Source organism: Lolium perenne, chromosome 7 (assembly GCF_019359855.2).
Source record: "Lolium perenne isolate Kyuss_39 chromosome 7, Kyuss_2.0, whole genome shotgun sequence".
Lineage (NCBI taxonomy): Eukaryota > Viridiplantae > Streptophyta > Magnoliopsida > Poales > Poaceae > Lolium > Lolium perenne.
This window is the reverse complement of record NC_067250.2, coordinates 8740031-8812119: the sequence shown is the minus strand read 5'-3', so window position 1 is coordinate 8812119 and position 72089 is coordinate 8740031. Positions and strand designations below refer to the sequence as shown.

General features: G+C 43.2%; 3 protein-coding genes across 3 annotated transcripts; 1 reads left to right on the top strand and 2 right to left on the bottom strand.

Moving 5' to 3' along the window:
- The first annotated feature begins 48069 nt into the window (after nucleotides 1-48069).
- Nucleotides 48070-49614, top strand: LOC127316265 (high-affinity nitrate transporter 2.1-like). Its single transcript, XM_051346668.2, has one exon. It carries the CDS (start codon nucleotides 48070-48072, stop codon nucleotides 49612-49614), a length of 1545 nt encoding a protein of 514 aa, XP_051202628.2.
- An 831-nt stretch (nucleotides 49615-50445) lies between these two features.
- On the bottom strand, nucleotides 50446-54103 carry LOC127311510 (uncharacterized). Its single transcript, XM_051341943.2, has 4 exons — nucleotides 54013-54103; nucleotides 53749-53938; nucleotides 52726-52883; nucleotides 50446-50818 (listed from the first exon to the last, which is right to left on the bottom strand). The coding sequence occupies exons 2-4, from the start codon at nucleotides 53918-53920 to the stop codon at nucleotides 50711-50713; spliced, it is 438 nt and encodes a 145-aa protein (XP_051197903.1). The 5' UTR covers nucleotides 53921-53938; nucleotides 54013-54103; the 3' UTR covers nucleotides 50446-50710.
- Nucleotides 54104-54590: 487 nt separating this feature from the next.
- Nucleotides 54591-61353, bottom strand: LOC127311512 (uncharacterized). The gene is made up of 16 exons (XM_051341944.2): nucleotides 61135-61353; nucleotides 60922-61020; nucleotides 60342-60433; nucleotides 59585-59685; nucleotides 59033-59123; nucleotides 58660-58718; nucleotides 58453-58573; nucleotides 58278-58346; nucleotides 57708-57760; nucleotides 57139-57247; nucleotides 56864-57034; nucleotides 56621-56779; nucleotides 56255-56347; nucleotides 55981-56163; nucleotides 55649-55830; nucleotides 54591-55496 (listed from the first exon to the last, which is right to left on the bottom strand). The coding sequence occupies exons 1-16, from the start codon at nucleotides 61265-61267 to the stop codon at nucleotides 54959-54961; spliced, it is 2253 nt and encodes a 750-aa protein (XP_051197904.1). The 5' UTR covers nucleotides 61268-61353; the 3' UTR covers nucleotides 54591-54958.
- Nucleotides 61354-72089: the final 10736 nt, after the last annotated feature.

Sequence of the window (72089 nt, the reverse complement as noted above, 5' to 3'; positions counted from 1 at the left end):
TTTGTGGCATGGTGGGATGAAGCGGCTCGGGCTAACTTTACATGACCGCGTTCATGAGACTTGCTCCACGTTCGACATGCAACTTGTATTGCATAAGTGGCTTTGCGGGTGTCTATCTCTCCCACCATAGTGAAGATTCAATTTACTCTTTCTATTGACAACACTAGTATCACCGTTGTGGTTCATGTTCGTAGGTAGATTGGATCTTACTCGAAAACCCTAAACCACGTAAAATATGCAAACCAATTAGAGACGTCTAACTTGTTTTTGCAGGGTTTGGTGATGTGATATGGCCATGATGTGATGATGAATATGTATGAGATGATCATTATTGTATTGTGGCAACTGGAAGGGAGCCTGATGGCGTGTATTTCACACGTTCGTTGGGCAACCCCAAGAGGAAGGTATGATGCGCACAGCAGCAAGTTTTCCCTCAGAAAGAAACCAAGGTTTATCGAACCAGGAGGAGCCAAGAAGCACGTTGAAGGTTGATGGCGGCGGGATGTAGTGCGGCGCAACACCAGAGATTCCGGCGCCAACGTGGAACCTGCACAACACAACCAAAGTACTTTGCCCCAACGAAACAGTGAGGTTGTCAATCTCACCGGCTTGCTGTAACAAAGGATTAACCGTATTGTGTGGAAGATGATTGTTTGCAGAAAACAGTAGAACAAGATTGCGAGAGATTGTATTTCAGTAAAGAGAATTGGACCGGGGTCCACAGTTCACTAGAGGTGTCTCTCCCATAAGACGAACAGCATGTTGGGTGAACAAATTACAGTTGGGCAATTGACAAATAAAGAGAGCATGACCATGCACATACATATCATGATGAGTATAGTGAGATTTAATTGGGCATTACGACAAAGTACATAGACCGCCATCCAACTGCATCTATGCCTAAAAAGTCCACCTTCAGGTTATCATCCGAACCCCCTCCGGTATTAAGTTGCTAACAACAGACAATTGCATTAAGTATTGCGCGTAATGTAACTAGTGACTACATCCTTGAACATAGCACTAATGTTTTATCCCTAGTGGCAACAGCACATCCATAACCTTAGTGGTTCTTGTCACTCCTCCAGATTCACAGAGGCATGAACCCACTATCGAGCATAAATACTCTCTCTTGGAGTTACTAGCATCAACTTGGCCAGAGCATCTACTAATAACGGAGAGCATGCAAGATCATAAACAACACATAAGCATAGCTTTGATAATCAACATAACAAGTATTCTCTATTCATCGGATCCCAACAAACGCAACATATAGAATTACAGATAGATGATCTTGATCATGTTAGGCAGCTCACAAGATCCGACAATGATAGCACAATGGGGAGAAGACAACCATCTAGCTACTGCTATGGACCCATAGTCCAGGGGTAGACTACTCACACATCACACCGGAGGCGACCATGGCGGCGTAGAGTCCTCCGGGAGATGATTCCCCTCTCCGCCAGGGTGCCGGAGGCGATCTCCTGGATCCCCCGAGATGGGATCGGCGGCGGCGGCGTCTCTGGAAGGTTGTCCGTGTCGTGGTTCTCAGATCGGGGTTTCGTCACGGAGACTTTTTATAGGCGAAAGGGCAGGTCAAGAGGCGGCACGGGGCCCCACACCACAGGCCGGCGCGGCCAAGGGGGCCGCGCCGCCCTATAGTGTGGCCCCTCCGTGGCCCCTCTTCGTCTCTCCTTCGGACTTACGGAAGCTTCGTGAGAAAATAGGCCCTGGGCTTTGATTTCGTCCAATTCCGAGACTGTTTCCTTACTAGGATGTCTGAAAGCAAAAACACCAGAAAACACGAACTCGCACTTCGGCAACTTGTTAATAGGTTAGTTCCAGAAAATGCACGAATATGACATAAAGTGTGCATAAAACATGTAGATAACATCAATAATGTGGCATGGAACATAAGAAATTATCGATACGTCGGAGACGTATCAGCATCCCCAAGCTTAGTTCTGCTCGTCCCGAGCCGGTAAAACGATAACACGAGATAATTTCGGAGTGACATGCCATCATAATCTTGATCATACTATTTGTAAAGCATATGTAGTGAATGCAGCGATCAAAACAATGTATATGACATGAGTAAACAAGTGAATCATAAAGCAAAGACTTTTCATGAATAGCACTTCAAGACAAGCATCAATAAGTCTTGCATAAGAGTTAACTCATAAAGCAATAATTCAAAGTAAAGGCATTGAAGCAACACAAAAGAAGATTAAGTTTCAGCGGTTGCTTTCAACTTGTAACCTGTATATCTCATGGATATTGTCAACATAGAGTAATATAATAAGTGCAATAAGCAAGTATGTAGGAATCAATGCACAGTTCACACAAGTGTTTGCTTCTTGAGGTGGAGAGAGATAGGTGAACTGACTCAACATTGAAAGTAAAAGAATAGTCCTCCATAGAGGAAAAGCATCGATTGCTATATTTGTGCTAGAGCTTTGATTTTGAAAACATGAAACAATTTTGTCAACGGTAGTAATAAAGCATATGCATCATGTAAATTATATCTTACAAGTTGCAAGCCTCATGCATAGTATACTAATAGTGCCCGCACCTTGTCCTAATTAGCTTGGACTACCGGATCATCACAATGCATTGTTTTTACCAAGTGTCACAAAGGGGTACCTCTATGCCACCTGTACAAAGGTCTAAGGAGAAAGCTCGCATTGGATTTCTCGCTATTGATTATTCTTCAACTTAGACATCCATACCGGGACAACATAGACAACAGATAATGGACTCCTCTTTTATGCATAAGCATATAACAACAATTAATAATTTTCTCATTTGAGATTTGAGGATTGTTGTCCAAAACTGAAACTTCCACCATGGAACATGGCTTTAGTTAGCGGCCCAATGTTCTTCTCTAACATATGCATGCTTAACCCTATGGTGGTAGATCTCTCTTACTTCAGACAAGACGAACATGCATAGCAACTCACATGAAATTCAACAAAGAGTAGTTGATGGCGTCCCCAGTAAACATGGTTATCGCACAACAAGCAACTTAATAAGAGATAAAGTGCATAATTACATATTCAATACCACAATAGTTTAAAGCTATTTGTCCCATGAGCTATATATTGCAAAGGTGAATGATGGAATTTTAAAGGTAGCACTCAAGCAATTTACTTTGGAATGGCGGAAAATACCATGTAGTAGGTAGGTATGGTGGACACAAATGGCATAGTGGTTGGCTCAAGTATTTTGGATGCATGAGAAGTATTCCCTCTCGATACAAGGTTTAGGCTAGCAAGGCTTATTTGAAACAAACACAAGGATGAACCGGTGCAGCAAAACTCACATAAAAGACATATTGAAAACATTATAAGACTCTACACCGTCTTCCTTGTTGTTCAAACTCAAAACTAGAAATTATCTAGACCTTAGAGAAACCAAATATGCAAACCAAATTTTAGCATGTTCTATGTATTTCTTCATTAATGGGTGCAAAGCATATGATGCAAGAGCTTAATCATGAGCACAACAATTGCCAAGTATCACATTACCCAAGACATTTATAGCAATTACTACATGTATCATTTTCCAATTCCAACCATATAACAATTTAACGAAGGAGAAACTTCGCCATGAATACTATGAGTAGAAACCAAGGACATACTTGTCCATATGCTACAGCGGAGCGTGTCTCTCTCCCATAAAGTGAATGCTAGGATCCATTTTATTCAAACAAAACAAAAACAAAAACAAACCGACGCTCCAAGAAAAAGCACATAAGATGTGATGGAATAAAAATATAGTTTCAGGGGAGGAACCTGATAATGTTGTCGATGAAGAAGGGGATGCCTTGGGCATCCCCAAGCTTAGACGCTTGAGTCTTCTTGATATATGCAGGGGTGAACCACAGGGTGCATCCCCAAGCTTAGAGCTTTCACTCTCCTTGATCATGTTGCATCATACTCCTCTCTTGATCCTTGAAAACTTCCTCCACACCAAACTCGAAACAACTCATTAGAGGGTTAGTGCACAATATAAATTGACATATTCAGAGGTGACACAATCATTCTTAACACTTCTGGACATTGCATAATGCTACTGGACATTAATGGATCAAAGAAATTCATCCAACATAGCGAAAGAGGCAATGCGAAATAAAAGGCAGAATCTGTCAAAACAGAACAGTTCGTATTGACGAATTTTAAAATGGCACCAGACTTGCTCAAATGAAAATGCTCAAATTGAATGAAAGTTGCGTACATATCTGAGGATCATGCACGTAAATTGGCTTAATTTTCTGAGTTACCTACAGGGAGGTGGACCCAGATTCGTGACAGCAAAGAAATCTGGAACTGTGCAGTAATCCAAATCTAGTACTTACTTTTCTATCAACGGCTTAACTTGGCACAACAAAACTCAAAACTAAGATAAGGAGAGGTTGCTACAGTAGTAAACAACTTCCAAGACACAAAATAAAAACAAAGTACTGTAGGTAAAAACATGGGTTGTCTCCCATAAGCGCTTTTCTTTAACGCCTTTCAGCTAGGCGCAGAAAGTGTGTATCAAGTATTATCGAAGGGTGATGCATTCTCAGCGGGGTGTGGAGTTTTCTCAACTAGGCATAGTATATTGGATACATAAGTTTCAGCATCTCCCTTTTCATTAGTCTTAGGCGTGCTACTCTCATCAAACAAATTTTCAGGAACTAGCCAAGCATAGTTATTTTCTAATGCATCATTCATAGCTAAGAGCTTACATGGTATTGGTGCTTTTATCTCCCCTCCATCATCAATATTATTAGTGTATCTTATTCTATCCATATCCATCCTTTCAAGGAGACTAACAAAATTAGTAGGAGAACCAAGCATATTAAATTTAGCAAACACCTTTCTAGCTTCTCTTGCTAGACCACCAAATTCTCTAAGAAGGGTTTCTAATACAAAATCTTTCTTTTCCCCTTCTTCCATATCGCCAAGTGTGAAGAACATGTGTTGGATTATAGGATTAAGATTAACAAATTTAGTTTCCAACAAGCGAACTAAATGTGCAGCAGCAATTTCATAAGTAGGCGCAAGGTCTACCAAGTGTCTATCTTCAAAATTTTCAATAGTACTAACATGATTGAAAAATTCTTCTATATTATTTCTCCCAACTATAGACCCACGTCCTACCGGTATGTATTTTGTGGTAAAATTAAAAGGAAACATGATGAAATAAGTAAAGTAAATGCAAGTAAACTAATTTTTTTTTGTTTTTGATATAGTAAACAAGATAGCAAGTAAAGTAAAACTAGCAACTAATTTTTTTGTATTTTGATTTAGCGCAGCAAACAAAGTAGTAAATAAAACTAAGCAAGACAAAAACAAAGTAAAGAGATTGAGAAGTGGAGACTCCCCTTGCAGCGTGTCTTGATCTCCCCGGCAACGGCGCCAGAAAATATGCTTGATGGCGTGTATTTCACACGTTCGTTGGGCAACCCCAAGAGGAAGGTATGATGCGCACAGCAGCAAGTTTTCCCTCAGAAAGAAACCAAGGTTTATCGAACCAGGAGGAGCCAAGAAGCACGTTGAAGGTTGATGGCGGCGGGATGTAGTGCGGCGCAACACCAGAGATTCCGGCGCCAACGTGGAACCTGCACAACACAACCAAAGTACTTTGCCCCAACGAAACAGTGAGGTTGTCAATCTCACCGGCTTGCTGTAACAAAGGATTAACCGTATTGTGTGGAAGATGATTGTTTGCAGAAAACAGTAGAACACGATATTGCAAAGATTGTATTTCAGTAAAGAGAATTGGACCGGGGTCCACAGTTCACTAGAGGTGTCTCTCCCATAAGACGAACAGCATGTTGGGTGAACAAATTACAGTTGGGCAATTGACAAATAAAGAGGGCATGACCATGCACATACATATCATGATGAGTATAGTGAGATTTAATTGGGCATTACGACAAAGTACATAGACCGCCATCCAACTGCATCTATGCCTAAAAAGTCCACCTTCAGGTTATCATCCGAACCCCCTCCGGTATTAAGTTGCTAACAACAGACAATTGCATTAAGTATTGCGCGTAATGTAACTAGTGACTACATCCTTGAACATAGCACTAATGTTTTATCCCTAGTGGCAACAGCACATCCATAACCTTAGTGGTTCTTGTCACTCCTCCAGATTCACAGAGGCATGAACCCACTATCGAGCATAAATACTCTCTCTTGGAGTTACTAGCATCAACTTGGCCAGAGCATCTACTAATAACGGAGAGCATGCAAGATCATAAACAACACATAAGCATAGCTTTGATAATCAACATAACAAGTATTCTCTATTCATCGGATCCCAACAAACGCAACATATAGAATTACAGATAGATGATCTTGATCATGTTAGGCAGCTCACAAGATCCGACAATGATAGCACAATGGGGAGAAGACAACCATCTAGCTACTGCTATGGACCCATAGTCCAGGGGTAGACTACTCACACATCACACCGGAGGCGACCATGGCGGCGTAGAGTCCTCCGGGAGATGATTCCCCTCTCCGCCAGGGTGCCGGAGGCGATCTCCTGGATCCCCCGAGATGGGATCGGCGGCGGCGGCGTCTCTGGAAGGTTTTCCGTATCGTGGTTCTCGGTACTGGGGTTTTCGTCACGGAGACTTTTTATAGGCGAAAGGGCAGGTCAAGAGGCGGTACGGGGGCCCCACACCACAGGCCGGCGCGGCCAAGGGGGGGGCCGCGCCGCCCTATAGTGTGGCCCCTCCGTGGCCCCTCTTCGTCTCTCCTTCGGACTTCTGGAAGCTTCGTGAGAAAATAGGCCCCTGGGCTTTGATTTCGTCCAATTCCGAGAATATTTCCTTACTAGGATTTCTGAAACCAAAAACAGCAGAAAACAGCAACTGGCACTTCGGCAACTTGTTAATAGGTTAGTTCCAGAAAATGCACGAATATGACATAAAGTGTGCATAAAACATGTAGATAACATCAATAATGTGGCATGGAACATAAGAAATTATCGATACGTCGGAGACGTATCAGAGCCTTATGGTTGTCTTTAAATTTCATGTTGAGTAGTATTTCAAAGTAGTTGTAATAGTTGCTACATGAGGTGAACAACCATGAAGACGGCGCCATGGACCTTGACGCTACACCGACGATGATGGAGATCATGCCCGTTGATGATGGAGATCATGTCCGTGCTTTGGAGATGAAGATCGAAGGCGCAAAGAATAAAGGGCCATATCATATCACATATGAATTGCATGTGATGTTAATCCTTTATGCATCTTATTTTGCTTAGATCGCGACGGTAGCATTATAAGATGATCCCTCACATTAATATCAAGATAATAAAGTGTTCTCCCCTCATATGCACCGTTGCCAAGGTTCGTCGTTTCGAAGCATCTCGTGATGATCGGATGTGATAGACTCAACGTTCATATACAACGGGTGTAAGCCATGTTGCACACGCGGAATACTTGGGTTTGCTTGACGAGCCTAGCATGTACAGACATGGCCTCGGGACAACGGAAACCGAAAGGTTGAACACGAGTCATATGGATGATATAATCAACATGTTGATGTTCACCATTGAAGCTACATCATCTCACGTGATGATCGGTTTTGGTGTAGTGGATGTGGATCGTGTACCACTTAACAACTATGAGGGATGTTGTATTAAGTGGGAGTTCATTAGTAATTAGATTAAAACATGAACTAATTATCATAAACATAGTCTGAGTAGTATTTTGAATTAATTTTGTAGTATTGGCATCCGTTTTCTACCATGCGCTAAGTCTTGTAATTGAGATAGAAATACTGTTAAAATCTGACAAGAAACTTTACGGATTGGTACCGTATTGTTAAAGAATCAAGAATTGATTAAGTCCTATTGCAAACTTTTAGTAAACCTCACATTGTTAATTCAAAGAACTATGGTTTCAATTAGTACCTAAAGTTATCTTGTCTCCATGAAACTTAAAGTTCAAATCTGTTTGAAAAGTAAGGAGCTGAAAATTTAGTTTTCAGAAATAATCAAGGTATGAGATATATGTGATATCTAAGACCTTATTGCAAGATGATAGAATATAATTTGGTGAGACTACATAAACTCATAAGTTTTATGGGAATGTACGAAGGTTGAAGACGCAAGGCGTCCCAATCCTCCAACTATTGGGGCACTAACGATATTCGCATATCCATGAAGTGATTGTCCTTAGTATGCACCGTTGCTAAGACTCGTTGTTTCGAAGCATCACGTGATGATCGGGTGTTATAGATTCTACGTGTGCTTACAACGGGTGCAAGCCAGATTTGCACATGCGAATACTGAGGTTAAACTTTACGATCCTAGCATGTACATACATGGTCTCGAAAAGTCGTCATGATATGATGGATAAAATTATGAGTGAAATTGTTCATCATATTACAAAGTTACTAATAGTGAAATCTGAAACACTTGTCATATGATGATCAACTTCAAAGTAAGAACCTCAAGGTTATTGGTATTTGACCAACAAACCTAGAAGTTATTGAAGGAGAAATGTTTTCTGAATAATGAGGAAAGCTAAAAGAGAAATTACAAAAGATATTTTGGCAGAAAGAAAAGAAAAGACTAGAAAGTCTAGCTCAGTTGTATATCAATGATATACATGTTATGGATGTATTCCTCGTTTGGTCACACAATGAAATTCTTGGGTATTTGTACCATATTGGTTGGTATGAAGTGTCATACAAAACAACGCAATACAAGAATACAATGGCCTAAGTGACTGACAAGGAATATGATAGGAATGCACGTCTGGAACAAAAATAAAGTGTTATTATGTTCATCGTTGGCATTCTATCTAGCCCTTAGAATTTATAATAAAGAACTTAATAGTTGTTATTTTGCTCTTGTCAAATAAAAACAATGAGTTGTTCAAATTATGACATTACTCCATGAACGATGGATAAGTTATTATAAATTTTAAAGGTGAAACACACATACATAACACTGACGCTAAAATGACGTAAGGCAAATGATTTGAATTCCACTTATTTGTGGAACCGCCATTTAGGTCATGTTGGAAAGGAACGCATGAAGAAACTCCATGCAAATGGATTATTGGAGTCATTTGATTTATGAATCATTTGGCGCTTGCAAATCTCTTCTAAAAGGAATGACTGAAATACCGTTCATAGGCCAAGATTTGAACGGGCAACTAACTTAGTGGAAACATACATGATGAGGTATATGGTTCACTGGGCATAGCTGTGTGCGGGAGATTCTTCTACTTCATGAAAACTTCAAACAATGAATTGAGTATATATATGTGGATATATTCGATAAGGAAGAAGTTTGAAACATTTGAATGGATTCAAATAAATTTCAGCATGAAGAGAAAATCATCGTAATAGAAAAATCAAATATCTATGATTGGATCATAGTGGAAATATTTGAATTACGAGTTTTAGCGAACATCTAAGAGAGTTATGAAATTGTTCTACAACTCACAATTCTTGAAGTATCATAGTGATGATGAAGTATCCAAGAGATGTATCCAAACCTTGTTGGGTCAATAATGAGATAAAATATTAATGCCATTATAATTTTTGTGGATTATGCTTTAGAGACTACCGCTTTTACACTAAATAGAGCATCATCATGATCCGTTGAAATGACACCATACAAGTTATGGCATGGGTATAAACCCTAATAGTCCTTTCTTTAAATTTTGGTCTAAGAGTTTACAACCAAAAACGGATAAATGTCTTTGTTGGTTATCCCAAAGAATTGATTGGGAATTCTTTCCACTATGAAATAAAAGACAAAAGTGTTTTTCAATGTTTCTTATTTCCAAGAAATTGTTTTCTAGCGAAGTATTTGAGTGGGAGGACAATAGAACTTGATATGGTTTATGAACCTGAGCATAATGATCAGAGTAGCGCAACATCGGAAATGGTTCCGGAAGCAGCCACAACGATCATGGCTTCCATGACTACAAAGTGTTTTTAGCCATGGAGATCGAAGTACTTATTGAACCTTGTAGGTGTGGTTTACTTTGTGATCAAATAAATGATTTGTGGACAAAGGATTGATTTTGAACAATGATAAACCAACTACGAACAAATAAATTATGATGGGCCCTGACTCCGTTAAAATGGCTATACGCCATGAAATCCAAGATAGATGAATACTTTCTGAAAGTAAATGGATCTATAAAATTGATGGACTTGGATGGAATATCCTTGAATAAGCTCGACTTGTCGAAAAATTGTTTACGACAAAGTTCAAAGAGTTGAATACGATAAGATTAGATCTTCCGTAGCAATGCTTATAGTCTATGTGGATTATTCTAGTAATCACTACATATTTCTTTTATGAGATATGCTAGTAGGATGGCAAAATACATTACTTAACAGAAGTATGTATTAAAGGTGTATACAAGATACAACCAAGAGTTTTGTTGGTCCATAGAATACTAGATAGGTATACAAACTTCAATTGGATGAAGTGAGTATCGCGGAGTTGGAATCTTCACCAGATGAAATAGTCAAAGAGTTTTTGATTTCATCAGAGACGATGAAGAGGCTTGCATTTGCAAGAAATTAAGTGGGAGCGTTGAGACATATTTATAGCTCATTTCTAAGAAGGTTTGTTCAGGTATTTAAAATATTCCATTTTTCATATTTTTCTATGATAGATCTTGTTTTTCTGCAAAATTTAATATATTATACTTATTTTCTCAATTAGAATGATTTAGTTATGCTTTTTCGAAGATTGACATGAAAAAACAGGGAAAAAACTATGCCATCAGCACAGGTTTGTAGTGAAAATAAAAAGATGTTGTGCCGACAGTCAGACTGGTCCTATGTCGACGGCCATAACTGTGCCGACGGTGGTCGTCGCCACCTTCGTCCTGTACTGACGGTCAGTTTAACGCCGACGGTCATCCTTGTCGCTGCTCTCCGGAGGCTCTTGTGCCAACGGCCCCAATATTTAGCCGTCGGCACATACGGCGGCCGTCGGCACATCTATGCTCTCCCGTAGTGAGCGTGCAAGAACATAAATGACGTGAATGGTGTAGACGAGGCGACCAGTCACATCGTGCAATCTCGGTTACCCAAGTGTGAAAGTGTTTTCCGTACAAGTGACATAATAGTATCCCATCCATTGTAAAGCCAAACTCCCCTTTCAAAAAATCTTAATGCAAGATACACTAATCATTTGATGATTCACCAACTCCCGTGTAATTGTACTATTGCATGAATACCTAAAACATGCATTTGCCGAATGAATTGTACCTAGCTAAGGAGCATGCAAACCATAACTAAAGGGGATAAACGCTGAGACATAATTGTAGCTAGCTAAGGAGCATGCAAACCTTAACTAAAGGGGATAACCAAGACATAATTCATTGTATAACATGTTATTTGAACATCTCGAATCACATGCAATACCTACGATAAGAGGATATTATCAACCATTGCGTATGCCCTAACCCTTCATAGTCAACTCTTCCACGCGTACGGTTTTGTACATGGCTCTTGTGGCTTGTTTTTCTTTTTGACATATGGCTCTTGTAGCTATTAGTTAAACAACACCGACTTGTTATTTATGGAAAAGAGAAGTTACCATATCATGAAATGGTTTCAGTGCTATATAACTTCTCCTATAATTGGACAACCCTGATAAGTTCAAAGGGACAGATATACTCCCTTCAGTCTCTCCCTCTCTCTCCAATTCTTCATATATCTCATCTAATTTAGGATCTTGTTGCTATATATATATATATCAAGGTGTTTATTTGATAACATAATATGCATAATTGAGCAGGATAAAGCTGACGAGCATTTGACATATAATGTAGTGCGTATTTTTGTCGAATCGCAGATACGACATCTTGCAGAGGCTAGGGCTTTGCTCCCCATTCCAAGAAAAAAAAGATACAACATCTTTTTTTTCAGAAACTAACGTGTATACGATAAGTAGACTGCCAGAAACAAGGCAAGAATTAATAATTGAGGCTTGCTCCCATACAACCCCCTCCCCAAACTTAGTTTGGGCTTTCGGGTAATTAGCAAATTAATTAATTAATTAACTGTGAGCCCTCCGAAGCCCATGTCTAAACCCGGTATACTCATACGGTTGATATGTTGGAGATATGCCCAAGAGGCAATAATAAAATGGTTATTATAATATATCTTTGTGTTTATGATAATGTTTACATACCATGCTATAATTGTATTAACCGAAACATTGATACATGTGTGTTATGTGAACAACAAAGAGTCCCTAGTAAGCCTCTTGTATAACTAGCTTGTTGATTAATAGATGATCATGGTTTCGTGATCATGAACATTGGATGTTATTAATAAGAAGGTTATGTCATTATATGAATGATGTAATGGACACACCCAATTAAGCGTAGCATAAGATCACGTCATTAAGTTATTTGCTATAAGCTTTCGATACATAGTTACCTAGTCCTTATGACCATGAGATCATGTAAATCACTTATATCGGAAAGGTACTTTGATTACATCAAACGTCACTGTGTAAATGGGTGGTTATAAAGGTGGGATTAAGTATCCGGAAAGTATGAGTTGAGGCATATGGATCAACAGTGGGATTTGTCCATCCCGATGACGGATAGATATACTCTGGGCCCTCTCGGTGGAATGTCGTCTAATGTCTTGCAAGCATATGAATAAGTTCATAAGAGACCACATACCACGGTACGAGTAAAGAGTACTTGTCAGGAGACGAGGTTGAACAAGGTATAGAGTGATACCGATGATCAAACCTCGGACAAGTAAAATATCGCGTGACAAAGGGAATTGGTATCGTATGTGAATGGTTCATTCGATCACTAAAGTCATCGTTGAATATGTGGGAGCCATTATGGATCTCCAGATCCCGCTATTGGTTATTGGTCAGAGAGAGGTCTCAACCATGTCTACATAGTTCGCGAACCGTAGGGTGACACACTTAAGGTTTGATATCGTTTAAGTAGATATGGAATATGGAATGGAGTTCGAAGTTTTGTTCGGAGTCTCGGATGGGATCCAGGACATCACGAGGAGTTCCGGAATGGTCCGGAGAATAAGATTCATATATAGGAAGTCACTTTCCAAGTTTGGAAATGATCCGGTGCATTTATGGAAGGTGGTTTCTAGAAATTATCCGGAATAAATCACTATGGAAGGAGGAGTACCGAAGGGACTCCACAAACCCTAACCAGCCAACCAAGTGGGAGGGTGGAGTCCATGGTGGACTCCACCTCCTTGGCCGGCCACCCCACCTAAGGGAAAGGTGGGAGTCCCACCTTGGGTAGGACTCCCTCCTTGAGTAGGTTTCCCACTTTTGGGAGTTTTTGTTGTTGGGGTCTTATTCGAAGACTTGGACTACAACTCTTGGGGACTTCCACCTATATAATGAGGAGCCAAGGGGAGGGGCCGGCCACACCAAGCCACTCTTGGCCGCAGCCCCCAAGTGGCCGGCGCCCAAGCCCCCCTCTCCCCAAACCCTAGCCTCTCCTCCTCCACATAAATACTCCCGCAGCGCTTAGGCGAAGCCCTGCCGGAGTTCTCCACCACCACCGTCACCACGCCGTCGTGCTGCCGGGATTCCGAGGAGGATCTACTACTTCCGCTGCCCGCTGGAATGGGGAGAAGGACGTCGTCTTCATCAACACCGAACGTGTGACCGAGTACGGAGGTGCTGCCCGATTGTGGCGCCGTGATCAAGATCTTCTACGCGCTTTTGCAAGCGGCAAGTGATCGTCTACCGCAGCAACAAGAGCCTCATGTTGTAGGCTTTGGAACTCTTCAAGGGTGAGACTCGATCATCCCCTCGTTGCTCCCGTCTTCTAGATTGCATCTTGGCTTGGATTGCGTTCTCGCGGTAGGAAAATTTTTGTTTCCTATGCAACGTTATCCTACAGTGGTATCAGAGCCGTGTCTATGCATAGATGGTTGCATGAGTAGAACACAATTGTTTTGTGGGCATTGATGCTTATGTTGTCTTTAGTTCGAGTACTTTGCATCTTTGTGGCATGGTGGGATGAAGCGGCTCGGGTTAACTTTACATGACCGCGTTCATGAGACTTGCTCCACGTTCGACATGCAACTTGTATTGCATAAGTGGCTTTGCGGGTGTCTGTCTCTCCCACCATAGTGAAGATTCAATTTACTCTTTCTATTGACAACACTAGTATCACCGTTGTGGTTCATGTTCGTAGGTAGATTGGATCTTACTCGAAAACCCTAAACCACGTAAAATATGCAAACCAATTAGAGACATCTAACTTGTTTTTGCAGGGTTTGGTGATGTGATATGGCCATGATGTGATGATGAATATGTATGAGATGATCATTATTGTATTGTGGCAACTGGAAGGGAGCCTTATGGTTGTCTTTAAATTTCATGTTGAGTAGTATTTCAAAGTAGTTGTAATAGTTGCTACATGAGGTGAACAACCATGAAGACGGCGCCATGGACCTTGACGCTACACCGACGATGATGGAGATCATGCCCGTTGATGATGGAGATCATGTCCGTGCTTTGGAGATGAAGATCGAAGGCGCAAAGAATAAAGGGCCATATCATATCACATATGAATTGCATGTGATGTTAATCCTTTATGCATCTTATTTTGCTTAGATCGCGACGGTAGCATTATAAGATGATCCCTCACATTAATATCAAGATAATAAAGTGTTCTCCCCTCGTATGCACCGTTGCCAAGGTTCGTCGTTTCGAAGCATCTCGTGATGATCGGATGTGATAGACTCAACGTTCATATACAACGGGTGTAAGCCATGTTGCACACGCGGAATACTTGGGTTTGCTTGACGAGCCTAGCATGTACAGACATGGCCTCGGGACAACGGAAACCGAAAGGTTGAACACGAGTCATATGGATGATATGATCAACATGTTGATGTTCACCATTGAAGCTACATCATCTCACGTGATGATCGGTTTTGGTGTAGTGGATGTGGATCGTGTACCACTTAACAACTATGAGGGATGTTGTATTAAGTGGGAGTTCATTAGTAATTAGATTAAAACATGAACTAATTATCATAAACATAGTCTGAGTAGTATTTTGAATTAATTTTGTAGTATTGGCATCCGTTTTCTACCATGAGCTAAGTCTTGTAATTGAGATAGAAATACTGTTAAAATCTGACAAGAAACTTTACGGATTGGTACCGTATTGTTAAAGAATCAAGAATTGATTAAGTCCTATTGCAAACTTTTAGTAAACCTCACATTGTTAATTCAAAGAACTATGGTTTCAATTAGTACCTAAAGTTATCTTGTCTCCATGAAACTTAAAGTTCAAATCTGTTTGAAAAGTAAGGAGCTGAAAATTTAGTTTTCAGAAATAATCAAGGTATGAGATATATGTGATATCTAAGACCTTATTGCAAGATGATAGAATATAATTTGGTGAGACTACATAAACTCATAAGTTTTATGGGAATGTACGAAGGTTGAAGACGCAAGGCGTCCCAATCCTCCAACTATTGGGGCACTAACGATATTCGCATATCCATGAAGTGATTGTCCTTAGTATGCACCGTTGCTAAGACTCGTTGTTTCGAAGCATCACGTGATGATCGGGTGTTATAGATTCTACGTGTGCTTACAACGGGTGCAAGCCAGATTTGCACATGCGAATACTGAGGTTAAACTTTACGATCCTAGCATGTACATACATGGTCTCGAAAAGTCGTCATGATATGATGGATAAAATTATGAGTGAAATTGTTCATCATATTACAAAGTTACTAATAGTGAAATCTGAAACACTTGTCATATGATGATCAACTTCAAAGTAAGAACCTCAAGGTTATTGGTATTTGACCAACAAACCTAGAAGTTATTGAAGGAGAAATGTTTTCTGAATAATGAGGAAAGCTAAAAGAGAAATTACAAAAGATATTTTGGCAGAAAGAAAAGAAAAGACTAGAAAGTCTAGCTCAGTTGTATATCAATGATATACATGTTATGGATGTATTCCTCGTTTGGTCACACAATGAAATTCTTGGGTATTTGTACCATATTGGTTGGTATGAAGTGTCATACAAAACAACGCAATACAAGAATACAATGGCCTAAGTGACTGACAAGGAATATGATAGGAATGCACGTACGGAACAAAAATAAAGTGTTATTATGTTCATCGTTGGCATTCTATCTAGCCCTTAGAATTTATAATAAAGAACTTAATAGTTGTTATTTTGCTCTTGTCAAATAAAAACAATGAGTTGTTCAAATTATGACATTACTCCATGAACGATGGATAAGTTATTATAAATTTTAAAGGTGAAACACACATACATAACACTGACGCTAAAATGACGTAAGGCAAATGATTTGAATTCCACTTATTTGTGGAACCGCCATTTAGGTCATGTTGGAAAGGAACGCGTGAAGAAACTCCATGCAAATGGATTATTGGAGTCATTTGATTTATGAATCATTTGGCGCTTGCAAATCTCTTCTAAAAGGAATGACTGAAATACCGTTCATAGGCCAAGATTTGAACGGGCAACTAACTTAGTGGAAACATACATGATGAGGTATATGGTTCACTGGGCATAGCTGTGTGCGGGAGATTCTTCTACTTCATGAAAACTTCAAACAATGAATTGAGTATATATATGTGGATATATTCGATAAGGAAGAAGTTTGAAACATTTGAATGGATTCAAATAAATTTCAGCATGAAGAGAAAATCATCGTAATAGAAAAATCAAATATCTATGATTGGATCATAGTGGAAATATTTGAATTACGAGTTTTAGCGAACATCTAAGAGAGTTATGAAATTGTTCTACAACTCACAATTCTTGAAGTATCATAGTGATGATGAAGTATCCAAGAGATGTATCCAAACCTTGTTGGGTCAATAATGAGATAAAATATTAATGCCATTATAATTTTTGTGGATTATGCTTTAGAGACTACCGCTTTTACACTAAATAGAGCATCATCATGATCCGTTGAAATGACACCATACAAGTTATGGCATGGGTATAAACCCTAATAGTCCTTTCTTTAAATTTTGGTCTAAGAGTTTACAACCAAAAACGGATAAATGTCTTTGTTGGTTATCCCAAAGAATTGATTGGGAATTCTTTCCACTATGAAATAAAAGACAAAAGTGTTTTTCAATGTTTCTTATTTCCAAGAAATTGTTTTCTAGCGAAGTATTTGAGTGGGAGGACAATAGAACTTGATATGGTTTATGAACCTGAGCATAATCATCAGAGTAGCGCAACATCGGAAATGGTTCCGGAAGCAGCCACAACGATCATGGCTTCCATGACTACAAAGTGTTTTTAGCCATGGAGATCGAAGTACTTATTGAACCTTGTAGGTGTGGTTTACTTTGTGATCAAATAAATGATTTGTGGACAAAGGATTGATTTTGAACAATGATAAACCAACTACGAACAAATAAATTATGATGGGCCCTGACTCCGTTAAAATGGCTATACGCCATGAAATCCAAGATAGATGAATACTTTCTGAAAGTAAATGGATCTATAAAATTGATGGACTTGGATGGAATATCCTTGAATAAGCTCGACTTGTCAAAAAATTGTTTATGACAAAGTTCAAAGAGTTGAATACGATAAGATTAGATCTTCCGTAGCAATGCTTATAGTCTATGTGGATTATTCTAGTAATCACTACATATTTCTTTTATGAGATATGCTAGTAGGATGGCAAAATACATTACTTAACAGAAGTATGTATTAAAGGTGTATACAAGATACAACCAAGAGTTTTGTTGGTCCATAGAATACTAGATAGGTATACAAACTTCAATTGGATGAAGTGAGTATCGCGGAGTTGGAATCTTCACCAGATGAAATAGTCAAAGAGTTTTTGATTTCATCAGAGACGATGAAGAGGCTTGCATTTGCAAGAAATTAAGTGGGAGCGTTGAGACATATTTATAATACTTATGTAGATGACATATAGTTGGTTATAAATGATATAATTATATACTTGATTAAAAGGTTTCATTGAGAAATTAACTTCAATGAAAGGATATGGACTGAAACAAATTTTGTGTCAAGATCTATGAAGATAGATTGAAACACATAATATGTTTAAGTCAAAGTACATAGAATGGATATTGAAATAGTTCAATATAGAAATATTAAGAAAATGTTCTTGTCATGTGAAGTTTTAACAAGACTTAAGTGTATCTGACACTCGATGAGTAAAAACACATGAGTGATTTTAGATCACGAAGAATATGTACAAAATCAGATGTCCTGTGCTCTAAAAGAGTTAGGAGCATATACCAGAATGATTCATATGATGATCATTGAAAAACAGTAAAGAATATTCTTGAGTACTTAAGAAGAACCAAGGATATATATATAGTTTTGTATGGAGAAATGACAATCAAATCACTGTAAGGTGTTGCACCGATATTTGTTTTGTCACATATGAAAATAAAATTTCAATCTCAAATTAGACTAAGTGTTGTTGAAAAGGTAGCACAATGAGATAGAAGTTGTCTATGTTAGATTTAGATGAGTTCTAAATGTTGTGACGGATTCTACAAACGAAGGCAAATTATGTCATTGTTTTGACAATGACTGAGGATGTTAAAGTCAAGAAGTTCTTTGAGAACTTAGTGTAGTTCCGATAGTGTCAGAACTTTGAAGCAATATTGTGTGTGACAATATTAGTGACTTATTTCAGACCAAGGAATTAAGGTTCCACCAGAAGACCAAACATATTTAAATGCCGACTCATTTGGAAAATGAGTGATGCGTGAAGACGCAAATGAATTGCAAAATACATACGGTTCTGAGCATGTCAGGTCCGTTGACTAAAACCTCTCTCGTGAGCAAAACATGATAAAGCACCTGAAGGCCAAGGTGTTATATCTTTACAAATGAAAACTAGATTATTGACTCTAGTGCAAGTGGGAGACTGTTGGAGATATGCCCAAGAGGCAATAATAAAATGGTTATTATAATATATCTTTGTGTTTATGATAATGTTTACATACCATGCTATAATTGTATTAACCGAAACATTGATACATGTGTGTTATGTGAACAACAAAGAGTCCCTAGTAAGCCTCTTGTATAACTAGCTTGTTGATTAATAGATGATCATGGTTTCGTGATCATGAACATTGGATGTTATTAATAAGAAGGTTATGTCATTATATGAATGATGTAATGGACAAACCCAATTAAGCGTAGCATAAGATCACGTCATTAAGTTATTTGCTATAAGCTTTCGATACATAGTTACCTAGTCCTTATGACCATGAGATCATGTAAATCACTTATACCGGAAAGGTACTTTGATTACATCAAACGCCACTGCGTAAATGGGTGGTTATAAAGGTGGGATTAAGTATCCGGAAAGTATGAGTTGAGGCATATGGATCAACAGTGGGATTTGTCCATCCCGATGACGGATAGATATACTCTGGGCCCTCTCGGTGGAATGTCATCTAATGTCTTGCAAGCATATGAATAAGTTCATAAGAGACCACATACCACGGTACGAGTAAAGAGTACTTGTCAGGAGACGAGGTTGAACAAGGTATAGAGTGATACCGATGATCAAACCTCGGACAAGTAAAATATCGCGTGACAAAGGGAATTGGTATCGTATGTGAATGGTTCATTCGATCACTAAAGTCATCGTTGAATATGTGGGAGCCATTATGGATCTCCAGATCCCGCTATTGGTTATTGGTCAGAGAGAGGTCTCAACCATGTCTACATAGTTCGCGAACCGTAGGGTGACACACTTAAGGTTTGATGTCGTTTAAGTAGATATGGAATATGGAATGGAGTTCGAAGTTTTGTTCGGAGTCTCGGATGGGATCCAGGACATCACGAGGAGTTCCGGAATGGTCCGGAGAATAAGATTCATATATAGGAAGTCACTTTCCAAGTTTGGAAATGATCCGGTGCATTTATGGAAGGTGGTTTCTAAAATTATCCGGAATAAATCACTATGGAAGGAGGAGTCCCGAAGGGACTCCACAAACCCTAACCAGCCAACCAAGTGGGAGGGTGGAGTCCATGGTGGACTCCACCTCCTTGGCCGGCCACCCCACCTAAGGGAAAGGTGGGAGTCCCACCTTGGGTAGGACTCCCTCCTTGAGTAGGTTTCCCACTTTTGGGAGTTTTTGTTGTTGGGGTCTTATTCGAAGACTTGGACTACAACTCTTGGGGACTTCCACCTATATAATGAGGAGCCAAGGGGAGGGGCCGGTGATGACCCACAATTATAGGGGGTGTATCGTAGTATCTTCGATAACTAAGAATGGCAATCCCAACGAGGAGCAGAAGGTGTTGACAAGCAGTTTCGATGAAGGATTCACTGTAAATGCTCACAGACAAGTATTCAGGGGGTTTTAATGTAATAGATGAATAAAGTACGAATAAGTAAAGTGCGAGAGTAACAATTGCAGCGAGTGGCCCAATCCTTTTTAGCACAAAGGACAAGCCGGTTTGTTTACTTATAATGACCAAACGTTCCTGAGGACACACGGGATTTTAGTCTAGTGCTTTCGCTACATACGGCTAATTAATCTTCATTGTTTTGATAAGTGTTGTGTGGGTGAACCTATGCTAATGTACCGCCCTTCCTAGGACTAATACAAACTTGTGATTATACCCCTTGCAAGCATCCGCAACTACAAGAAAGTAATTAAGAATAAATCTAACCACAGCCTTAAACTCTGAGATCCTGCTATCCCTCCTGCATCGATATACCAACGGGGGTTTAGGTTTCTGTCACTCCGGCAACCCCGCAATTAGCAAACGAATACAAGATGCATTCCCCTAGGCCCATGAAGGTGAAGTGTCATGTAGTCGACGTTCACATGACACCACTAGAAGAATAACACCACAACTTAAATATCATAACATTGAATATTACTCAACCATGGTTCACTACTAACATTTAGACTTCACCCATGTCCTCAAGAACTAAACGAACTACTCACGAGACATCATATGGAACATGATCAGAGGTGATATGATGATGAATAACAATCTGAACATAAACCTTGGTTCAACGGTTTCACTCAATAGCATCAACAACAAGTAGAAATCAATACCGGGAGAGTTTCCCCTATCAAACAATCAAGATCAAACCCAAATTGCTACGGCGGTGACGATGTGCAGCGGTGGAGACGGCGGTGATGATGGTGGAGATGATGGTGATGGTGATGGAGATGATGTCCAGCTCGATGACGGTGACGATGGCGTCGATTTCCCCCTCCGGGAGGGAATTTCCCCGGCGGATCTCAGCCGCCGGAGAGCTCTTTTCTCTCTGGTGTTCTCCGCCCCACAGAGGCGGCTATAACTCTTCGCGAGGTACCCTCTGTGGCTTAGGTCTTCGGGACGAAGGATTTCGCGAAGAAAAGGAGGCGAGAGGGGCTGTGGGGCCCCCTCCTCACCAGGTGGCGCGGCCAGGCCATGGGCCGCGCCGGCCTGTGGTCTGGGCCCACCTTGGGTCCCCTCGGCTCCCCCTTCTGGCTTCCTTCGTCATCTGGAAAAATAGGATTTTTGGTATAATTTCCTTCCACAGTTGATCTTCCGAAATATTGCGTTCTGACGGTGCTTTTTCCAGCAGAATCCTGGCTCCGGTGCTTGATCCTCCAATAATGATGAAACATGCAAAATAGATGAAATAACATAAGTATTGTGTCCAAATATGAAATATATCAATGAATAACAGCAAATTATGATATAAAATAGTGATGCAAATTGGACGTATCAACTCCCCCCAAGCTTAGACTTCGCTTGTCCCCAAGCGAAACTGAACTCGGTAAACAAGACCACATGTTTATGGAGTGAAGAGTCGATAAATAAAATACGGACAAGAAGCATCATATTCATTCACACAAGACATTCTAGTAAACAACTTCCTCATATAATTCAACTTGAAACAAGTATAAGGTAATCACAAATAAAGGTGCATAAGAAATCATAGTTGGTGATGGCAAACTTCGTTCTTGGTCAGAGAACAGTTAACAGATTGTACTTATCTATTGAGCAGCGCTCTTATGTTAAAGCTTATGGTAAACTTGCATACTCAATCATAATGATCATTGATAACTTGCAAAGCTATATTCATTCAGATAAAACTTGTACTAAACAAGGAAGAATAAAAGACATGATGAAGCAAATCACAATATAATGGTTTGATCACAACAACTCAAATGCTTGCTTGAGATGGAGGGAAAATAGGTTTACTGACTCAACATAAAGTAAAAGACAGGCCCTTCGCAGAGGGAAGTAGGGATTAAATCATGTGCTAGAGCTTTTTCAGTTTTGAAATCATATAAAGAGAATAAAAGTAAAGTTTTGAGAGGTGTTTGTTGTTGTCAACGACTGGTAGCGGGTACTCTAACCCCCTTGCCAAACAGACCTCCAAAGAGCGGCTCCCATGAAGGACGTCATCTCTACCAGCAAGGTAGATCATCCCTCTTCTCTTTTGTTTACACATGTACTTTAGTTTATTTAAGGATGACACTCCCCCCAACCTTTGCTTACACAAGCCATGGCTAACCGAATCCTCGGGTGCCTTCCAACAATCTCATACCATGGAGGAGTGTCTATTGCAAAATTAAGTTGCTTACTGATGAATCAGAGCAAAACATGTGAAGAGAATTATTAATGAAAGTTGATTAATTGGGGCTGGGAACCCCGTTGCCAGCTCTTTTTGCAAAATTATAGGATAAGTGGATGAAGCCACTAGTCCATTAGTGGAAGCTGCCTAACAAGACTGAAAGATAAAACACCACATACTTCCTCATGAGCTATAAAACATTGACACAAATAAGAAGTAATAAATTTTGAATTGTTTAAAGGTAGCACATGAAGTATTTACTTGGAATGGCAGAAAATACCATGCAGTAGGTAGATATGGTGGACACAAATGGCATAGGTTTGGGTTCAGGTTTGGATGCACGAGAAGCATTCCCTCTCAGTACAGGTCTTTGGCTAGCAAGGTTAATTAGCAAGCATAAGAGTTGATGGAAACAAACAAATATACATGTGATAGACATAATCATGCATCTTTCTTGCAAGCACAAACAATTTTAACCTCAGAATAATAAGCTATGAGCTAACAAGAAAGGAAGACAATGAAACAGCTATATGTATTTCTCTTTTCTACTTAAACCTCAAGGTATTGTTGCTATTGACCAATGCTAAGTTTGCCAAAACCAAATAGATTTACTCAATGCTCCCAAAGTGGTACCAATACTAAAATCAAGATCAATCATATACTAGAAATTGCAAACTAAAATAAGATGTGCAATATGTAAATGATAAGACTTCTCATTAATATTTCATAACGATAACTCACACCAAGGGATACATAGACAACCAACTAAAGGAGAGATACTTCCACACTGCAACCCATCTTATATGATAACTTCCCTACTCATGATATGACACTACTTGATAGTAAAAAGTAAAAGGTAGTGATGATGTGATACCGCGGCACTCCCCCAAGCTTGGAACAAACCAAGGGGATGCCAATACCGATGATGAATTACTCCTTTGGCGATGGTGGTGATGAACTCCCATCATCAGATTTCCAAGGAAGAGGCTCTCCATCAACAAACGACACCTTGGTCTCGGGAATCCTGAAACTAGCAGCATAGCTTATGTGTTTAAACCTGTTTTCATACTCACAGTTCTGATTCTGAACATCATAGAGTTGAGCTTGGAGTTTGTTGGTGGTGTCGTGAAGTGAGAGGATGTCGCCCCATAGCTTTGCAGTCTCCTTCTCGTGTGCATCAATAAGTTCAGACACAATCTTGTGGAAGATGTCCACCTCACGCTCAGCCATCTTCTTGTATTTGAAGACCTCTTGCTCTAGCTTCTCCATCCTGTCTTCCAAGCTTCCTTTTCCTTTAGGACCCTGGATATCCTTGATCTGCAGTTCTCCCTCAACGAGCAGCAACTCCTTGGGGTGCATCCTCAACTCCTCCATGTACAAGTTGCCGACATCCTTGCAGGAGCTGTCCTTCGGAGTTTCCGACGAAGACATGATGGATCTAGATCCGGAGCAGAACCTGGCAGAAATAGCTCAAAACAAAACACGTCGAGAAAACGATATACGAACCTCCAGGGGTCCGGGGGATTATATAGAATAAATTTTCACAACGAACGGAAAGTACCAGGTCGAACCAGAGTCGGAAAGAGGCGACGAGGCGGTGTCCTCATAGGGCGGCGCGGCCAGGGTAGGGCCCGCGCCGGCCTATGGGGGCGCCCCCTCGTGCGTCTCTTCCACTCCGTTTCGATCTCGTAATTTTTCATATTTTCCAAAAACAGCAAAAACATTGTTCGGAAAGTAAATTGCGGACTTTTTATTACCAGTACTGTTACCTATTCAAAGTCGAGTTCTGGCGGACTGTCAATTTGTCCTTTGATGAAAGCCTCCGGTGTTTCCACTCGAATAATATCAACATCAACATTATAAGAATCACCTGAGATATAATGCTTGAGTCTTTGTCCATTCACCACTTGTGTGACATTGCCTTGGAGAGAGCTAATTTTTATTGCTCCTGAACGATACACCTCCTCAACAACATATGGTCCTTCCCATTTCGAGAGTAATTTCCCTGCAAAGAATCTGAGACGAGACCGATACAATAGGACTTTATCCCCAATATTAAATTCTCTTTTGATAATCCTTCTATCATGCCATTTTTTTACTTTCTCTTTAAAGAGTTTAGCATTTTCATAAGCTTCACTTCTCCATTCATCTAGAGAACTCAATTGCAGCAACCTCTTATTACCAGCTAGTTTAGGATCTTTATTTAATTCTCTAACAGCCCAATAAGCTTTGTGCTCTAGTTCTAAGGGTAAATGACAAGCTTTCCCATAAACCATTTTATAAGGTGACATTCCCATGGGGTTTTTATAAGCAGTTCTATAAGCCCATAATGCTTCCTTCAATTTACTAGCCCAATTCTTTCTAGTTTTATTAACGGTCTTTTGCAAGATAGATTTAATTTCTCTATTTGATAGTTCTACTTGCCCACTAGTTTGAGGATGATAAGCAGAAGCAATTCTATGATTAATGCCATATTTAGCAAGAGTTTTTCTAAAACCACCATGAATAAAATGAGAACCTCCATCAGTCATAATATATCTAGGAACTCCAAATCGAGGAAAAATAATATCTAAAAGCATTCTTAAAGAGGTCTCACCATCAGCACTTTTTGTAGGTATGGCTTCCACCCATTTAGTAACATAATCAACAGCAACAAGTATATGAGTGTTACCTTCTGAAGAGGGAAAAGGTCCCATGAAGTCAAATCCCCAACGATCGAACGGTTCAATAACAAGAGTATAATTCATAGGCATTTCATTGCGTATAGAGATATTACCAACCCTTTGGCATTCATCACAAGATAAAATAAACTTCCTTGCATCTTTGAAGAGAGTTGGCCAATAAAAACCTGATTGTAGAACCTTTTGCGCGGTTCTATCTCCGGCGTGATGTCCTCCATAAGCACTCCCATGACATTTACTCAATATCTCCTGCTGTTCATATTCGGGAACACATCTTCGCAGAATACCATCCACTCCTTCTTTATATAAGTGTGGGTCATCCCAGAAATAATGCCTCAAGTCATAAAAGAATTTCCTCCTTTGCTGAGCTGAAAAGGTCGGAGGCAAGTACTTGGAAACAATAAAGTTAGCATAATCAGCATACCAAGGACTGTCTCGCGAGCTCACCTTTATTACAGCCAATTGTTCATTTGGAAAACTATCATTAACAGGAACAGGATCATAAGCAATATTTTCCAATCTAGACAAATTATCAGCAACAGGATTATCAGCACCTTTCCTATCTACAATATGTAAATCAAATTCTTGCAACAAAAGTACCCATCTAATAAGCCTTGGCTTAGCATCTTTCTTTTGCATAAGGTATCTGATTGCAGCATGATCAGTATGAATAGTAACTTTTGAATCAACAATATAAGATCTAAACTTATCACAAGCAAAGACTACAGCTAACAATTCTTTTTCAGTAGTAGCATAATTTCTTTGAGCAGCATCAAGAGTTTTACTAGCATAATGAATAACATTCAATTTTTTATTTACTCGTTGTCCAAGAACAGCGCCTACAGCAAAATCACTAGCATCACACATAATTTTGAATGGTAAGTTCCAATCAGGAGGTTCAACTATAGGAGCAGTTGTTAAGGCTTTCTTTAGAGCTTCAAAAGCTTCCTTACAATCATCATCAAAAACAAAAGGTACATCTTTTTGAAGAAGATTAGTAAGAGGCTTTGAAATCTTAGAGAAGTCTTTAATAAACCTCCTATAAAACCCAGCATGACCAAGAACACTACGAATACCTTTAACATCCCTAGGATAGGGCATCTTCTCTATTGCTTCAACTTTAGCTCTATCAACTTCAATACCTCTCTCGGAAATTTTATGTCCCAATACAATTCCTTCATTAACCATAAAGTGGCATTTCTCCCAATTAAGAACAAGGTTAGTTTCTTCACATCTCTGCAAAACTTTATCAAGGTTCCGCAAACAATTATCAAAAGAATTCCCATAGATAGAAAAATCATCCATGAATACCTCTACAATACTCTCGCAAAAGCCATGAAAAATAGCAGACATGCATCTTTGAAAAGTAGCAGGAGCATTACATAAACCAAAAGGCATACGTCTATAAGCATAGGTTCCATAGGGACAAGTGAAAGTGGTTTTCTCTTGATCCTTAGTTTTAACAGCAATTTGTGAAAACCCAGAATAACCATCAAGAAAACAAAAATGAGTATTTTTGGATAACCTTTCTAACATTTGATCAATAAAAGGCAAAGGATAATGATCTTTCTTGGTAACTTTATTAACTTTACAAAAATCAATGCACATTCTATAACCTACAACTACTCTTTGAGGTATGAGCTCATCATTATCATTAGGCACAACAGTCATTCCTCCTTTCTTAGGAACACAATGCACAGGACTAACCCATCTACTATCAGCAATAGGATATATAATACCAGCTTCAAGAAGTCGTAATACCTCATTTCTTACCACATCCTTCATCTTAGGAATTAAACGACGTTGAGGTTCAACAACAGGCTTCGCATCATCTTCCATATTAATGGCGTGTTGGCAAATAGAGGGAGAAATTCCCTTCAAGTCATCAAGAGTGTAGCCAATAGCACCTCGGTGTTTCTTCAATATTTCCAATAGCCTTTCTTCTTCAAACTCTGTAAGCTTGGAACTAATAATAACAGGATATATTTTCTTATCATCAATATGAGCATATTTAAGATTATCAGGCAAAGGTTTTAAATCAAAGACAGGATCTTCCTTTGGTGGCGGTGTTGTACCCAGATCTTCCACCGGTAAATCATGCTTAAGAATAGGTTGGCGAAGAAAATTTTCCTCAAGCTCATCTCTTTCTTTCCTAAAAACTTCACTCTCGCTATTCTCCAAATGTTGCTGCAAAGGATTATTAGGAACAAGAACAATAGATGCACACTTTTCAAATTTAAAATCATCATTAGGCAAATCAGCTTTATAAGGAGTTTTGGTAAATTTAGAGAAGTTAAACTCATAAGATTCACCAGCAAATTGAGTCAAAATTTTCTCTTTCTTGCAATCTATAATAGCTCCACAAGTATTTAGAAAAGGTCTACCAAAAATGATAGGACAATAATCACTAGCAGCAGAACCAAGTACCAAAAAGTCGGCAGGATATTTAATCTTACCACATAGAACTTCCACATCTCGAACAATGCCAATTGGAGAAATAGTTTCTCTATTAGCCAGCTGAATAACCACATCATTATCTTCAAGTTCACAAGAATCAATTTCGTGCATAATCTCCGTGTAAAGCTCATAAGGAATAGCACTAACACTTGCACCAATATCACATAAACCATATAGCAATGATCACCAATTCTAACAGATAGCATAGGAACACTAACTTGTTTGGGTTTATTAGGATGTGAAACAATATTAGAAGCATCTTCACAGAAAATAATATGACCATCCTCCACATTTTCAGTCACAAGATCTTTAACTATTGCAACAACAGGTTCAACTTTTATTTGTTCTTCAGGTTCTATAGGTTTCTTTTCACTTTTATGAACCGCACTATTTATAACAGAGTACTCCTTCATTTTAGCAGGGAAAGGAGTTTTTTCAATATAAGCTTCAGGAATAACATGATCAACAGTTTCAACTACAACGCATTTATTAATAGATGAATCAATTTTATCTTTATACGGTTCATGATACTTATCAAAATTCTTCTTAGGCAATTCATAATGAGAGGCAAAAGCTTTATAAAGATTTGCAGCAACTTGAGAATCAAGACCATAAGTAGCACTCATATTACGAAATTTATCAGTATCCATAAAAGCTTCAATGCATTTGTAATCATAATTTATACCTGATTCTCTTTCTTTATCGATTTCCCATCCTTCAGTATTTTCCTGGATCCGATTAAGAAGGTCCCTTTTAAACTCTTCCTTATTGCGCGTGAATGATCCAGAACAAGAAGTATCCAGCAAGGTCTTGTCTTCAAAAGAAAGTCTTGCATAAAAATTATCAATAATAACATTACCAGGAAGCTCATGAATGGGGCATTTGAGCATTAAAGACTTCAATCTCCCCCACGCTTGGGCAATACTCTCTCCATCATGAGGCCAAAAATTATATATGCGGTTCCGATCCTTATGAATTTCACTTGGAGGATAGAACTTAGAATAAAACCGGGGCACAATATCATTCCATTCAAGAGAATCCCCATTATCCAGTAATTTATACCAATGCGCCGCTTTACCAGACAGCGATATAGAGAATAGTTTCTTCCTCACTTCATCCATAGCAATACCTGCACACTTGAATAAACCGCATAATTCATGTAAGAACAGTAAATGATCTCCAGGGTGAACAGTTCCATCCCCTGTATAACGGTTATCCACTACACGTTCAATAATTTTCATAGGTATTTTGTATGGTATCTCTTCCTCACCTGGCGCCTTATCCACTACCTTTGCAGTAGTAGTAGATTTCCCAAATAAACACTCAAGAGAAGATCTCTCCATAATGAATTATGGCAGCAGGCAGAAATAAAATCAGCACAAACAGCAGATATTTCCCTTACCAATTCCACTTACCAATAGCGCTTCACTCCCCGGCAACGGCGCCAGAAAATATTCTTGATGAACCACAAGTATAGGGGGTGTATCGTAGTATCTTCGATAAGTAAGAATGTCGATCCCAACGAGGAGCAGAAGGTGTTGACAAGCAGTTTCGATGAAGGATTCACTGTAAATGCTCACAGACAAGTATTCAGGGAGTTTTAATGTAACTGATGAATAAAGTACGAATAAGTAAAGTGCGAGAGTAACAATTGCAGCGAGTGGCCCAATCCTTTTTAGCACAAAGGACAAGCTGGTTTGTTTACTTATAATGACCAAACGTTCCTGAGGACACACGGGATTTTAGTCTAGTGCTTTCGCTACATACGGCTAATTAATCTTCATTGTTTTGATAAGTGTTGTGTGGGTGAACCTATGCTAATGTACCGCCCTTCCTAGGACTAATACAAACTTGTGATTATACCCCTTGCAAGCATCCGCAACTACAAGAAAGTAATTAAGAATAAATCTAACCACAGCCTTAAACTCTGAGATCCTGCTATCCCTCCTGCATCGATATACCAACGGGGGTTTAGGTTTCTGTCACTCCGGCAACCCCGCAATTAGCAAACGAATACAAGATGCATTCCCCTAGGCCCATGAAGGTGAAGTGTCATGTAGTCGACGTTCACATGACACCACTAGAAGAATAACACCACAACTTAAATATCATAACATTGAATATTACTCAACCATGGTTCACTACTAACATTTAGACTTCACCCATGTCCTCAAGAACTAAACGAACTACTCACGAGACATCATATGGAACATGATCAGAGGTGATATGATGATGAATAACAATCTGAACATAAACCTTGGTTCAACGGTTTCACTCAATAGCATCAACAACAAGTAGAAATCAATACCGGGAGAGTTTCCCCTATCAAACAATCAAGATCAAACCCAAATTGCTACGGCGGTGACGATGTGCAGCGGTGGAGACGGCGGTGATGATGGTGGAGATGATGGTGATGGTGATGGAGATGATGTCCAGCTCGATGACGGTGACGATGGCGTCGATTTCCCCCTCCGGGAGGGAATTTCCCCGGCAGATCTCAGCCGCCGGAGAGCTCTTTTCTCTCTGGTGTTCTCCGCCCCGCAGAGGCGGCTGTAACTCTTCGCGAGGTACCCTCTGTGGCTTAGGTCTTCGGGACGAAGGATTTCGCGAAGAAAAGGAGGCGAGAGGGGCTGTGGGGCCCCCTCCTCACCAGGTGGCGCGGCCAGGCCATGGGCCGCGCCGGCCTGTGGTCTGGGCCCACCTTGGGTCCCCTCGGCTCCCCCTTCTGGCTTCCTTCGTCATCTGGAAAAATAGGATTTTTGGTATAATTTCCTTCCACAGTTGATCTTCCGAAATATTGCGTTCTGACGGCGCTTTTTCCAGCAGAATCCTGGCTCCGGTGCTTGATCCTCCAATAATGATGAAACATGCAAAATAGATGAAATAACATAAGTATTGTGTCCAAATATGAAATATATCAATGAATAACAGCAAATTATGATATAAAATAGTGATGCAAATTGGACGTATCAGCCGGCCACACCAAGCCACTCTTGGCCGCAGCCCCCAAGTGGCTGGCGCCCAAGCCCCCTCTCCCCAAACCCTAGCCTCTCCTCCTCCACATAAATACTCCCGCAGCGCTTAGGCGAAGCCCTGCCGGAGTTCTCCACCACCACCGTCACCACGCCGTCGTGCTGCCGGGATTACGAGGAGGATCTACTACTTCCGCTGCCCGCTGGAACGGGGAGAAGGACGTCGTCTTCATCAACACCGAACGTGTGACCGAGTACGGAGGTGCTGCCCGATTGTGGCGCCGTGATCAAGATCTTCTACGCGCTTTTGCAAGCGGCAAGTGATCGTCTACCGCAGCAACAAGAGCCTCATGTTGTAGGCTTTGGAACTCTTCAAGGGTGAGACTCGATCATCCCCTCGTTGCTCCCATCTTCTAGATTGCATCTTGGCTTGGATTGCGTTCTCGCGGTAGGAAAATTTTTGTTTTCTATGCAACGTTATCCTACATGATATACCGTATACAGAGAGGAGACATGATCTCCATCAAAGAAAGCACGATCTGAACTACTAGATGGGTCGTTGCCGATCGCGACCGAGCTGCCGATCACGTCCGTCGCTGCTGCCGATCATGTCCGCCGCCGCCGGACAAGGCGCTGGACATGTCAGCGCTCCTTCTTTCCTAACGCCCCGGACTGGCCGGCTGAAACATGGCCGAACTGTCCGTCCGAACGCCGCGCCGCGGACCTGGCATCACGCCGCCGCCACCACGATCTGAACGTCCTCTACTATCTGGGTTGTTGCCGATCACGTCCATCGACGGTGCTGCCGATCACGTCCGCCGCCGCCGGACAAGGCGCTGGACATGTCAGCGCTCCTTCTTCCCTAACGCCCCGGACTGGCCGGCTGAAACATGGCCGGACTGTCTGTCCGAACGCCGCGCCGCGGACCTAGCATCACGCCACCGCCGCCACCAGAGAATCGTTGCCGAGGCTCTTGCTGGCCAGTGCCTCGTGGTAGGCATGGCGCCGCCTCAACGTGCCTCCTGCCTGTCGGCCTCGCCACCGCCTGGCAAAGTCGCCGTTGTTGAGTCGACAACGGCATACGTACACCCGACCGTACCTATGTGCATGCTACATATTTGTATAAATAAGTTGTGATGAGGACATCCCTACCACACTACCACCTCCGTCATTACCAACTGAAGATGAACCTGCTATGAAGCTCAAGTCCAATGAAGTTAGGATTGGACCTGTTACAAGGGCTCGTGCGAAGCTACTTAAACAACAGGTGAACTTGTTCCTATATACTTTGATTGATCAGAACTTTATACTACCTAAGTCCCATTACTTATGTATCATCAGGTATGAAGAGGAGACAAGCATCGCACGAGGAGGAGAAGAGCAGCTGGACGTAAAGATGGACGTGGAGCTGGACAAGGAGCTGGACATGAAGAAATCTCATGGACGCGCAAGGGAGGAGCGGGATGCATGCGCGAGAGGAGAAGACGAAGTCCAGACCGGCCCAGCACCCGGTCAGACCGGCCGCCACGCCGGCGCGCCCGGTCCCTGGCCCGGTCCAACCGGGCGGCAGGCCGGATCCACCCCGGCGCCGACCGGGCGCCACGCTGATGCCAACCGGAGGGGTTACTGTGCCACAATTCCCGAGCCCGATTGGAACCCGGTCCATGGCCCGGTTTGAACCGGCCAGCCCGGTCCCAGGCCCGGTCGACCGGCCCCCAGACCGGCCGTGTCTGAGTCTGTCTCGACCAGATCTATTCTGGGTCGGTTATTCTTGTATCTTTTCGACAAGAAGTCATCCCGGACGCCTATATAAGTGCCCAGGATGCCCCCTAGCTGCTTTAGACCACGTTTAAGATAAATCCTAGTTCCTAGTTATTTGCTCTAGCAAAACTATTGAATCCCTACACCATATTGCTTGATATTGTGTAGATCTGAAAGTCTTGTGTGATCTGCTGCTCCATTGGGAATTAGAAGGTTGCAACTTACCGCTTCGTGGTCAGCGGCTACGTGCGCAAATGTGTGGAGTTGCGAATATCTTGCAGGGTTGAGAGCTGTTGCATTGGCGACAGGGACCAATCGAGAGATCTCGTTGCGTCATACAAGTTATTATCCACTACATCGTCGTGTTCCTCCGCTGCTATCATCACGTGATCATCATCACCACCGTTGCTTACTGAGAAGATCGGGCCACCCCTTATCAAGTTGGGTCATACGGGTTTTGTATAGGGCTACGTATACCTGTTTATTTTCTAAAAGACCATGAAAGCATTAATTATGAAGGGGTATCGATCGATCTTAGTCGTCTTTGTGTTTGAGCCCAAACTGAGTTTGGAGGAGGGGTTGTACCGGAGCAAGTGCCTTAATAATTAGTTAAACCATAGATTAGGTCATTACTTGGCCCTTGCATGCTGTCAGTGTCACAGTTGACATGATCCAGCGGCCAGTGTGCAAAGTCAGAGCGTATCGACTCCGCGTGATTGCGGCGCTTGGCTGCCTCGCTGGCCGTTGTATCGCTGCAGAAGTTGCAAGTAGCAAACTGAAACCGTATATATGGTCCTCGGCTAAGAGCATCTCCACTCGTCCCCCCGAGGAGGCCCCCGGCGAGCGTTTTTTCCATCCGGACGGCGTAATTCGGCCCAGTCGCGCCCCCGGTTCCTCGTTTTCGTCCGGATTTGGGCCTAAATTCATCCGGCGATCCCACGCCCCCCCCCCCCCCGGCCCCCCGGGGAGCGCTCGGGGACTCCGGACGAGTGAAAAGCGGGGAAGGGCCCGATCTGTCGGTGACTCGACGTACGAACCCCACCGCCACGTCGCTCAAAATCTCCCCCACCCCTCGTATCTCTCTCGCCGCCGGCACCACCCCGCCGGCTTGTTGCCCAGATTGCGCCGCCACTCCTTCCCCACCTGCCTATATTCCGCCGTGTTTGGACGACGGCCTATCTGGCTGCTCTTCCGCCGGCCTGTTTTCCGGCCTGCTTGCTCGTCGTCGCTCGCGGCTCGGGTTGCCTCGACCACGCCCGTCAGGTGTTCGTCCATTTGCCTCACCGGCCATGGACTCGGACGAAGAGGAGGAGCAGATGTTCGTCGAGCTTATGCAAGAAGAGATGGCAGCAGCCGCCCAAGACGACGAGCACATGATGATCCTTGGTTGCTTGGCAAGCATGTACGCCGGACTGGCAACTCGTCGGCGTGGTGGGTCGGCACGAGGTCGCCGGAAGTGCAAGCCGAGACAGCGAATGGAGGGCTACTGCATGTTGTACGCCGACTACTTCGCCGACAATCCATTGCACGGTGAGACTGTTTTCCGGCGTCGTTTCAGGATGAGCAGAAAGCTATTTCTGCAAATTGTGTATGCCATCCGCCACTTTGATCCCTACTTCAGATGCAAGGCGGATTGCACTGGTTTGGTTGGATTTTCGTCACTGCAGAAGTGCACAGTGGCTATGAGGATGCTGGCGTATGGAGCTCCCGGTGATACTGCAGATGACTATCTTCGGATGGCGGAGTCCACCGCCCTTGATTGTTTCTACCGGTTCTGCAGGGCCGTCATAGCAGTGTTCGGGGACTATTACTTGAGATCACCCACTGTCGAAGACACTCAGAGGATCCTTGCAACAAATGAAGCTAGAGGTTTTCCAGGGATGCTTGGAAGCATTGACTGCATGCATTGGCAATGGAAGAACTGTCCGTTTGCGTGGCAGGGAATGTACAAGGGTCACAAAAAAGGCTGCACTGTGATACTTGAAGCAGTGGCTACCCATGATCTTTGGATTTGGCACTCTTTCTTTGGTATGCCTGGATCCAACAATGACATCAACGTCCTAAACTGCTCCCCGGTCTTTTCCAAGCTTGTTGAGGGTCATGCTCCCCCGGTGAAAGTATAGAGATGGTAAACCTAGAGGGGGGGGTGAATAGGTTTCTACAAATTTTAATTCTTTCTTTGCAATATTAGGCTTTGCGGAATATAAAGATGAGCCTAATGCAAACTAGGTGAAGCAACCTATATGAGGATACAACTAACTCGAGCACGAAGGCTCTCACAGGCAGTTAAATCACAAGTAAGGAGTTCGGTTAGAGATAACCGATAGCACGCGGAGACGAGGATGTATTCCCGTGTTCCCTTGCTTTGCAACAAGGTACGTCACGTTTGGAGGAGTGGAGGTCCCACGAAGGATTCCCCGCGCCACGAAGGCTCACCCTATTCTCCGGAGCCTATCCCACGAAGGAATAGCTCACTCACTTGTGGTAGACTTTGAGGTAGCCTCCAAACCTTCACAATCTTGCCCGGAGCAAATCCACAGCCCGGATGCTTCCGGACTCCTCTTGCCTACCTAGGGTTTCCAAGGAACCCTAGGAAGCAAGCTTCTCAATGAATACAAGGGGGAATGAGATTTGGCTTGGTAGAACGGTAGATCGGGTCCTCCTCTAATGATTCCCCGGAGGGATTTGAGTTTGGGTGGAGGAGGAGGGAGATCTGAGGCTTTTGGTGTTTCTAGCAATGGAGTATGAGAGAGAGAGCTCAAGAACAGCTTGTAGTGTAGTGCCTAACTGTTCAGAGGTAGGAGAAGACCTATTTATATTGTTCTTCTAAATACGGCCGTTGGTCACTTGCCACATCAGCAGATTCTTCGAGAAACCCGGTCAACAGGATTTTGCGCCGGACAGGCCGGTCCACAGCCCGGTCAGACCGGGCCACGTATCGGGCCGGCCGGTTTCCAACCGGAGCTGGGACCGGGACTTGACCGGGCAGGCTTCGGGCTTACCGGATGTGGCCCGGATGTCACAGCGCAGAACCCGGTGGCGGACCGGGCCGCTGTCGAGCGCCGGTCGAGCCGGACCGTGGACCGGAGCAGCCGGTCCGAAACCGGGCTGGTGACCGGACGCGCGCCGGATGGCTTCGTTTCTTTACTGGATGTCGCCCGGATGGCACCGGTTCAGGGTCCGGTTGGCGACCGGGCTGCCCGGTGCCAGGGCCGGTCCAACCGGATCTGTGACCGGCCTGGCTCAGAAAAACTAGCTGATTTTTCGTCGAATTGGGGGGGTCTCCCGTTGCCTTTTGTTCCATTGCAACACCATCATACCTCTTTGGCTAATACCTGAAAGTCATCTTGTAGGCATGTATTAGTCCAAATACTCTAGCACGGTGTCATAGATACCAAAATAATGGTTAAGGGTAAAATACCCTTACAATCTCCCCCTTTTTGGTATACGATGACAAACCGAGCTAGAGTAACACATAGATATTATGATAAGCTCTAAACCTTGATTCCATAGAAGATATTACGACAGCTCCCCCATAATGTGTGCACTTGGAGAGTTTGCGTTTGAATGCAAAGTGCACCATTTGTGGAATATGAGAAGCTCCCCCAATATCTTTAGGAAACAAGCATGGTATGGACAAGTATATCAACATATATAAGAATAAAGCATGATTATCCATAAAGCATAATTATCCTAACATAGAGTAGCACACATAATAGTCGTCCATACATATCCATACATGAATCATTCAAAGTAGCAAATGGTTCTTGAGAAATCAAAGCAAATACGCACAAGCCATATAAAATCCAAATAAAGCAACTCCCATGGCTTGTGACAACGAAAGAACCCCGTAATTCTAGACTCTACTCTCTTCTCCCCCTTTGGCATCGGAACACCAAAAAGGCGAAGAAAAGAGGAGAGATGCTAGCGTCCCATCAATAGAAGTGGGGCACCGCGGATGGAGAGTTGCCATCACCATCCCCATCGTCATCCTCGTCATCATCATCCTCATCATCATCCTCTTCATCATCATCCTCATTACCGTCATCATCCTCTTCATCATCATCATCATCAGCAGGAGGTGCAGGAGCAAATCTACCACCAAAGTACAGAGAAGGATCAAAGTTCTGGAACATCTCATCAGTGAGAGGAGGCATCTCCCAGTCTTGTGCATGGACAGGCTCCAACTCAGGGCCAGGAGGAGGGATAGGCACATTCCTAGCAGCCATGAACTCATTTTGGCGCCTCCTTGTCTCTTGGTTCAAAGCGAGACTTTGATGTGCAACATCATGTGTAGTTTTGCACATCTGCCATAAGCGAGAGAAGAACCGTGCGACACCACGCTGTGGGCGACGAGAGGAGCTGGAGCTAGCATGGTCATGGCGTGCCTTGGACCGGCGCTCAGAAGGCATCATTTCCGGAACATCCGGGTTATCACCTTGGGCAGGGATTTTGAATGCTTCCATCCTGACCCGCTCACCTAAAACATTGAGAGGTGCGGGCACAACCTTGTTGATGAGCAGCTGAACGTACTGGGCAAGGTTAGGAGTCAACCTCTCGCGAACACAGCGCCGTAACTCGCAGTAGATGAGATCACAGCCATCAATAGGTTGCCGGTGCTCAGGGAGACAGTAGTACATCAAGTTCAGATGGTATGCACGGCATTCACTTGTATCGCCGGACTTGCTGATGAGAGTCTCACGGAAGAGCTTGGCAAGTAAGAGGTAGGAGTAGTACATCCCGGATATGGTGGGAGGTCCAGGTGTGGGCTCCGGCGGATAGCAACCAGCAATGTCCCCACGGTTGAACTTCTGCTGAGAATATATCTTGAAGCCAGAAGTACGCCCTCCACCAAACCCCAAGGCTTCACAGAAATCAAGATAGTTGCAAGTGTATTGCTGTTTGCCCGTCATCCAAGTCATAGTCCGAGCTGCATCATCATGGAAAAAGACTGTGCAGTGGAACTGTCTCACCAAGGTTGGACAATAGCACCCATCAGTAGGTGTCAAGCACATAAGATCATATAACCCCATCCGCCTCAAGGTTGCAACCACAAAGCGGAACTTGGTGGCTTCATACATTCCAATGACATCCTTGATGGCCTTGGGCATAACAATGGTGCCTTTCTTCATGTACTCGCGGGAGTCATAGAATTCTTCCCACATGACTTGCTGTGTGTTGGTCCAGAAGAATTGATCTCCCCCTGTGTAAGTGGGTTCCGCAAAGCGATAGGGGTTGGACTCTCTGAGTCTTCTCCATGCCCCAATATGCACACTGCCAACATGGAAATCTGGCAGTACCTCATCACCATCCTGTGCTGCCTCTTTATCTTTCCTCTTATTGGCAGATTTCTTGATTCGGCCTCCAGTTGAGCTGCCACCCCTAGTCAGAGGAGCACGACTAGTAGAGCGCCGGGGTGGAACCCCGGAGCTCCTCCCTCTCTTGGCAACATGGCCAGGGTTCGCTTCAGTCCATTCATCACCAGTGAATCAGCATAATAGGGAGAGGATAGCAAAGAGGTAAGTGTACATGTCATCAGCATATGTGAGGAAGCCAAAAACATAGCCTAGGTTCAAGTGTCTCGACGAGATCATGCGAAAAAGCTGAGCGAGCCGGCGCAGGAGCCGGTCCGACCGGACGACAGACCGGACGAGCCGGTTGGCCATCCGGTTTGACCGGGCTGTGCGCCGGACCAGCCGGTCGAGAGGCCGGTCGACCGGGCTGTGGACCGGGTCATGCTGAGTTGTAACGTTTGCCCAGAAATTCGACATAAAATCATAGAAAACTCACAAACTTGAACATAGATTATACCAGGAGAGTGAACAATGTGCATAGGAGGGGTGTGACACTCTAGGTGGCATGAGGACTTACTAACCCTAACCCTAACCCTAATTTTTCTCAACTTTCCTCAAAAATGAGCAATGTGGGAGGGAAAGCAAGAGGGAGAGGGATAGGGAGAAAGATTTACCCGAAGACATTGTCCTCTTGGCCCAAGTGAGCAAGAGGAACTCGTGAAGAAGGCTTGAGGACCAAATCCCCACGATCTCCCAAACTAGCTTGAGAGGGACCAAATGCTTTGGTGAAGATGCTTGCGAGATCCCGATCTATGTTTGTGTGAAGTTTGGGGAGAATCTAGTGGTGGGAAGTGCCTAGGATGTGGTGGAGATGGTGGAGGCGGCGGCCATGGAGGTTTGAGAGGTGGGGGATAATGAGGAAGAAGATCCCCAAGGGGTATCCTCTTCAAAACATAACAGCCCGCACGGCCGGTCGGGCACCCGGTCGATCGGGCTGACGATCGGACGACCGGCGCACAAAGGCCGGTCCGACCGGGGCTGACCGGCCAGAGACAATTTTCCCAAAAATGTGTCATTTTGCCTCGTTTTGCCCCTATTCTTTGTGTAAATGTGTGTGAGTGCTCATATGATGACATGTACATATAGATAGATAGATAATGATGAGATGAGCATAGACATGGGATTGGAAAACACAAAGTTCTCTAGGCATACCCATTGGAGTGAAAATGCAAACAAGATACAAATAGCTACAATGGGCATGATTCGAAGTATATCAAGAATCATAAGAGCATTTTGAAATAGTTTTTGCAATAAGATCATTTGGCCTTATATAGTCAAATCAAGTTGTAATGAAGGCTCAATGAGGGGCGGGGGATTACTCCCCCTATGTGAAAGCGCAAATGTCATGAGACCTCGAAGAGACATGCTTGGGTCCATATAATGACATTGGATCTATTTATGTTGCACACATAGGTATGCATCATACCAAGACATGGTAAGATGACTATCCCCATATGTGCTATGCCTCTAAGCTAGATAGCAAGATAAATGCAAGAATATAGTGCAAGAAGTTAATCAATCCAAGTTTTTAGGATCAAGAATACCAAGTTCTCCTCTCAAGTTAACAAAGCGGGCTTCATCCAAAGGCTTAGTGAAAATATCCGCCAATTGGTAGGTTGTTCCCACATGAGTGAGATCAATATCCTTATTGGCAACATGATCACGTAGGAAGTGATGGCGAATGTCAATATGTTTGGTGCGACAATGTTGAACCGGGTTGTTGGCGATCTTTATTGCACTTTCATTGTCACAAAGAAGAGGCACCGTACCAAGAGACACACCATAGTCTTTCAAGGTTTGCTTCATCCATAACAATTGAGTGCAACAAGATGCCGCGGATATGTATTCGGCTTCGGCGGTGGATAGGGCGGTGGAGTTTTGTTTCTTGGATGACCAACTCACCAATGACCGGCCAATAAATTGGCAAGCCCGGAGGTAGACTTCCGATCAACCTTATCACCGGCCCAATCGGAATCCGAATAGCCAATGAGTTCAAAGGTTGACCCCTTTGGATACCATAGCCCGAGAGTAGGAGTGAGAACAAGGTATCTTAGTATCCGTTTGACCGCCACTAAATGGCTCTCTTTGGGAGCGGATTGAAAACGAGCACACATCCCTACACTTAGCATGATATCCGGCCTAGAGGCACAAAGGTAGAGCAAGGATCCTATCATGGAGCGGTATACCTTTATGTCCACATCCTTCTCACCGTCACATGAACCAAGTTGCCCCTTTACGGGCATGGGTGTCTTCATTGGACTTGCATTGGTCATGTTGAATTTCTTGAGCATGTCCTTCACATACTTTTCTTGAGAGATGAAGGTGCCTTTTGCAAGTTGCCTCACTTGGAAGCCTAGAAAGAACTTCAACTCTCCCATCATGGACATCTCAAATTTCCTAGTCATCAATAGCTCAAAAGCTTTGTTATGATTGGGGTTAGTTCCACCAAAAATAATATCATCAACATATATTTGACATATAAAGAGGCCACCCCTTTAACCCGCTTGGTGAAAAGGGTGGAATCGACCGTACCCATGCAAAACCCATCATGTAGTAAGAAATCCCTAAGGAACTCATACCAAGCACGTGGAGCTTGCTTGAGACCGTAGAGTGCCTTATGGAGTAAATACACGTGGTTGGGTCGGCATGGGTCTTCGAAACCCGGGGTTGAGCCACATATGCGGTTTCTTTTAGGGGACCATTCAAAAATGCACTTTTCACATCCATTTGATATAATTTGAAATTGTGGAAAGATGCAAATGCAAGCAAAAGACGAATAGCTTCAAGACGGGCTACCGGCGCAAAGGTATCCTCAAAATCCATACCTTCTATTTGGGCAAACCCTTGCGCCACTAACCTTGCTTTGTTTCGTATAACAATGCCATTCTCATCTTGCTTGTTCTTGAATACCCATTTGGTCCCAATGACATTGATGCGATGATCCTTGGGTCTCTCAACTAGAGACCATACTTCATTACGAGTGAAACACTCCAATTCTTCTTGCATGGCAATTACCCAATCCGGATCAACCAAGGCTTCATGTACCTTAAGTGGTTCAAAACTAGACACAAAAGCATGATGTTGACAATAAGTGATAAGTAATGCATGGTGTCTACGAGTTACCACTCCTCTTGAGATGCTACCAAGGACTTGATCCACTTTCATGTCACTTGCCCTTGTAGCGGCCTTGATCTTCCGAATGGTTCCTTCATGATCAATGAATTCATCTCTTGCAAGTACTTGATCATGAGGGACCACTTGAGCTTGATCATGAGTAGAGGATGTTTCTTGATCGTCATCATGATCTTGCTCCATGGAATGAGGATCTTCTTCTTGTTCTTCGGATTGAGACTCATCTTGAGTGGAGGATGGTTCTTGAGTTGCACTTGATGGTTCGGCTTGAGTTGAGCTAGGCTCTACTTGTGGCGTGCTTGAGACATCTACTCCATCATCTTGATCATCGTTATGAACCTCCATGGGCCGGATGTGTCCAATGCCCATATGCTTGATGGCACTAGATGGATCAACATCATTACCGCAACACATGGAACAACTTGCTCCACTTGGGAGCCATTATCCTCCAAGAACACCACGTCACAAGATACTTCAATAGTCCCGGAGGACCGGTTGTAGTATCTATAGGCGTGAGAGTTCTCCGCATATCCAACAAATATACCCTCTATGGTTCTAGTTTCAAATTTACCGAGCTTTCCTTTGTTGTTCTTAACAAGGCATTTGCATCCAAAGACACGAATATACATGACATTAGGCTTGTTACCGGTAAGGAGCTCGTATGGGGTTTTGTTGTGGAGGGGACGGAGGAAGAGCCGGTTGGAGTAGTGGACGGCCGTAGAGATGGCTTCTCCCCAAAAGTTGTGGGGTGAGTTGAATTCACTCAACATGGTTCTTGCCATCTCAATGATAGTCCGGTTCTTCCTTTCAACAACACCATTTTGTTGAGGGGTGTATGGCGCCGAAAACTCATGCTTGATGCCCTCATCATCCACAAACTCTTGCATAGTGTAGTTCTTGAACTCGGTGCCATTGTCGGTCCTAATTGCCTTGATCTCGGATTCATACATACGTTGAGCTTTCTTGGCGAAGGTGATGAACTCTCTATGGGTCTCGTCCTTAGACTTAAGGAGAAAGACCCAAGAGTATCTTGAGTAATCATCAACAATGACAAGTCCATACTTGCTTCCACCAAGAGTATCATAGTGTGATGGCCCAAAGAGGTCCAAATGAAGGAGCTCCAAAGGCCTAGATGTGGTAACAATACTCTTGATGGGATGCTTCTTCTTGAGTTGCTTTCCGGCTACACATGCACTACAAACACGATCTTTCTCAAAAGAAACACCGGTTAGTCCCACAATATGTTCACCCTTTAGGAGTTGTTTAAGATTCCTCATGTTAACATGACCAAGGCGGCGATGCCACAACCATCCTTCGTCATGCTTGGCCGCCATTAGACATGTGGAGAAGGAGGGGCTCTCTTTCGAGAGGTCAACCACATAAAGGTTGTTCTCCACAAATCCAACAAGGACCAATTTGAGATTGTCACTCCTAAAGACTTGCACATAATATTTAGTGAAATATGAATTGTAACCGGCATCGGCAAGATGATATATAGAAAGTAAGTTATAGCCAAGGTGTTCAACAAGCATAACCGTCTCAAGGCATAAGTCCTTAGAGATTGCTACCTTGCCATACCCAAGTACCTTTCCCTTTGAGTTGTCACCAAAGGTAATGCTTGACTTCTTGTGGATATCTTCAATGAATTGATCAAGCACACCTTTTCCTCCGGTCATATGATTGGTGCATCCACTATCAAACACCCATTTTGGACCACCGGAGGAATACCCCTACAAGATCAAGTAGAGGATTTAGGAACCCATCGATTAATGGGTTCCTTTGCAATGGCAACAATATCTTTTGGTACCCAAATTGAGTACTCTCTATAAGCATAGCCATTAGGAGGGCCAACATAGTTAGCATAGACATCACCATAATAATCAACAAATAATGCATAGTGATCGTTTGGCCCCGTGTGGGCACCACTAGTGGCTTTGCCCTTTGAGGCTTTGCCATTGTTAGTGACCTTCTTGTTCTTATCTTGAGCGGGTTTCTCCTTCTTGTAGTTGTTCTTCTTGTGAGACTTGGGAGTATATCCAAGTCCATACTTTTGATTGTTTGACCTTTGCTTACTCAAGAGGTCATCCAATCCCATCTTGTTCTTGGCGGTGGTGAACTTTGCAAGTTCCTTTGTTAGCCTAACATTTTCCTCAAGAATAGATGCTTGCTCACAAGAAGATTCATTAGGATGATAGTCAAGACCATATTTAGTCACCAAGGACTCAAGATATGCATTGGTCTCAACATGCAAAGAAAGTTCCTCTTGTAAACGAACATGTCCCTCAACAAGTTTAGCATGCTCACTAGTAAAGGAAATGGAGGAACAAGCAAGCTTTTCAACATCAATGGGATCCTTCATTGATCCAAGAGCCTGTTTGTAGGATTCTTGAAGTAGATCATGATTCTCTCCAAGTTTCTTGAGCTCATCCTTGACAAGCTTGTTAGCTCTTTCAAGGTGGTCAAGATCCCTAGTGAGAGAAGCATGAGCAACTTCAAGTTCCTCCTTTGAAGCATTGAGCTCTTGGGTCAATAATTGAGCCCTATCAATAGTTTCTAGGTCCTTAACTTTATCAAGTTCATAAGTTTCAATTTGTTGCTTAAGGCCTTGAGATATGCACCTTTCGGTTTTTAGCTCTTGTCTTAGGAGATTGAATCTCCGTTCCTTCTCATTCAATTGATATTCTAATTCCTCAATGGACTCATCCTTTTCTTTGAGTGAGTCCATCAAGAAATCAAACTTGACAAGAGCTTCACCACGAAGGGTGCATCTAACATCATAGAGTTCCTTAAGCATAGTTAATTCTTCTTGATCTTCGTTTTCATCATCAAGAACACTAGATAGGGAAGGTGGAGGTTCCATTACCTTGGTTTCCCTTGCCATAAGACAAGAGCCAATGATTGGAGAGGAGGGAGAGTCATCGGAGTCATCATCTTGAGTTGTTCTTGCCATGAAGGAAGAGCCAACATCATTCTCCGTGGAGTAATCTTTGGAGTAGTCATATGTGAAGAGTGACCCGGGCTTAGAGTATGCTAAACCGGCCACTCCGGCCTCCTTCTCCTCATCTTCCTCTTCTTCATCGGACAAGTACTCGGCCCCAACAAAAGCTCTTCCCTTGTTCTTCTTGTACCGATCGTTGATTGGGTTCGGCTTCAATCTTGGTTTGACCCCTTTGATGAACTTTGGCTTGTCTACCCTTTTCTCATAAGGGCACTCATTTGCAAAGTGGTTATCTTCATCACAATTGTAGCAAGTTCTCTTCTTCTTCTTGTCATTGAGGAGCATTGGGAACTTTGCCTTGTACTTCTTGGCAAAGAAAGCAAAGTCGGTAGCAATGTCACTAGTTGAAGTCATCTCTTCATCTTCTTCAATCTCATAGTCTTCTTTGCTTTCATGGTCGGCTCTAGCTTTGAGAGCAAGGTTGTGTGACGCTTCATGGTTGTGTGAGGCTTCATCAACACGGTTCATTGCCTTGAGCCTCTTCCCGGCTTTAGCCATGCTTTCATTGGCGGCCACATAGGAGACTAGATCATCGGAGTTGAGATCGGCACTCTTGGTCATGATTTGCAAGTTGAGTCCAAGGTTGGTGTCTTCTTGTTTGACGGCAATCATAGCAATGACCTTGGATTTTATGAAGGCTTCGTTCATCTCAAATCCGTCATTGTACTTCTCAACACCAAGTCCCTTGACCCTTACTTTCGTAGCACCAAGCCTAGCATAGGCATCAAATATGGATTCTCCATCCCGAATCATGAATTGGTAGGCCTCTTGCTTTGCGGTCTCATAGAGAGCTGATTGGATCAAATCGGTTCCCTCTTGTAGTACTACGATCCGATCCCACAACTCTTTAGCGGAGACAATGTCATCGACTTGATCAAGAAGCTTGCGGTTGATGCCACTTCTAATCTTGTCACGTGCGGATGCATTGAGTTGACGGTTGTAGAACTCGGTGGATGTCAACCGAGTGGGATCTTGTGGCTCCGGATATCCATGAACAATGAGCTCCCATAGCTCCACACCTGCATTGCGACTATGAGATTCCATAGCAGATTTCCAATGTGGAAAGTGAGTTCCATCGTAATGGGGAACGGTCCCACTATGGTTTATATGAGGCATGGGTGAAGTGTTTCTAGGATAGTTATAGTTAACATCATGGTAGGACTCCTTAGAGACCGAAGCCCCACTAGAAGTTCCACCCGCAGCTAGGTTCTTAAGCATGGCGGTCATTTACGCCATTTGGTTTTGTAGCTCATCCTCCTTTTTCTTCTTCTCGGCCTCATATGCCAAGAATCTAGATTTCATCTCTTTAACCGAAAGGTTAGAGTCTTCATCTAGACCCTCGAAGAGTTTATCCATCTCACTCTTAAGGCGGTGAAGCCCTTAATAAGAGTCCAGGCTCGATACCAATTGAAAGTATAGAGATGGTAAACCTAGAGGGGGTGAATAGGTTTCTACAAATTTTAATTCTTTCTTTGCAATATTAGGCTTTGCGGAATATAAAGATGAGCCTAATGCAAACTAGGTGAAGCAACCTATATGAGGATACAACTAGCTCGAGCACGAAGGCTCTCACAGGCAGTTAAATCACAAGTAAGGAGTTCGGTTAGAGATAACCGATAGCACGCGGAGACGAGGATGTATTCCCGTGTTCCCTTGCTTTGCAACAAGGTACGTCACGTTTGGAGGAGTGGAGGTCCCACGAAGGATTCCCCGCGCCACGAAGGCTCACCCTATTCTCCGGAGCCTATCCCACGAAGGAATAGCTCACTCACTTGTGGTAGACTTTGAGGTAGCCTCCAAACCTTCACAATCTTGCCCGGAGCAAATCCACAGCCCGGATGCTTGGGACTCCTCTTGCCTACCTAGGGTTTCCAAGGAACCCTAGGAAGCAAGCTTCTCAATGAATACAAGGGGGAATGAGATTTGGCTTGGTAGAACGGTAGATCGGGTCCTCCTCTAATGATTCCCTGAGGGATTTGAGTTTGGGTGGAGGAGGAGGGAGATCTGAGGCTTTTGGTGTTTCTAGCAATGGAGTATGAGAGAGAGAGCTCAAGAACAGCTTGTAGTGTAGTGCCTAACTGTTCAGAGGTAGGAGAAGACCTATTTATATTGTTCTTCTAAATACGGCCGTTGGTCACTTGCCACATCAGCAGATTCTTCGAGAAACCCGGTCAACCGGATTTTGCGCCGGACAGGCCGGTCCACAGCCTCGGTCGATCGGGGCCACTGATCGGGCCGGCCGGTTTCCAACCGGAGCTGGGACCGGGACTTGACCGGCAGGCTTCGGGCTTACCGGATGTGGCCCGATGTCAAAGGCGCAGAACTCCGGTTGCTGACCGGCCGCTCGGTCAGCGCCTGGTCGATCGGCCGTGGACCGGAGCAGCGGTCCGAAACCGGGCTGGTGACCGGACGCGCGCCGGATGGCTTCGCTTTCTTATCGGATGTCGCCCGGATGGCACCGGTTCAGGGTCCGGTTGGCGACCGGGCTGCCCGGTGCCAGGGCCGGTCCAACCGGATGCGTGACCGGCCTGGCTCGTAAAAACTAGCTGATTTTTCGTCGAATTGGGGGGGTCTCCCGTTGCCTTTTGTTCCATTGCAACACCATCATACCTCTTTGGCTAATACCTGAAAGTCATCTTGTAGGCATGTATTAGTCCAAATACTCTAGCACGGTGTCATAGATACCAAAATAATGGTTAAGGGTAAAATACCCTTACACCCGGTGGACTATGTGATCAATGGTCGGCACTACAACAAAGGATACTACCTTGCAGACGGTATCTATCCAAAGTGGGCAACATTTGTGAAGACGATCTCCAACCCTAGCACCCCCAAACTTTGCGAGTTTGTCAAGAAACAAGAAGCTTGCCGAAAAGACGTCGAGCGAGCATTTGGTGTCCTACAGCAGAGATTTGCTGTCGTCCGGTTCCCCGCTATGACTTGGTCCAAAGATCAGATGTGGGAGGTGATGAACTGCTGTGTGTGCCTACACAACATGATTATTGAAGATGAGCGAAAGCATCCGGTTCCTCTGGCTGAGCAAGAAGCACCATATGAGAGAGAGGGTCCTCTTGCACAGCCTAATCACCAGGTGCCTCCATCATGGGCCGCCTTCATTGCTATGCGCCAGGAGATTCGAGACTCTACAATGCACCAGCTGCTGCAAGATGATCTGGTGGAGCACATATGGAGGCTCCGAGGCAACGCCAACGCCGACGCCAACTAGTCTGTCTTAATTTGTTTGAAAAATTGTGAAATTTGTGTGCTTCATTTGTTTCAGCACTTGTTAAACATTGTACTGTTATCGCCGAATTTGTTTCAGCAATTTTCGTCCTCTTGTTTGCCGAACTTGTTAAATTTTATGTTGAATTTGTTTGAAATATGTCAAATGGTCGAGGTTGGGGGTTTCCTGCCGGGGGGACGGCTGGAACTTCGGCGCTCCCCACGCCAAATCTTCATCCAATCCGGACGAAAATTTCGCCGGATTTGGGCGTGGGGAGCGCCAACGAGTGGGGATGCTCTAAGACATTGTGGATCCCACTATCACATGCTCTACTGGTCACCGCAATGAAACAATCAAAAAAATAATCTTGAATTGTAAAACAATCGTTTAGCCGGGACAACACGGGGCAAGTTCATTGATTGAGTTACTAAATCAAGAAGCTAACCTTCTGTCAATTGATGGCCATAGCAGGACGAATTCACCTCATACCTGTCAAACGGTATGTAGAGTTGCTTAAAGTATCTCTAAATATCTCTAAAGCTAAGCTCTCCGTTTATTAAAAACAGAGTTGCCGAGATGTGATTTTGCGCACGCATCCTGTGATGTGGGAACAAGAGTGCATATTCTGATCCTTGGTCGATCCCACGGGCCGGGGGCGGAGGAGATTCGGCAACGAATCGTTTCCTCTCTCCCTGTCGACCAGTTGCTTAATCCCAGCTGCAGTGTCATGATTTCACAATGTCACCACCCTGATGGCCTGCAAATGCACGCATGCCTCAACTTATAAATACCTCACCGATGCACAAGATTGAAAAGCATAAACCCCATCCCCATTACATTGCAAGCAAAGATCTCTCGGAAGTAGCTCAAGAAAGGAGAGGGAAATATGGCGGAGATAGAGGCAGCCCGTGGAGGTGGAGCGGCGGTGGCGAGAGCACAAGGAAATGGGGAGGTGGCCGCCGGTGGACGTGGAGACGCGGCGCCGGCGAGCAGGTTTGTGCTTAAGGTGGACAATGAGAACAAGGCCAAGACCTTCTGGCTCTTCTCAGTCGCTAACCCGCATATGCGCACCTTCCACCTCTCGTGGATCTCCTTCTTCACCTGCTTCGTCTCCACCTTCGCCGCGGCGCCCTTGGTGCCCATCATACGCGACAACCTTGGCCTCGTCAAGGCCGACATCGGGAATGCCGGGGTGGCGTCCGTCTCGGGCTCCATCTTCTCAAGGCTCGCCATGGGAGCCGTGTGCGACCTGCTCGGCCCACGCTACGGATGCGCCTTCCTCATCATGCTCACCGCGCCCACCGTTTTCTGCATGTCGCTCATCGACGACGCGGCGGGGTACATCACCGTTCGCTTCCTCATCGACTTCTCCCTCGCCACGTTCGTGTCGTGCCAGTACTGGATGAGCACCATGTTCAACAGCAAGATCATCGGCACTGTCAACGGGTTGGCGGCGGGTTGGGGTAATATGGGTGGTGGAGCCACACAACTCATCATGCCTCTCGTCTTCCAAGCCATCAAGAAATGTGGTGCCACAGCTTTCGTTGCATGGCGCATCGCCTACTTTGTGCCTGGGATGATGCACATCGTGATGGGTCTGGCTGTGCTCATATTTGGGCAAGATCTCCCCGACGGCAACCTCAAGGTTGTCCATAAGGAGGGAAATGTAAAGACGGACAAGTTTTCCAAGGTCTTATGGGGAGCTGTCACCAACTACCGGACATGGGTTTTTGTCCTCCTCTATGGCTACTGCATGGGGGTCGAGCTCACTACTGACAATGTGATCGCCGAGTACTACTTCGACCATTTCCACCTAGACCTCCGCACCGCCGGCATCATTGCTGCCTCCTTTGGCATGGCCAACATCGTGGCTCGCCCCTTCGGGGGCTACCTCTCTGACCTTGGTTCCAGGTACTTCGGTATGCGAGCCCGCCTATGGAACATCTGGATCCTCCAAACTGCCGGTGGCGCGTTCTGCGTCTGGCTCGGTCGCGCCTCCGCCCTCCCAGCCTCTATCACCGCCATGGTCCTCTTCTCTGTCTGTGCTCAGGCTGCGTGTGGTGCTATCTTTGGTGTTGCCCCCTTCGTGTCCCGGCGGTCTCTCGGCATCCTCTCCGGGTTGACCGGCGCTGGCGGGAATTTTGGCGCGGGGCTCACGCAACTGCTCTTCTTCACGTCTTCACAGTACTCAACTGGCACTGGGCTGCAATACATGGGCATCATGATCATGTGCTGCACCCTCCCTATCGCATTCGTGCACTTCCCACAGTGGGGCTCCATGTTCTTGCCAGCCAACGCCGGCGCCACCGAGGAAGACTACTACGGGTCCGAGTGGACAGACGAGGAAAAGAAGGACGGGCACCACCTGTACCTCGCCGGGCAAAAGTTCGCCGAGAACGCTACATCAGAGCGCGGCAGGCGCAACACATAAGACAGGTGTTTCACTTACGAGCGCGTATATATAGTTACACATTGTATGTATATACACTGCCTGTAAAATCTGAGAGTAAAAGCTTATATGAGTATACGTTTCTGGTACTCCAATGTAAAGCTTTCTTATTGTGAAAGCACACCTTTTTTGTATTTTTCGATGTTTTTTTCTTCAAAAGAAATGTTTGTGTTTTTGTTCATGCGACAGTGTCTGTGTTGTCTTCTGACTACTGCTGCAGCGTACCTTCGGTAGACCGGACGAAGATTCAGTGACCGGACTACAGCAAGTCACGTTGTGACCGGACCTCTCATCCGCCCCACATTCTCCATCCAACGGTTCAAATCGAATGATTCCAAAATTTTGCTAAATTTGTCTTTTTTGCTGCGAATAAAATACAAAGTATTTTTCATTGAAATATTTTCGTACTTACAACATGATTCGTTGGCAACATTTACATTATTAGTTTTAAATTTTTTGATGATTTTCAAAAACGAAAATTCAAACTCATCAAAAAATTCAAAATTAAAAATGTACATGTTGCCAACGAATCATGTTGTAAGTACTAAAATGTTTCAACGAAAAATAGTTTATATTTTAGGCGCAGTAAAAAAGACAAATTTAATAAAATTTTGGAATCACTCGATTTGAACCGTTGGATGGAGAATGTGGGGCGGATGAGAGGTCCGGTCACAACGTGACTTGCTGTAGTCCGGTCACTGAATCTCTGTCCCGGTAGACCCAGCTACACGATGTGCAAGTCCAAGTACACTAAACTAATATGTGAAGAAGCCCCTTATGGTGCAGCGCAGCACGTTCACGAAACCGACAGCAGAAGAAACCAAGTCTAAATTCATAATGCCCTTGATTTGCAAAGGCTCAAACCAACACTATGGTCATGCATCTTTGTATCGTGCAACCAAACATCACGGTTATTCGATCAGAAGTCATTAATGTCTGTTTGCGAAATAGCCATGCGTACCCAAAGGATAGTAGTTGGTCTTATACATCTTGGGGAGAGATACAACACAATGGAAGCAAATACTTTCTAGACGCTAGTTGCCGCTCGGGTTTATGATTGTAAGCGTGCATGAGTTGATCAGAGGGCATTGATCATCCGTTTCATCTCCGCGGTCCTCCTTGGATCAGGATCTGCTATGGCCCGCTCCGTCAAGACATGCTTGATTCGGCACATCGATCTTTTCACCTGAAATTAAGCAATAGTGGGATTGAGTCAAGCGCTGCTTGAGGAACAGAGACTTTAAGAACAAAAACTTTGGCACATTGGTGAGAAAATTTATGGCGTCTTGATACTTGACAAGAACAAAGTGGAAGGAAATGTCAACTATAAAGCATGAAATAAACTTATGGCGTCTTGATACTTGACAAGTACAAAAGGTATTCGTTTGGCTGTTTCTGGTTGATAGATTAAACACCCCTGATATGATGGAAAGAAGACAGTGGGCATTACATTCGGGACTAAACTGCGTTATGTGCAATCAAGCTCAAAGAGAAACATGTCATCATCTATTTTTTAACTACGATTTTGCCCTTAAGTGTTCGAGAAAGGTTGGCATTGTCTGGGACTTGAGTCAAGGTTATCTGGATATGTTTGAGCAAGCCAAGCAGAATTATTCAGGTCCAAGTTTTTATGAAGTTGCCACTACTGCTTTGTGGGGGATTTGGAAATCTTTGAGAAAGTTCAGCCATCAATGCATGCTTGGAGGATGGTTTTTAAGAAAGATCTATCTCTAATTGATCACCGGGTTAAGCCACGGCATAAGCAAGCACTGTCTGAATGGATTGATAGCTTCTAGTTTCTGGCAAAAAAAAACATTAGCTAGCTAGTTTCTTTTTTGCTTTTCTCCCTCTCACCTAGTATGTAAATTTCCCCTATATTCATTCCCTCATTTAATTGAAAATTATACCATAGGGGTTTCCCCTACGGTTTCCTGGTAAAAAAAAAAGCAGGACATATCTCAAGAACTGAAAAGATCAGCAAAACATTGCTTTGACTACCTGTTCACGCTTTTTTCCATTATATATCCACTGGTAATTACGAAAAATAAAACTACAGAAAAATAATGTTAAATAAAGTCACCAAATTTTGCTATGTTGAAACGCACCAGAACATTACCCTTTTGGACATTTAAGAAAACTAAGGTACTTTGTGCAAGATGTCCACAGTTCCATAAAATTGTGGAAGCAACACAAAAATAACATTAAATAAAGTGGCTAGATTATGCTATATTGAAACCCACCAGCGCATCATCCTTTTTGGGCATTTAAGAAACTTAAGTTACTTTGCACAAAATGCCCACGGTTACATAAAATTGTGGAAGCTACACAAAAATAGCATTAAATAAATTGGCTAAACTGTGATATGTTGAACCCCACCAGCACATCATCCTTTTGGGCATTTTAGAAACTAGGTACTTTGCACAAGATGCCCAAGGTTTCATAAAATTATGGAAGCTACACAAAAATAATGTTAAATTAAGTGGCTAAACTATGCTATGTTGAACCCCGCCAGCACATTGTCGTTTTGGGCATTTAAAAAACTAAGGTACTTTGCACAGGATACCCACAGTTTCATAAAATTCGTTTCAGGCATGTTCATACCGCTTAATTTACAGAAGCAGATAGATTAACAGCATTTATTTGTAGTAAAAAATATCACAGATAGTTTCTATAATTTAATTTATCACAAGAGCCTGAGCACACAAACATTAGGTGCACACTGCAGTGTATCTGGTTAGATGGTTGTTTGACAGAATAAAGGATATTCAAGGACAGAAAAAAATAATTAGAGTAAAGAAAACGACACAACTAAGTTCAGTCACTACTAAAACTGTTACCAATTTGCGTAAATGTAAGATCACAGTGAGATGTCAGGGTTCAGAAATGCAACATTTTGATATGGACTGGATAGCTTACCATCGACAGATTTGGATGAGCCAACATCTTACACAGAGTAAGATGATATAGTTGTTTGATCAAATCAAATTTTGTTGCGACATGGAAGTGGTCACGCAAACTGAGAACCAAAATAGTGCTACTATGTAGTAAACATTACATGCTCTAGAATGGTGTTTGACGTTGCAATAGATATACCTTGGAAATGCGCTCTGGGTTCGGAAAATGCATGTTCTCCGAATTCAGCATCTGGCGTTGAGACATAAGCATGTTCTTTTCCTTGAGAAGGACATACCATAGCTTGTGAAGGTCGTCCCAGGATTTTAGGCGTAATTCAGCAGCCTTCCAACCACGACCTACGAAGCATTATGAAACAAAAAAAACACTGATAAGCTTTCTTAACAAGGATGGTCTGCAACTTCATTTGCTAAGATGGTATCTTACATACACACCAACTTGCCTACGATAAAATCCACTGCAAAATACCAAACATGGTATGGAAACATAGCATATGTACATCTGAATATTTCCTTACTGCAGCCTAAGAAACTCAAACAAAAGGCTGGCATGCTCCAATGCTAGGCATCGCTTTTAAGCAAGCGGTAGTCTATAATTAACTAATTCTGAAGTAAACAGAGCTCAGCTGCTGCTCTGAAATTTCTCACGAACTATGAACTTCTAGTATGTCTTTATGTGTATATTGCGGGAAGAACAAGATCACGTACACATCCATCCAGTACCAGTTTCAACAGACAGTATCTAATCGTGGCTGCTGGTACAAGAAGATGCTTAGACAGACTAGAGATACAGATCCTGATACAAAATCCATTCAGTGCCTGCTTCGATAGAGGGTATATATATATATATTACTGTTTCTACACACGGGGGGCTTGCACAGACCAGACTAAAGATCCTGATACAAAATTGCGTGCCGAGTGTGTGGCGTCATTAGTTGATCAAGGAACAACACACTGGCACAACGTTCCGCAGAGCAGAACAAGATGCAGTGCTCGTTATTTCGGCTAATCTTAACGAATATCAGGAGGGGCACTGTAAACTACTACATCTACCGTGCAACAGAAATCGGGTTGGGTCTCAGACCCATCTGCATCACAACTAAGACCAACACTTTGCGCCAACTCATCGAAGATCCGCGAAGCACAGCCTAGCCAGAATATATGGAAGTCGGGGGTGAGCGAGCGAGCGAGAGATCGGGTATACCGTAGTGGGGACGGGCCTGGTCGTCTGCGGCGCTCCGCTCGACCTCGAAGAACTCCTCGAGGGGGTTCTGCGCCTTCCTGACCACCGACGTCGAGGCGGCGGCGCCCCCTTCGGACGCGGCTGCCGCGGAGGAGAAGAGCCGCCTCCCGAGCGCCCTCGACACGGAAAGCATCGCGGCGGCGGCGGCGACCTGCAGCACAGCGGATCAGGGGGGCGGCACCGGCGGGGTCTCGGATTCGACGGGAGGGCAGGTCAGTGAGATACCGGCGGCGGCGGCGAGCGATCCGGGGAGGGGATGGGGATGGGGACGGCCGGACGGGGGAGAAGGGTTTTAGATGCGAAAAGGTTTTGGGCCGGATTTGGGAGAGGAAATGTGGTGTGTTCTATGACCATATGAGAGCCTAACAGTCTGGGCCCATTCCTCTTTATTTTTTTTAGGGTATCTTATATGAACACTCCTGTCGTGTAGAATTTTCGCATGAAAGTTTCCATTGGGAAGGACAACCAATCTCGCCAGTATATTTACAAAACAGGCTTCGTTTGCTGTTGATGGAACTTCGACAGCACAAAATTCTTGCGCTCCAACAAACATAAATGCCACAGTACAGCATGTCAAATACTCCCCTCCGTCTCAGTTTAACAGTTAAGATAAATTTTGACCAATAATTTGAATAATAAAATATAAATTGTATGTCTATAAAATCTATATTATTAGATTCACATGCAAAAAAAGCTTTGCAATGATATACTTTTTGTGACATATAGTTTATAATTTATTAACTAAAATAATTATCAAAACAATTTACTTAAACTACATACGCGCCTGTTAAACTAAGACCAGGGGCAGGGAGCAAGACTTTTTATGAGCTTTCATGTACACCCTCTGATAATGGTTTTGTGAGTCTTGCTGGAATTCGTAGTACAACCAAAATTTGAAGCCATTGTCTTTTCTACGCTAGCTCTCGCGTAAAGCGAGATACAGATTACAGTGATTATCAGGGAACTACAAGCGTTTATCAGGGGTCTGTTGAATTTGACCTCAAGATTGATATAGATCTCACCGCCCTGGTGTTTTCCTCGTACAAGATTTTACAGCCACCTGTGAGTGAACTCCCAGCGAAATATTCGTCGTCATAAAGTTCCAGCAGCCCTGGGAGAGCAGTAAATGGGCAAGCACGGTGGTGTCCTCTACCTTGAAACCAGAGGATGCTCAGTCCCTTCCCCTTCCTCTGCTCCTGCCCCTACCCCTGCCCCTGCTCATACCCCTGCCCCTGCCTCCCCCTCCGCCTCTGCCTCCAAATTCGCTTGCACCTCCGCCTCCAAACTCGCCTCTGCCGCCGCCTCTGCCTCCGCCTCCTCTGCCACGACCGCCTCCGCCTCTTCTACCGCGGTCGCCTCCTCTGCCGCGACCACCTCCGCCGCCACCTCTGCCACGGCTTCCACCAAACAAATAGAACTCGGCCTTGCCCTGCTTCAACCCCAGGGATTGCACGCTTCTCCTCTTGTTACCTGTAGCCTCTTCTTCGCTGTGTTCATCTTCTTCGTCGTTGCGCCTTCTTGAGCTTCTAGCGATGAACGAGATTTCTCGTGAGCCACCAGGTCCGTACTTCACCTTATCAAGTGCACGGGAGTTCTGTTGCCTTTCCAGTGCAGCTACCCTATCTCCAAGGGGCCGAGCTTCCTCACCGCCAAGGGAGACACTGTTCAAGAACGCTTCAGCATGGCGATCATCCTTGACTTCGTACAACCTGAAAGGTGGAAAGCAATTAGCACATTTCTGAAGCGTCACCAGAATAGCATATTCAGCAAATGAGAGTATAACACGCATGTCCGCACAAGCAAAACAGGAAATGCTAACGTCAAATATGCAGTCCACCCGAACCAAAATAACAGATCTCACCTTATACGCTTCGAATTATGAATGTCATTGTCACTGTCAGACTCATCAGAAGAACCAGCATCTTGTTCGTCTTCGTCCTCACTGACACTATCAAAATGTTCCTCAATTAGAGGAGGCTCCGCTGTAGCCACTTGAGGATGGAGTGCTTGGTATTCTCTTGAGGTTACATCGACTTCGTAGGCCTGCCAATAAGACCAATGAGATTAGAAAGTCAGACAGGAGACATGGTTTTGAAAAAGAATTTGAACATGTGATATTGTCATGGTTTTGAAAATGAACGTGTGGATTAGAGAAATTTAATTCAAAAAAAAGTTGGAAACTGGAATGCGTACCTTATTTTTAAACATTTCATCGAAACGCGGATCTGTCAATAGTGACTTGGTCAATTCTAATCTTCTTTTCTTCTTCCTGGTGCTAGATTTATCAACATTATCCACATCAGCATCCAATTCCTCTTCCTCTGCAAGTATATTGTCAAACATTTGCCGGTTAACCTTTGGTATTTTGACAACTTGCTGCATGAGAGAAAAAAAAGACACTCATTAGGGGAAGAATCAGACAGATTGGTAGATGTAATAGAGATAAGGAACAAATGAGCAAATGTACCGTTATACGAGATTTCCTTTGCGCATCTAGTTTCTTTTTCTTCATCTCTTTTTGAAGAGTCTCATAATCCATAATATCAAGTTTAGCCCGTTGCTGAAAACAAATACATATCTTAGTAAAGAGCATGTATGAAGTGTTCATTTGTTCAACCCAACCAACACACAGATAGATATAAGAAGACCAAATTCATGTTAAACTATACCATCACATACCTAATACATAGAAATTACATTAAAAACAAAGTAGCATTTGTACAAAATATAAGTGTCTTCCGGTTGAAAATTCAGGTGGGTAGTTGACCTCAACCCTTACTGAACTACTCAAATAAATTGCAGCAGCATAAATGATGAACAGAAAAGAAATTACCTTCTTATATAGATCGTAGCGTATGACATATCCATGTAAATGTGCTCTGACAGCATCACTGTTTTTGTACTCAGAGAGACCCAATCGTTCCATCTCTTCTTCAGTCAAAAACTTGTAATCGTCATATAATGTGTTTTCTTGTTTCTCTTCCATCTCCTCCTGTTTGAGGAATCAACAAAAAGAAATGTTAAGGTAAGGATTTACTATACTAGTTAAAAAACCAATTGGGGAAAAATCACTCACAGTTAGGTTATCAAGATGGGAGCACCACTTTGGAGCAGGGCCAAGTGCAGGAATAAAGTGGGCAGGTATCTGGCTGTTGTCCAGGGCTAATAGCATTAAACCACTATTCGGGAAGATGCAAACATCATTGATAGAACCATTATCAGGTTCGATGCTAGTCATGTTATTTCCCTAAAAAGGAAATAGTATACCAGGTCATCATCTAACCAATAAGTCAAAGGCGTCCATGAAAAAATGAGTCAACACTTCTCAAAGAAGGACGAAAATGAACTCACTGTATTAGGATCCCAAACCCGTACTATATGCTTATCAGCAGTTATCAATTTAGGTTCAGTAGAATTAAGTGACTGGTGCCATTTGATATTTAAAATTGGGCTGCCATACCTGTAAAAATAAAAATAACGGTTACATGCTTACTGAAAAGTACAATATCTAACAGAAGACATATCAGCTATTTTTATTAAAGTTAGAATTTAGTCAACCTTGATCTCCCTCTATCTAAAGCTTACTCTATGTGGAGCTGCAAAATTCAGATAAACGCAGAAAACAGTTTTAAAAGGCATAGACGTGTATTTATATTAGCTCCATGTGGAGTCGCTCCTTATGTATCACCAGGATAACATGATATTAGAACTTTAGAAGTAATCTGTCCCATTTGGAATGAAGAGTCCCACATGAATCTCGTCAGAAACACATGTAGTAAGAGTGGATGTTTTATTACCCTAAAATTCGATAGAATTCACACATTTCTAATGGAATCTAAAGAATGTAGCTTAAATGGCTGAAACCGATCATGAATAACAAGAAGAAAATATCTTCCCTTAATAAAAGATACAGAGCTTACATGTGATCCTTGACTCGCAGAGGAGAAGACATGCGTATATCATATACCGATACCTGCAAATATTAAAACATGGCTGAAGTGTAAGGAATAAAACAAGCTAAATAATAAATTGAATGTCATAATTTGTAGGAGTTGGATTATCAGCATTATTAATTCGCTGGACAGGATGATCCTGTCATCCGGCCAATGAGTACACAACAAAATCAGCAAAACATCACATTACTCCAGAAAAAAACAACCAAAGATGTTGTAACCACGCCTGTAAAGTAGCAACAAGATGATCGATGGCAGATCATTGTTTTTTGAAATAAAAAAGAAGACATACCAAGTAGCCTACAATTTGAACAAATGTTACATATGTTTATTTAGCACACAAATTTAAGACAAAGTAAACTACATGAATCATTGTACCGCTGGAAATAATGTCAGATTTACTATGCATTGCAACACAGTGGCATCCCTGCTTGTCAGTTCTGACATTGTGATGGCGGAGGGAATAGTATAAAGTTGCAAAGTTCTATAAATTAGCAGAGAAAATCAAACAAAAACATAGCAGAGGATGAACCAAACCTTTCCTATGCTGCTCCCTACTGCAATAAGGTACCCTTGATTTTCATCGAATTGCAAAGATGTGACCTCCTGCAGTTTTCAAGCATAAGAATCCCCAAAAATTATGTCAAGAAATTGCAGTATTACACTATTTAGTGTACTATTACTAGCAAGTTGCTGATAAGGCACAAGATACCTGATCAATATCTTCAGAAGAAGAAGTTGTATCAATTCTGCCAACAGAAGACTTTCTCCTCATATCAAAGCACTCAACTGCACCGTCCTCACCACCACAAGCAACAAGCCCATGGATCATACTGGGAGTACCACCAAAGACAATGATAGGTCAACAATACTCAATAAGAATGTCACTCCAAAGACATAGACCCATTAAAAGAACTACCTCCGTGTAACAACATTTATTGCTGGTGATTGGGTAGAAAGAGATGCGAGGAATCGTCCCTGCAAAACTTACACTTTAAAAATGTGTGCATGTTTATTCTAGAAAGTCTGGAAGCTACAAGAAAAGGCATCACTGTGGCTCTATGCACTAGTCACAGACTGACTAAAAAGATTAGTACATTTAAGGATACTGCCATTAACCAAACTAATAGTGTGTGACATAGCTATAGCGACGTTCCCAGAATTTGCTCATCTTCATTTAATAGTAATTCTATACTAGCAGTGTCACGCAAACTATGCAAGACAGTGAGAGACTACCTGTAACCAAATAACTAATATACCCATGAATGAACACTTAAGAACACATATCTGACCTGCTCTAAGTTGATTCTATATAGATCTGGTGATGAAGCAGCACATAGCAAGTCACAAGACCAGCAATCGTAGGCCAAGTCCCTTCCCATTCTGTCATTAAGGACAATAGCAACATGTAAAAATAATATTTGGACAAGCAAGGATTACATAAACACTGTTGCTAATTTGCTATTGTATAACTGGCATCTAACACAGAACTTTATTAAACAAACAACACGAGAACAGATACGCAATGTACTAAAATTAAGACAGAATAATTTATTTATAATAGAAAAGGTAAAAAAAATCAGTTGGAGGTTTGATCGTTAATTCTTAATTAATAAAACGTAAATAGCTATAAACATACAAATAACCAAAATACAAAATTTATATTATGTAAGCACAAGTTTCCAAAACTACTGGTGGATAAACCTTGATGAGCTTAACTCAAAAGTTACAAATGACTAGTAACTGAAAGAGGGATTACTAATACATGTGTAACTAAAAAGGATATATATAGATCTCAAAAGCACTAAGAAAAACAGAAACATTAGATAACAAGACAATCTAACCTTGGAATTCTCACGCTATAGTGACTTCCATACTTTGCATGCAAGCATACAGAACGATCAGCACACAAGAATGCGAGTTTTGAGTAGTCATCACCAAGGACCTAAAGAAAAATGCAATCTAGCTTGTTACATGGAAAACATTAAAGCAGGTCAATTCAGAGACAGAAAGAAAGACACTGAGGCTAGCCTCCAGTAACACAGTAGGGAAAGTATTTAAGTAGTAAATAAAATCAACTCTGGTGACAGTACAACAACCCACGTATCTCCCCAAGTTATTCAATACTTTCCCTCTGGACAGTAGAAGTCACCCTCTATACAGACGTCAATACCCACTTGTAGTGGTGAAATGGAGGAAAAGCATTTGCTTAGAGCCTTAGAGGATGTCCCACTAGTAAAATGTATTGGGAATATACATACTCAGATTGTATGAGAAAAGCTAAAGACAGATAAATAATACACCCTCTGTTCCATAATTTTCTTGTCCTAATTTGGATGTATCTAGACATATTTTGTGCATAGATGCGTCCGAATCTGCGACTAGAATTATGGAACGGAGGGAGTAATTTGAGTAAGGTGTAAAGCACTTGATATCTAGCTATGCAACAAATTATAAGGTGTTGTAACCAATGGAGTATAATGGTTTGGTTAAGCAGCCAAATAGACCTGTCTTATAGAGTAACATAAAGATCTGTGACCTCTATTTTCTAGAATGGAAGTATTGAAAGACTGCAGTAATAGAAAAGACAAATATGAGTACCTCGAAATCCACAATTTCTGAAATCATGTGCCTCTCGAACTTCATTGACAGTTCCTTCAACTCAAAGACTTTCATCTGTGGGGGGTAAATACCTGGAAAATGATAATAAATGTAAGAATACCACTAACTCGGAGCATCTGAAAAATCTGGCTAAAATGATTCTATTGATACTCTAACCAAAGCATGAACATGAACCCAGCAGTATAAATTTCTAGAGGTGCATTCCGTGGATCATTTCCTTAACAGCTTATCACGAGATGGTGGCCATTCACAGCTAGAATCGCACTGCACTGCATTATCAGGAGCGAGCAGGTTTAACTCTTCCACCTTATCGTTCATCGTTGCTTGACTATAGTAGGCAGCACTCTTCCGAGTGGCGCAAGGATCAAAGCTCAGTTACAGGTGTGGATTGGGTGTTGGGAGGCATGACTCGTAAATATACCTAAGGACAATCTATGTCGAGCTGGCCACTCATTCCTTGAGTGTTCGGTGAACCAATGTGCTACCTTCCATTATAACTATATTCCGTTCGCACGTTTTTTTCATATTACACAAACCGAAACAAGTAACACTTGCATACCTGATGCGATGACATACTGGCCGTCGGGGGTGACCTTGATCCTGGTGGTGGCGGTCTCGAACCTGAGGTCATGGATCAGCTCCAGCCTCCGCTGGTACTCTACAGCCAAACAAACAGCAACAGCAACAGCGCCGATTAAACAAACCAGTAAACCAGCTACAGTACATCCGCAGGGAAACAAGAAAAAACGGGGGAGCCGAATCGGGCTCGTGCCTGCGTCCTTGCGGAGGGAGCGCTTCTTCTTGGCGAGGACCCAGGGCGCGACGTAGTTCTTGCCGGTGACGGAGTAGAGCTTGACCCCGTTGATGGAGGTGGACTTGAGCGTGCCCACGCCCTTCGCGGCCATACTCAGCCTGGGCTCGTCGGCGGCGCCGGTGGAGGGGTGTGTGGCGGCGAGCGCTAGGGTTTTAGAAGCTTTGTGGAGGGAAGGAGGAAGACGGCGGCTCGGGTGGTTGCCGCGCCGGGTATAGAGCAGGGGAGATGGCGTGCACGTGGAAATTTGCGGACCGTTGGATTTGGGTTTCGGGTTTTCTCCGCCGTTGGATCTGGATGGATCTTTTCTTTGGGCTTTGACGTCAGCTGTGGACTGCCAGCCGTCGGCCCATGGTAGGTTTGGCGCGTCGGGCCTTACGCAAATCCATACAACATTTCCCTGGGCGGCAATTTGTCCATCGAATTCGGATAACGGAGGCCCATTTCGGCACGGAGGCCTAGCTTCCTGTTTTACTCACAATCAGTGTTAACACCATTTCTTCAGTTCTTCTGCTAAAAATAACCATTTCTTAACCAAGATTCAGCAGCCACAGGTCAAGACTCTTCGCGGCGTTTGGCTTGGGGATACCTAGCTTGGATTGGAAGCGACGCTGTAAGTAATTCTCAGTAGGCAAAGCATCCGAAAAGTAGACCGGCTTTAGCCAAATCCTTACCTCTAAACTACTCCTAGTCCTACCTTGGCTAGGCCTTTTGTCTTTGGACGGACTGAGACAGACCGACGGCAAAACAAGAGTGTCTAATTTATATTGTTCCGGATGAAAGAAAAAAGCATTTCATTTCCCGCCATAGCTGTTCAGGATCATGCGGGTCAATGCTATTCTAGCTGCTCCTGTCTACATTGCTCCTCTACCGGCACCATCCAGGGGCTCTGGACCCCTAGTCAGGTCACTACCCGATGTCAGGCCCGGTTCCAACCGGTCTGCCTGGTCCCTAGTCCGATCGACCGGCTTTCAGATCGGTCTTGTTCGAGTCAGTCTCGACCAGATCCCAATCTGGATCGGTTTTAAATGTATTTTCTCGCCTCCTGTTTATCCTGAACCCCTATATAAGTGCCCAGAACGTTTTCAAATTAGGTTTATACCACGTTTAAGTTAAACTCTAGTTTATAGTTTATTGCTTTGCAACTCTATTGAATCTCTACACCAATCCGCATCGATTTGATGTTTTGCTACTGAAAGTCTTGTGTGATTTGTTGTTTCATTGAGAATTAGACGGTTGCAACTTACCGCTTTGTGGTCGGCGGCTACGTGCATAAGTGTGTGGAGTTGCGAATATCTTGCAGAGTTGAGAGCTGTTGCATTGACGATAGGGATCAATCGAGAGACTCGTTGCGTCATACAAGTTATCATCCACTTCATCATCGTGTTATCTCCGTTGTGTTCATCACATCCACCGTCGCTTACTGAAAAGATCGAGCAATCCCTTATCATCTTGCTATCAGATTTCAGCGTTTTCTCGGTAAGTCATCCACAATCCACCCCATAATTGAGTTGTGAGTGTTTCCTATCCAGAAAAAATCATAAAAAGTTAGGGTTAGGGTTTACCATAGCCTTAAATTGCATTAATTTCGAGTTTTAGTTGCTTTTCGTAGTTGTTTTTGGGTATCTTTGTCTTCTTGCTAGTACATTGTCTAGGGTTTTTGTTTCGATATTATCTAGTTTTCAGTTTTTGTTGCTCCGAGTACACATATCATACAGATTACTTGTTCCCAACCATAGCCACAGCCTTTCGATGTAAGTGACTAGGAACTTCCCCAGAAGAGACTAGTTTTACCGCTCGACAGGGTGCTCATTAGGGTTTTGGTGAGTTGCATTATCTGTTGGCCGTGTTACAAGGAGTTGAGTCATAAAAAAAATGAAAGAAACAAAAAGAGATGCATTGTGGTGCGTGTGAGAATCAAAAGAAAAAAGAAAGAAAAGCGAAGTGCTACTAGAATCAAGTGAAGGCCTAAGTTTACTTTCCTGCACTTGTAGTTGAGCAATCTTGGGTCTGTCTTATTGAGCTTTGCTAGCGTCTCTCGAGTGCATTGCAACCTTTTCATCCATATAGTTGCATTACCACATTTATCGCCTTGTGTGGGTATCATTGGTTGTTCTACGGTCAGCGCTAGAGCTTGTTATTGGTGCAAATAGGTAGCCCACCTACAGCCCCACATATATCCTTCTTTGTCGTGTGATTGTTCTTACACCCTTGATATCTGTTTCGCTACATACGTGCACTAGTTGTCACTACAAGTGGTAAGCAATACTAATTCACTTTAGAGCGGTAAGATTTCCTTTTCTTATCAGTTTTTGAGTGAGTTGTGAGAGTATCACCATATATATTTGTTTTAGTTCACTAACCTACTAATCATGTCTGCTAGTGATGCTAAAATTGTTGACCAGAAAAACAAGGATGGAGCTGATATTGTTTCTTGGAGGGAGTATGAGGCTCTTCGCAATGAGACGCGACGTGAATTCCGCGCACAGGGAGAAGGACTTGCTGCTGACATTGAGAAGGTCACCAAAAAGCTTGACACTACTGATGAGACTATCAATACAATTCAAGTACAAGTGACCGATATTCAGAACCTGACCCAACAACAACACCACTTCGGAAGGAGGACGTTAGAACCCCACTAAGTGCAACGTGGGGGATGGACGGTCAGTGGTCCACTGACAGTCACAATCTAAAGAATCGACAACACACCACCTTCATCAGCACTGACGTCAGGGCAAGAAAATCTTCGAGTCGACGAGACAGTATAGGATGCGCGGCATGAATTTTAGAACCTATATCCAGCTGCAAGCTCCCGATCATAGGCTGGGGGGCTACTCTTATCGAGAGCATTGTTTATGCTTCCCATAAGATGCAAATAGTGGAAAATATGGAGTTGATTACAAGCAAGCTGAGCCTACACCCAAGTGCAAACACTCATCTATAGCTTCGGGGACTACTCCCATCGGGTGCGATGGTCATGCGCCCGAAGAAATTTATCAATATAGAAAGAGCAATACAACAAATCAATATAGATGAACCCGAAGAATTTTGGCAGTGGGTAGACATCTTCGAGTTTTATAAACTCGTCATGTACTCCCATCAGGAGCGTCAAGATTTTACTCAATAAAATATAATAACACGAAGATATGGTGATAACTTAGCTAGAATTCAGTTTTCGATAAGTACTAAAGCGGCACGTCCTGAATTACTCCAGTATCCCAGGTTCGAGTCCGGGGACTCGAACTTGAAGTAGATTTATGCGGATTTACCACAAGAGCAATTAAATGGTACCTGATCCGTCGGATGAACCAGCCTCATTTACCGATATCCTTGTACAATATAAATGTCAAATAAAAATAACGACTTCATGGACTCGGAGTATTTGCAAAAGAGATAAATAATGGATATTTTACCCGATTCTACGACTCGAATAAAATCTCGAAGGGTACTGATATGGGTATGCCTAATGAGAATAACATGTGTATACCCCTGGGTTATGCTTTCAGGTATATAAGAAGTTGAAGGCCTACGGGCCCGAAGGTTTGGAGGCCCATGAAGCTGAAGACATGCCGTTCGAGAGAGTAGAGTCAATATAGGGAAACTTGTAGCAATATATGGAAAGGCCCAACGCGGCTCGATGTTTGTATACTTGTCTACATCACGAAAAGTCTCAGCTTCGCCTCCTATATAAGAGCGAAGTTGAGGTCGAAGAAATATTCGATCATTGTTAAACCCTAGCCACTTTTTCTTTCTAGTTAGACGCCTTTGTTCGTCTGACCTCTGACGACCTTCGAGTTCTACTTGCTCTCTACTTTCACGAAACCCTAAGTTTACAATCTGTAGGCATTGACGAGTTGATACCTCGTCAGATAGTATTCTTCAATGGCAACCTTATATCATATTTCCCCCATTGTTGTGGTCTAATATAGAGCATTCATATATCCCCGATTTTATTATTGTAGCTATTGACCCCTTGAGAGAATTCTTGGCAAATTAAACCGTAGACATACTTGCCTACATGTTTTTTCTATCACTTTCCCCCCTCTAATTGCGGAATTTTGACAACATTTACATCTATTTTAAGAGTAGTTTACCACATTTTACCACTTGGTTCCGGTAGGTTCTAGACTTTTTTTTTATTGTTTTCTTTAAATTAACTAGAAAGCATTGGCGCGGCGGCACGCCGCGCCCGTAAGGTGGTACACATATTTCGTACGATCTGGATTGATAGAAAATATAAGATAATCAGATAAGTAAAAATATGGAGGATCCCCCTTTTCCCCCTCTCCTGCTCTAACCCTACTACAGTAGCCTTGAGGGTCTCTCCACCTTGACCGGGCCGCTGATAGCCACTCCGCCGGATTAGCTGGCCGTAGTTGGTTTAGGTTGGGTGCCAGAGTAGTCTAGGGTCCAGATCTGTAGTTTTCATGGTTGTTCCTGAAGGAGATATGCCCTAGAGGCAATAATAAAGTGATTATTATTTATATCTTTATGTTTATGATAAATGTTTATATATCATGCTATAATTGTATTAACCGAAACATTAGTACATGTGTGATATGTAGACAACAAAGAAGTCCCTAGTATGCCTCTTAACTAGCTTGTTGATTAATAGATGATTAGTTTCATAATCATGAACATTGGATGTTATTAATAACAAGGTTATATCATTATATGAATGATGTAATGGACACACCCAATTAAGCGTAGCATAAAGATCTCGTCATTAAGTTATTTGCTATAAGCTTTCGATACATAGTTACCTAGTCCTTATGACCATGAGATCATGTAAATCACTTATACCGGAAAGGTACTTTGATTACACCAAACGCCACTGCGTAAATGAGTGGTTATAAAGGTGGAATTAAGTATCCGGAAAGTATGAGTTGAGGCATATGGATCAACAGTGGGATTTGTCCATCCCAATGACGGATAGATATACTCTGGGCCCTCTCGGTGGAATGTCGTCTAATGTCTTGCAAGCATATGAATAAGTTCATAAGAGACCACATACCACGGTACGAGTAAAGAGTACTTGTCAGGAGACGAGGTTGAACAAGGTATAGAGTGATACCGAAGATCAAACCTCGGACAAGTAAAATATCGCGTGACAAAGGGAATTGGTATCGTATGTGAATGGTTCATTCGATCACTAAAGTCATCGTTGAATATGTGGGAGCCATTATGGATCTCCAGATCCCGCTATTGGTTATTGGTCGGAGTGAGTACTCAACCATGACCGCATAGTTCACGAACCGTAGGGTGACACACTTAAAGTTGGATGTTGAAATGGTAGAACTTGAATATGGAATGGAGTTCGAATATTTGTTCGGAGTCCCGGATGAGATCCCGGACATCACGAGGAGTTCCGGAATGGTCCGGAGAATAAGATTCATATATAGGAAGTCATATTCCAAGTTTGGAAATGATCCGGTGCATTTATGGCAGGTTCTAGAAGGTTCTAGAAAAATCCGGAAAAATGGCACTATGGAAGGTGGAGTCCCGGAGGGACTCCACTAGCATGGCCGGCCAAACCCTAAAGGGGAGGAGTCCAAGGTGGACTCCACCTTGGTGGCCGGCCAGCCCCACCTCAAGGAAAGGTGGGAGTCCCACCTTGAGTAGGACTCCCCCCTTGAGTAGGTTTCCCACTTTTGGGAGGTTTTAGTGTTGGGGTCTTATTCGAAGACTTGGACTATAACTCTTGGGGCTTCCACCTATATAATGAGGGGCATAGAGAGGGGGCTGACCACTTCAAGCCTCAGCCTTGGCCGCACCCCTTAGAGGGCCGGCGCCCAACCCCCCTCTCTCCCCAAACCCTAGCGGTCTCTCTCCTCCACCACATCCCGCACGCTTAAGCGAAGCTCCGCCGGATTTCTCCACCACCACCGACACCACGCCGTCGTGCTGTCGGATTCAAGAGGAGCTACTACTTCCGCTGCCCGCTGGAACGGGGAGGTGGACGTCGTCTTCATCAACAACCGAACGTGTGACCGAGTCCGGAGGTGCTGCCCGTTCGTGGCGCCTAAGCGATCGTGATCAAGATCTTCTACGCGCTTTTGCAAGCGGCAAGTGATCGTCTACCGCAGCAATAAGAGCCTACTCTTATAGGCTTTGGAATCTCTTCAAGGGTTAGTCTTGATCATCCCCTCGTTGCTACCGTCTTCTAGATTGCATCTTGGCTTGGATTTCGTGTTCGCGGTAGGAAATTTTTTGTTTTCTATGCTACGTTATCCTACAGTGGTATCAGAGCCGTGTCTATGCATAGATGGTTGCACGAGTAGAACACAATGGTTTTGTGGGCGTTGATACTCTTGTTGTCTTTAGTTTGAGTACTTTGCATCTTTGTGGCATAGTGGGATGAAGCGGCTCGGACTAACTTTACATGACCGCGTTCATGAGACTTGTTCCTCGTTCGACATGCAACTTGTATTGCATAAGAGGCTTTGCGGGTGTCTGTCTCTCCTACTATAGTGAAGATTCAACTTACTCTTCTATTGACAACACTAGTATCACCGTTGTGGTTCATGTTCGTAGGTAGATTAGATCTTACACGAAAACCCTAAACCACGTAAAATATGCAAACCAAATTAGAGACGTCTAAGAGCATCTCCACTCGTCCCCCCGAACAGGCCCCCGGCGAGCGTTTTTTCCATCCGGACGGCGAAATTCGGCCCAGTCGCGCCCCCGGTTCCTCGTTTTCGTCCGGATTTGGGCCTAAATCCATCCGGCGATCCCACGACATCCCCGGCCCCCCGGGGAGCGCTCGGGGACTCCGGACGAAACGAAAGCGCGCGAAACGGCGAGGAAACTTCCCGCGTCTGGTGGCCCCAACTTGTCGGCGAGAGAAACCGATCGTCGTCCTCATCGCATCGTCTTCCGCGCGCTGTAAAAGCCTGCCGCCGGTCTGCATTCGCCGGCCACGCGGCGAGTTAATGTCGTCGTCTTCCGCGCACGCATCGTCTTCCGCGCGCACTAAAGGCTGCCGCCGGTCAGCTCGCCGCGGACGCGTCGCAATCCACGCGGCATTTAATCCCCGCGCCAGCCACGCCTATATACGCCGGTCCGCTCGCCGCGAGGCGTACCCCGTGCTTCACTCTCCCTCCACTCTCCCTCTACTCTCAAGATGGCGTTCTACGACGACGACGGCGTAGCCAACAACGGCTTCCCCCGCCGGTGCGCGTCAAGAAGGAGCAGGCGACCAGAGGGCGCAGCAGCGGCGCCCTCGTCATCCGAGAACAGCCTTCCGCGCCGCAGAGCGGCCGGAAGAAGACGAAGAAAGAGGCCGCCGCCGCAAGCCAGCTCGCCGAGGAGGAGGCGAAGCGCGCGGAGGAGGCCGCGATGGCGGAGGCGATCGCCAGGTCGCTTGCCGACATGGAGGAGGAGAAGCGCGCGGACGACGCCGCATCGGATCGCCAGCGCGATCGGCAGCGCCAGAGGCGGAGCGACGGCGGCTGCCGGACCTGGCCGCCGCACGCCAACTCGCCGCCCGCGCCGCTCCAACCGCCAACGACGATGTCGCGCGGTACCGCCGTCTGCGACACCTCCATCCGCGTCGCTGTCCCCGTCGTCGACCTCGAGTCCTCCGACGACGACTGGTACAAGCCATCCCCGGGGTGGGGAGACGCCGGCCAGGGCAGCAGCAGCCAGGCCGCGCAGCCGAAGGCCAACGACGACGGCTCCGACGACGACGGCGACGGCGACTACACGGTGTTCTACCGCCATTTGGGCATGTAGAGCGCCGTGTTTTAAAATTAGCGTTTGAATTCACCTAGCCGAATTCGAAATATAGTCGAATTCGGCCTCTATGTATGAACTCCGCCCGTTTTAGTCTAAATATCATTAAATTTAGTCTATATTCACCCGAATTTAGCCAAAGTTTGTCAAGTTTCCGTTTTTTAAATTCGCATCGTCGACTTCGCCTGGGCACGCGGCTGGGAAACTACTGCCCCCCACGCCAAATCTTCCTCCAATCCGGACGAAAATTTCGCCGGATTTGGGCGTGGGGAGCGCCAACGAGTGGGGATGCTCTAACTTGTTTTTGCAGGGTTTGGTGATGTGATATGGCCATGATATGATGATGAATATGTATGAGATGATCATTATTGTATTGTGGCAACCGGCAGGAGCCTTATGGTTGTCTTTAATTTTCATGTTGAGTAGTATTTCAAAGTAGTTGTAATAGTTGCTACATGAGGTGAACAACCATGAAGACGGCGCCATGAACCTTGACGCTACGCCGACAATGATGGAGATCATGCCCGTTGATGATGGAGATCATGTCCGTGCTTTGGAGATGAAGATCAAAGGCGCAAAGACAAAAGGGCCATATCATATCACATATGAACTGCATGTGATGTTAATCCTTTATGCATCTTATTTTGCTTAGATCGCGACGGTAGCATTATAAGATGATCCCTCACATTAATATCAAGATAATAAAGTGTTCTCCCCTCGTATGCACCGTTGTAACAGTTCGTCGTTTCAAAGCATCTCGTGATGATCGGATGTGATAGATTCAACGATTCACATACAACGGGTGTAAGCCATGTTGCACACGCGGAATACTTGGGTTTGCTTGACGAGCCTAGCATGTACAGACATAGCCTCGGGACAACGGAAACCGAAAGGTTGAACACGAGTCATATGGATGATATGATCAACATGTTGATGTTCACCATTGAAGCTACATCATCTCACGTGATGATCGGTTTTGGTGTAGTGGATTTGGATCGTGTACCACTTAACAACTATGAAGGATGTTGTATTAAGTGGGAGTTCATTAGTAATTAGATTAAAACATGAACTAATTATCATAAACATAGTCTGAGTAGTATTTTGAATTAATTTTGTAGTATTGGCATCCGTTTTCTACCATGCGCTAGTCTTATTATTGAGATAGAAATACTGTTAAAATCTGACAAGAAACTTTACGGATTGGTACCGTATTGTTAAAGAATCAAGAATTGATTAAGTCCTATTGCAAACTTTTAGTAAACCTCACATTGTTGATTCAAAGAGCTATGTTTTCAATTAGTACCTAAAGTTATCTTGTCTCCGTCAGACTTGAAGTTCAAATTTGTTTGAAAAGTAAGGAGCTGAAAATTTAGTTTTCAGAAATAATCAAGGTATGAGATATATGTGATATCTAAGACCTTATTACAAGATAATAGAATATAATTTTGTGAAACTAAATAAACACATAAGTTTTATCGGAATTTATGAAGGTTGAAGACGCCAAAGCGCCACAATCCTCCAACTATTGGGGCACTAACAATATTCGCATATCCATGAAGTGACCATCCTTAATATGCACCGTTATTAAGACTCGTCGTTTCGAAGCATCACGTGATGATCGGGTGTGATAGATTCTACGAGTGCATACAACGGGTGCAAGCTAGATTTGCACATGCAAATACCAAGGTTAAAACTTTACGAGCCTAGCATGTCTGAGACATGGTCTCGGAAAGTCGTCATGATATGATGGATAAAATTATGAGTGAAATTGTTCATCATATTACAAAGTTACTAATAGTGAAATCTGGAACACTTGTCATATGATGATCAACTTCAAAGTAAGAACCTCAAGGTTATTGGTATTTGACCAACAAACCGAGAAGTTATTGAAGTTGATATGTTTCTCTGAATAATGAGGAAAGCTAAAAGAGAAACTCGCAAAAGATATTTTGGCAAAAAGAAAAAGAAAAGACTAGAAAGTCTAGCTCAGGGTGTATATAAATGATATACATGTTATGGTTGTATTTCTAGTTAAGTCACACTATGAAATTCTTGGGTATTAGTACTATATTGGTTGGTATGAAGTGTCATACAAAACAACGCAATACAAGAATACAATGGCCTAAGTGATCGACAAGGAATATGATAAGAATGTTCGCACGGAACAAAATAAAGTGTTATTATGTTCGTCGTTAGCATTCTATCTAGCCCTTAGAATTTATAATAAAGAACTTAATAATTATTATTTTGCTCTGGTCAAATGAAAACAATGAGTTGTTCAAATTATGACATTACTCCATATACGATGGATAAATTATTATAAATCTTAATGGTGAAACACACATACATAACACTGACGCTAAAATGCCATAAGGCAAATGATTTGAATTCCACTTATTTGTGGAACCGCCATTTAGGTCATGTTAGAAAGGAACGCATGAAGGAACTCCATGCAAATGGATTTTTGGAGTCATTTGATTTTTGAATCATTTGGCGCTTGCAAATCTTTTCTAAAGAGAATGATTAAAATACCGTTCATAGGCCAAAAGTAGAACAGACAACTAACTTAGTGGAAAAATACATGATGATGTATGTGGTTCACTGGGCATAGTTGTGTGCGGGAGATTCTTCTACTTCATGAAAACTTTCAACAATGAATTGAGTATATATATGTGGATATATTCAATAAGGAAGAAGTTTGAAACATTTGAATGGATTCAAATAAATTTCAGTATGAAGTGGAAATCATCGTAATAGAAATCAAATATCTATGATTGGATCATGGTGGAAATATTTGAATTATGAGTTTTAGCGAACATCTAAGAGAGTTATGAAATTGTTCTACAACTTACGTTTCTTGGAGTATCATAGTGATGATGAAGTATCCAAGAGATATATCCAAATTTTGTTGGATCAATGATGAGATAAAATATTGATGCCATTATATTTTTGTGGATTATGCTTTAGTGACTACCGCTTTTACACTGAATAGAGCATCATCATGATCCGTTGAAATGACACCATACAAGTTATGGCATGGGTATAAACCCTAATAGTCAACCAAAATCGGATGAATGTCTTTGTTGGTTATCCCATAGATTTAATTGGGAATTCTTCCCACGAGACAAAGACAAAAGTGTTTGTAAATGTTTCTTATTTCCGATAAATTTTTTCGAGTGAAG

Excerpts from the sequence above, each read along its gene's own strand:
- LOC127311512 (XM_051341944.2), bottom strand. The coding sequence starts at position 61,267 with ATGGCCGCGAAGGGCGTGGGCACGCTCAAGTCCACCTCCATCAACGGG. Across the intron at positions 58,347-58,452 it reads CTTCTGAAGATATTGATCAG|GAGGTCACATCTTTGCAATT; the intron begins GTATCTTGTGCC and ends TGAAAACTGCAG. Across the intron at positions 56,348-56,620 it reads GCTACGATCTATATAAGAAG|CAACGGGCTAAACTTGATAT; the intron begins GTAATTTCTTTT and ends ATTTGTTTTCAG.
- LOC127311510 (XM_051341943.2), bottom strand. The coding sequence starts at position 53,920 with ATGCTTTCCGTGTCGAGGGCGCTCGGGAGGCGGCTCTTCTCCTCCGCG. Across the intron at positions 52,884-53,748 it reads CCAGGCCCGTCCCCACTACG|GTCGTGGTTGGAAGGCTGCT; the intron begins GTATACCCGATC and ends AATGCTTCGTAG. Across the intron at positions 50,819-52,725 it reads ACCCAGAGCGCATTTCCAAG|GTGAAAAGATCGATGTGCCG; the intron begins GTATATCTATTG and ends GCTTAATTTCAG.
- LOC127316265 (XM_051346668.2), top strand. The coding sequence starts at position 48,070 with ATGGCGGAGATAGAGGCAGCCCGTGGAGGTGGAGCGGCGGTGGCGAGA.